At 45.1% G+C, this 72089-nt stretch overlaps 1 protein-coding gene across 1 annotated transcript; it reads right to left on the bottom strand.

Moving 5' to 3' along the window:
- Nucleotides 1–36697: 36697 nt before the first annotated feature.
- LOC115390556 (vasorin-like) lies at nt 36698–66318 on the bottom strand. Its single transcript, XM_030094460.1, has 2 exons — nt 66105–66318; nt 36698–41498 (listed from the first exon to the last, which is right to left on the bottom strand). Exon 2 carries the CDS (start codon nt 41478–41480, stop codon nt 39339–39341), a length of 2142 nt encoding a protein of 713 aa, XP_029950320.1. The 5' UTR covers nt 41481–41498; nt 66105–66318; the 3' UTR covers nt 36698–39338.
- Between the last annotated feature and the right edge of the window lie 5771 nt (nt 66319–72089).

Below are 72089 nucleotides of genomic sequence, written 5' to 3'. Positions count from 1 at the left end.
ATCGTGAATAAACTGCTCTCCATGCTCCACTTCGGTGCATCTTCTCTGCAGAAAATAAACTTGCTCTTCATGCACACTCCTTGTGCAGAGCTGTGCAGAATTTCCGTGACCTCTCGTCACATGGCGTTGACAACAGAGATGCAGCAAGCAAGATAAAGATGGAGGAGCCGTCTAGCTGGAGCTGAGGCGTGGAGATACGGCTGTTCGTTTGGATTTACTAAGAAAAGAGCAGAAATAAGTCACGTGCAAACTGCAGCAGACTGCCGAGCCGTATTGTTACCGTGAGGAATGGTGATCCATTCCAATGGCGATTGCTTTAACCTTTTACTTGATTTGGGAACAAACAGAACTCTGGGACGAGCAGCTGGACAAGGAGTGCATCATATATGCACCTGGTGCCAGCGGCCGTCCGGTCCTGGGGCTCGCCGGCCGTGTGTCCGTCACCATCCGTCTCCCCCCAATGACAGGCAGACAGGTGATCAGCCTCTGACGAGTCTCAGGTGAGTCCCAGCACTCCTCTCCCACAAACATATTTTCAGATTCTGGTAAATGTAGGTTCCTAAAAACCTTGAGTCGACTGACGGTGGCCGTGCTGGGACCATGAAAATGTTATCAAATATAAAAAGCTGAGAAAAAAGAAAAGAAAGGCGATTGGAAATTAAGGGGAAAAGAGAGAAAAATAAAAGAAAAGAGAAAAAAGAAATAAGAAAGGCAATAAAAAAATAAAGCAGTTCTCTCCAACGCGCAACAGCTACAAAACTAAAGAAGTTGAAATGCATGAAATAGTTATGGCAGTAAAATCAATGAAAATTAAAAAAAACAAAAAAAAACTAAAACAGGCTAAAAAAATAGATATCCTGCCCAGTCATTCGTCAGTTATTGCATGTATATTTTTAATGGATGTTTTTCAGATCATTGGCTTGTGTTGTGACTCCAGAGCAGCGTGATTTGATGGAAAATTGTGAAAACGGCTGTTTTGGTCATGAAGGCTGCCATAAAGACCCCTGATGCTGGGTAGAGGAAGCACACCGACACGGTGGAGCAGCAGCGGAGGCTGCTGGTTCACATCCAGGCTCTGATCCAGTGTCTGAAAGACAACCTGCCTCCGCCGCTCTCACACCAACAGGTCGTTTCAGCAGCTCTGGAAGAAATACAGCAGGATCTTAACAGCCGGTGTTGTTCTCGGACTTGATCCCTCTCTCACACACACTCGCACACACACGCACACGCACAAACACACACATAAAGTGAATATTTTCCCCTCCTGCCTCATGAAAAGCACGTTTAACGTGTTTCTCGTGCGTATACTAAAACAAGTGGTAAAAAGCCAAATATCACCTTTGTTTTTGTTCCTCTTGTTTAAAGCTTTCCTTGATGAGGATTTAGATTTTGAATACTTACTGAAAAAGTTTTGTTTGTTAAGAAATTTAGGAAAACATCACAACACAGACCAGAGTCCTCCTGCCGCTCCAACATGTGGAATTAACCTGGAGACACCCGTTCAATTCAAACCCCGTATGTATCACAAACTCTGAAGACTTTAATCAAAACAGCTGGCGAGTCTGATGAATTATTTCATGTATTAAGTTGGAACTATTTGCACTGATTACATGAAATCTCAACATAACTGTTAAATTGAGCTTAAAATGCCTTTAACCTGTAAACTGGCGGGGCTGAAAACTCTGGTGGTAGGAAGGTACTACTCATCTCATTTACTCTTAAATTAAAAAAAAAAAACAGAAGTTAAAACAAACCCCACACATGTTCTTTTTTAATACTACATACTGCCATATTAGCCATATCCAGTGTTGCTGCTGGTCTCTGCTCGGCCCCTCCAACAGCCATGCACTCCTTGGTCATTTGTTTGGTTTTACGCTGACAACACATTTTCCAGGACAACCATGAGCCCTCTTCCACTGCTGATCCTGATTACCACATCTCATTAGTATGACTTTCTTTAATAAATAATCTTTTCGGCATTAGATTGCACCGGCTGTTTGGATTACCGACAGTATATTTGTATATTTGCACTAGTGTGATATAGTAGTACGATACTAGGCTACTTGTCACTTTAATTTTAAATTTATTTCTATATATACTTTATTATGCCATTGTTGCACTGACTGCTCGGCGTGCCTTTGAATTGCCCCTTGGGGGACAAATAAAGTTTTTGGAATTTGAATTGAATTGAATTAGAATTCCTCGCTGCATTTCCTCCTCTGTTGCGGCCTGAAGAGCCGGCCGTAACAGGCCATAAAAGGCCCCAAAATTGCAAACTTTTTCATGTCTTATCAGATAAATGACACGTCCATCCTGTAATATTACAGATGCAAATTTTTGAAACAACTCTTCATTACAGCATAAGTAAATAACCATCATCCTGATATAACAGGTGAAAATAATTATCAGTCTTTGGAAATTGGCTTTCAGGCTGTGAAGTCTGGGGTTGAGGGCTCCATGGAGCCATGAAGGGAACAATCTCCAGCGCCACACTGCCAGATCAAAGAGTCGACATTTACATCTTAATGGTGGACGTGGAGCTCAGAACATTCACCACTGGAACAGAGAAGAACAAACAAGCAGACCCAGAGCAAGTCTCACTGATGTCAGTTTAGAAGGAAACGGCAGAAACGAATACTGAAAATACTGTAGTGAGCATGACGGGTCACAAGTTGGCGCTATTGTCTCATGCTAGCTGTTGCCAAAGCTGTCCGTCCCTGGGAGAGGGATCCCTCCATACTGTGGTTCTCCCCAAGATTTCTTCTTTTCCCACTGGGTTTCTGGAGTTTGTTCTTGCCGGATGTGAGGGTCGAAGGCGGTGGTTGCTTCGTTTTGTCTCGTTACTGTGAATTTGGCATATTAACATTATGCTTATTCACTGTTTTTATTTTTACCGACCAATGTAACATCTTGAAGCCCTCTGAGGCAGCTGTTGTTGTGATACTGGGCTATACAAAAATAAATTGATTGATTGATTGATATTGTTTGTTTATATCATGAAACTACACACACATGCGGGCAGAGAACCACACTCTTTTTATAGCGAACACTGACTGGATCCTTTGAGTTTGTCCAGTTTTAGTCCCTGGAAGTTTATTTTACAAAGAAAAAAACCCAGAGCAAACAGTGAGACGAGCCTGCAGATGTTGGTTTGCATCGCTCCACTCACTCACAGTCTGAAACACGTTTTCGTTCCCGCTCTCTGCGTCTCGGCTGCTCCAGACCTTGACTCACTCCTTCCTGCCGGCTCCTCTCCTCGCCGGCACCTTTCGGGACTTTCCCTCGTCTTCATTCTTTCATCTGTCGCCGTCCTGGTTTGTGATAAATCTGGATTCTCTGGATTCGGACTCTCCCTCCATACCTCCGTCACTTCCAGCTTTTCCCAGCTCCTGGAGGAGCCGTGGGGAAACATAGCCGGTTTCCAGCGGTTCAGTCCTGCTGCAGCTACTGGACGGAGCGAAGCACTTAACCCGCCTGCCTCGGTAAACATCGCAGTGTTTCCTCTGTGGGCCGAAGCTCAACAGTCGGAAGCTCGCCGTCACCCTGAGGCTCGCTACAATAAACGCCTCTCAGGCCGCCGGGGCAGAATCGCCTGGCATCCAACAACCAGCTCATATATTTCTTTAACTGCAGCTTCAGTAAACTGTCCAGGCCCCCGATTCACAGTGCGACTATCAACAGATGTTCGGACTAAAAATACATCCTGCTGGAGTCTCGTCCTGGTTCTCAACGCCGCCGTTCTCAGCAATAGGAATCAATTTGCTCCTCAAAATTAGAAACTGATGATAAAGCGTTTTCTTCAACCCACCGTCTAAATCAATCTGAAGCCAAATCCCAGAGGACTGTCGCCGAGGGCTGGAGGCGGCCGGAGCCAGAGAGACACTCACACACACCCACACACACACTCACAGTGACACACACACACAGAAACGGCTTCTCTGCGTTTGCAGCGAACTCTGACCTCTGCAGGGAGTCTGCTGCCTTTTTTCAGAATCTGCTCCAGCTGCCAAGAACCCTGAGGTCCCGTTTACACCACAACGTTTCCAGAGAAAACTCAGTTTTTCTGTTTTTGTTTCCGAAAAGTTTCGCATTGACATGGCAACGTTTTGAAAATGACCAAGGACGGTTTTCTGTTTTCACGTCAAGTCGGGTAAACAGAGCCTCACAGCAGCTTCACTTCATTTCCTCTTTTAATGAATGACCTCCTACTGGGGTTTAAATCTCACCGAAGAAAATCAACATTTCATCATTTTGAGGCCGTTTTGCTCATTTAACGTTGGCGGTGATCAATTATAACATATGTGAATATATATATATTATATATATATTATATATATATATATATATATATATATATATATATATATATATATATATATATATATATATATATATATATATATATATATGTATATATAATATATAATATGCGACCTGGTCCTGGATAAGTGGTGGAAGATGGATGGATGGATGGATATTTGAAACAGGAGCTAAGTTAATGATTTGGCCTGTCTTTCAGGTGTGAAAAGTGAATTTCTTCAGAGAATATTTAAGTCATTTTTTGGGATTATTGTATTCTTGAAGTTAAAGTTTTTATTTGAGGTGGACACGCCCACTTTCACCGTTATACTGAGGCCCACAGCTTAAAACAAAAAGACTGCATAAAGTATACTTTTGGGCAGTTTTCTCCAACATGCATAAATCTTATTGTCCCCGAGCCTCTTGTTATAAAATGATGGGTTTTTTTTTTTACAATTTACCTTTCCATAGCACAATAAAGGCAGCTCAAAATGGCGAATAAGAAACTTGTAAAATCATTGAAGCGTACAGATCAACCTTTAGCTTCAGCTTGATGCCTCGCAGTGACTTGATGGAGAACTTTTAAATGTGAAGTGAAATTTGGGGAAACTCAGGTAAAACCTGAACTCAGCCAGATAGCTGACAAATTTAATATTCTTCAGGTTTCTATTGATGAGTTTTGGCGACACCTGGTATTTGAAATCTAAATTAAAGCGTCTAATGAAACAAGATTGTGCTGTTATTTGCATACGGACCCATTTGTTGTGATTATTTTTTTTGTGGAAAAATGTAGAATTTGCATAATTTTCTTTGAACAGTCTCTACATTGATGCGAGTGATTACCGTTGACGGGTTTAAAGGAAGTAATTCAGCCTGTTTTTGTTTTCTCAGTGAGTTTTATCTCCCGTTTTATGATTGGCGGTGTTAATTGGGCGACGTGTCTCAGAGACTAATGTGTGAATCGACTGCCTCGCTGTCAGTGTCGCGTGCTCTCATCGCTGCGTACTTGTTTTCCTCGTCTTGTCGGGACGTGAGTGTGTTTACCCAGACGCTCTGTGGGCCCATGAGGAAGTCACCGCAACGAAAGCAGATGACCGTGAAGCTCGGAGTGAGACGAGTAAAGGTTCAGCTTTCATTTGTTTCTGTATGTATGTGTGTGTGTGTGTGTGTGTGTGTGTGTGTGTGTGTGTGTGTGTGTGTGTGTGTGTGTGTGTGTGTGTGTGTGGCCTGCCGTGGGGTGAAGGGAGGTAACTACCAGCGACACTTGTCCTCCTCCTCCTCGCCGCCCTGCAGCCGGGAGCCTCCATCCGTCTGGCTCCATCCCAGCCGGATCGTGGGAAGATCCCCCCCGTCTGAAAACAAAAACAAACAGATAAATAAAAGAAGACAGAGTAAATAAACCCATTCAGACAAATGGAGAGATCCAGATCCAGATAAGGAAGCGTCACATGAGGGAGTCTCTCCATGGATGAAACTTCCTCTATACGTATTAGGGCTGCTCGATTTTGCCTAAAAATAAAATCCTGATTATTTTCTCTCAAACCCGATTTTTCGATTACGACTACGACTTTTTGTAAAAAAAAAAAATAATAATAATAATAAATAAGATGAATAAAGTACTTTGAATGTCTTTTATTGAACCTTATTTTCTCTGTTTGGATTCAACAAATCCCCAGCCAAAAAGTTACAGTCACGTTACTGATTGAATCGTGCAAAACTGTCAATTATGAAATCCAAAGTGAACAATCAATCTCAAATATGCGTCCTTACTGCCAGTGAACTTAATTCTGTTGCAAATAAACACAAGAATCCCTTGCGATGAAGAGCACCTTATCTTAACACACTCCAGGTCCCTGTTCTTACTTAAAAAATAAAATGAATAAAGTTACTTTTTGTAATAAAAAAATACCCTACAACGTAAAATAAATCTCAGCCAGCCAGTCATTCAGTCAGGTGAGGCAGGAAGGCAGCTCAGGTCATACGCTACAGTCACAGTTTCCCTCTGGTCTTACTTGAGAATCAATGAATGGTGCGAACTCTGCGTTCACACCGAAGGTGTTTGGCTCGACCTCACTGACGTAGCAGCCGGCGGTCGAGCCGGGAGCGACAGTGTGACATGTTCTTCACGTAGGGTCGACCTACTTTTGGGTCGAGCCGGGGCCGCTTCGGGGAGGAGGTCCGAGGTCGACCCCGGCTCGATCTAGATGCTCAAATCGGTATGAACACAGCCTAAAACTTTACTTCCCTGAGCAAATTTAACTTCTCCGGCAGTAGCCATGCTTGCTGTCGTTAGTTACCAGACGCCGAGCGAAGAAAGGCGCGGACTTCCATCATGACGTCATGACACGGGCCGGAGAAACTACGGTGGCTTTGAGGCACCAAAAAGGACGCATTCGCGTGAAAAGCCGAAATCGTTCATGTACGATTCCAGCGTTAACATCTTCTTAACCCAAAAAGTCGATTACGATTCAAAATCGATTAATCGTGCAGCCTTAATACGTATGAATATTTAAAACACTCAGAGTTAAACCCGGCAGATTTATTTCATGCATTTTACATGACGTGAGTTGGAGATGGGATGTAGCATTTTGTAGATTTCTCTCAATATTTCTTTCAGGTCTAACAGAATTTGATAAATAATTGTTTCTTCTTTTCCATGTTGGACCATAGCGGGTGTTGACGCTCCATAGTCTTAGTTATTTGTCTCAGGCCCTGAGGACAAAGGTAACATTGCAGTGACCTTAAAAGAGCATCCTTCTGACGAACTGGCAGCGTTTCTTTGAACTCTGGAAAGAACTTGGTCTGAACCAGGCCTCAATCACAAATACTCTAAAGAGACATTTAAGTTCAAAACTCAACGTTAAATTGAGAAAACAGCTGATTGAAGAACTGACTTTCAGCGGCGGTTCGTGCTGGTCTGACCTTGTTGCCTCCCTTGTTTCAGAAAGTCGCCGATTCAGCGCTGAGTTGAGACAAACTTCTTAGAAGCTGGAGCTTGAGGCTTTTCAGCAGGAGGCTCAGAGGTGAGAGAAGAAAACAAGAAGGAAGAAGGGGAGAGGAGGGAAAGTGAGTCCAGCGCGCTGTTTCCAATTAAAGGCCGGTTGGAAAAAGGAAATGAGTGAGTGACGTGCACGCTCTCCATATAGATCCCTATCTACTTACAGTCTCCAGCAGGCTGGACGGAGCGAGCGCCGCTGCCTGCAGGCGGAACTCTGCGGCCGGCTCAGTTTCCAATAAGGTTGTATTAAACGTTAAATCATCTCTGAGCTCCGCTGTGGATTAACATCTGGACCGCCGCTCCGAGAAGCTCTCATGACTTCAGCTCTTTGACTTCTCTCTTTCTATTTGCAGCTTTTCTCTCACTTCCATGATGAGTCCCAAACTGTCACATTAGACCAACTTTGTCTCGTGCTAAAGGAATATGTTTGGTTCAAGTGATGAACTTCCAGATGTTTCTCACAGAAAGGCTGTGAGGATCCATGACCAAGAAAAATCTCACTCCTATTGTGCAAATTAGATCCTTTTTTTAATTGTTCCTGATAAAAGACGGACAAACCAACTGCAGTCTGCTGTACTGTGTAGCTGGTTATTTATCGGCAGCTTTTCAGTATTCCCATTATCATTACTCTCACATATTATCCTCTCTCTCTTTCACAGACTCACTCATACACACACCGATACAGCCATTGCTATTTCAACATAGTGTGTATGGAAGCGATGGCAGTTGGCAGTGAGTGGCAAGTTAGTTCTGTCTTGTTTTGGTTTGTTCATTAAAAAAAAAAAAAAAAAAAAAAAAAAAACCCTTACAACACACTGAGCCACTGACTGGATCTTGATTTAAACCTGTAAAGATTAGTTTAGTCGCTGTATTGAGCACGGTGGTGCCACGTCTGTAAAGATGACAGGAAGTTTAATGGCGCCTATAAACTGTGAGGCGCGTTTCTTGTTTGGGTTTCAGTGTATTTGGCTTCGCTGTGCCAGTTCTGTTGAAAGTTTTGGAGTTTTTACGACTCGCTGAAAAGAGAAAGTTGGATTCTTCAGAGTAATACGTCACGTTTTTAGGCAGGAGACCCATGAATCTTGATCCTGTTAAGTGCCATTCGGCATGATGTGCTTCTTTAATAAAATAAAGTTAAATTAATGTATCCAGGCAGAAAATCCATCCATCCATCTGGTTTCTTTACTGCTTAGTCCAGATGAGGTCCTGAGTCTCCAGAAATACGCTTTTCAATGGCTCAAGGTACACAGTCCAGGACTTTTCAAAACGATAATTTGATTAAAAACTAAAATAGTGCTATAGCAGTCACTCCTAAAAGCAGCTGTACTCACTCTGTGGCTTCATGTAGCTTGTTGGAAACTGTTAAACACATGAAAATAATTAACAAAAACAATGAATTTGTCAGAAATGAAAATCATGATAAAACATCCAACCCCCACAAAACAATGCATTTTTTACACAACATCTTATCGTAAAACCTTTACGAATAATGCGATCTGATCCTCGTTATTCCTTTGAGTCCGACGCCACGTTATCAAACACATCAGGCTTTTGGGTTGAGTTTACGGGTTCATGCAAACAAAGAAAATATGGTTAAACTCAAATTTCACTTCACTTTTCCACACAGCTCCAAGCAACCCTGCTGCATTTTGGATGAAAACACATTTATTACACGCATCCCTTCACTTGAATTTGTTCCAGATTCCAGACTTGCTCAGTCTTTACTATTTTCCTGTTCCGTCACCTGCCTCCACTTTGCCTCCTTCATGACGCTCAGGCCTGCAGACATCGCCATAAGCCCCCCCTCATCAATGGCCATTGGTCTTTTCTCATTCAATACGTTTTGCCGGTGTGTTCATTATGGAGCTAGCGTGTGCAGCTGAACATCCCAACACGTCTTTTCAGGGAACATTCTTCTCACGGCGCGACCCGTTACCACCCACGCTGCCCGATTGACGAGTGGCCGGCTAATGGGACGTTTCAGCGTACATACGAAGCGTTTGGCATGCAACAAAAAAAATTGCCGGTTGTGTGGTTGTATGGCAAAAGCGAGGTTTGAATTTGAATTTGAAAAGACGACATCGTGCAGGAAAACCTGAGATTCGTCTCACTGTTCTTCACCGTTCAGCTGCCGTTTTGCATAAGAAGACACTAACAGGAGACGAATGGCTTGTCGTGTGTGTGTGTGTGTGTGTGTGTGTGGAGTTCATGCGTGTGAAGGAGCGGTGGGGAACGTGTGGGCGTTGGACGGCGTTCCAGGGGAGTGTACCGGAGTTTGGAGGGAGAACAGAAAACAAGGAGAAGAGTGAAGGAATAAGAGGAGAGGAAGGGGGGGCGGGGGAAGGGGGGGGGGGGGGGGGGGGGGGCTGGCTCTGTAGATCGGAGTGTAAATACTGGACCGGTGTGTGAGCGTGTGCGGGGGCGCTGGGTGAAACCGAGAGTGATAAGAATGATGGAGAGAAGGCAGGAAGCAGAGAAGAAAACCAGCAAAGTTTATTGTCCAAACAGGCCTTGTCCTCGTTTTCTCTCCGTCCACTCCCCTCTGTGTGTGTGTGTGTGTGTGTGGGTGTGTGTGTGCCATGCACACACACGCACTCGCACAAGGAGGTGGAAAAAGATAACACAGTTATGAAAGTTACCACAAACACCCCCCCTTCTTCATTTAACGCACACATTTCATGCCACACGCCTCCTCTCAGCAGGCCACACACAACCTCACGCTGGGCCCACATGTGCTGCAAGAACCCAGAACTCAAACCATCCACCTACACACACACACACACACACACACAGACATACGCACACACACACACATACGCACACACACAAATATAAAACAGTCATCAGCGAAAGCATGCACCTAAATACACACAGCAGCAGCCAAGCTCAGCAGGGACAAGCAGCCACACACACACACACACACACACACACACACACACACACACACACACACACACACACACACACCTCCCTACATGCTGATGTCCGTGTGTGTGTGTGCGCGCACTGAGGCCCCAGGTTTCAGGATGAGGGGATTTCCAGCCTGATGCTGCACAGCTGCAGGACGGCGCCCGGCGCACCGCCAGCCTGACGCACTCTGATGACCTCATCAGATGGGAGTCGCCGGGACAACAAACCACGCGCCATTCCAGTCCGAGCCGCGTTCTGCCAAGAGCACAAACGAAGCCGCAGATGCAGCGTTTCCATGTGAGAGTGCAGAAATAATCACGGGTTTGATATCTGCTGTCGTCACCGGGCAGGAGGTCAGTGGGCCACGAGAGCCGGACAGAGGGAGGGTCTTTTAAGAACCAGCTGATTTGCTATGCTGTCAAACTCTTTGGTGAAATTAACCCCACACTGATGGTGAAAGTATATAATCCTGTTTAAGAAGGTATTTATGACAAGCTGTCAATCCATCCATTCATCTTCTGTGCCTCTTCATCCTGTTCGGGGTCTTGGGGATCTGGAACCAGGTCTATCACCGGACGGACACTATGATCCGATCACAAATGGCCAAGTGTGAGCAGGCACCAAAGCAGCCTCAGTCAAACCGCTTCCGAGGCGGTCTGAGGCGTATCTGACGCCTGCGTCTCTCTTTGCTTGTTGCTTCTACAGGATCGTCACAGCCTGCGCTGTAGAATATGTGACCTGGATTCAAACCCGTCCAGGTCGAAGTGACCTAATGCTCCATCACTGAGGTTCTGAAGAGATGGTTTTCTAGTAACCGTTAATATGAACACTCAGTCCCTCTTTATGCATTGTTTCAAGTGAAAAAAAAGCTTCAGTTTTGCGCTTTTGTTCCATAAAAGTTTCACGTTTACATGGCAGCATTTTAAAAACAGTGTCCATTTACACGAAAATGGCTGAAATGGTTATCTTTTCAGTGAAAGATTGTGTAGCGTTTTCACTCATAAGTGTGTAAAAGGGGCTCAGTGGACTGAGACAGTCCTGGAGCGTCTGCTAATCTGCCAGCAAACTCACTAAACAAATGATTCGTACAGTTGATAACCCTAACCCACTCACTCAGGTTCACCTGTTGAGTTGCTGATGATTGAATTTAATTAAGACGTATCTTACAAAAAAATTTAAATATCGCTGGTTTATCACCCAGTGAACATGAAGATCCTTATCCTTTGCTTATCAGTGAGTGAAAGAGTAAGACTCAGAATAAACGCTCCCGCCTGACATTTTAATGTGACTTGGTTCTGGCCTGAACGTGTTCCCCTCCTCTTTGGATCAGGCTGAATCTCTGCATACCTTCCCTGTAAACTTTCCCAGGTCAATAAAGACGAAATACTGTCTTGTGAAACGTGAAGGAAGGGGCTGGGATTATTAGTGAAACGGGAGAGTGGGAATAACGGGCCTCCTCCCTGGTCGGCTCTAACTCTTCACTGCTGAGTTGACTCTGGGACGGATGATTCTGACTCCATTTGTCAGCAGGAGAGCCGCTCGCCGGCCAGATAAACACCTAGCAGGGCAGTATTTCATCCCGGAGCTGGAATCAATACAACGTCCAAACAAACCTTCCTCCGCAGCGCGGCGGAGCGCTGGCACCGCGATGAGCCGCCGTCCAGAGTTTATGGACACAGATGTTGAAGTTTTGAAGTGTTGGAGTAACGGTGGGTGAGGGGAACGTGACGGACACACTGGGAGTCGCCGTTCTGCTGCAGGACCTGCGAGGGTTGAACAAGAAAATTAAAAAGTTTGAACCAAGATAAACCAGTAATACAAAGTAAATATATATATATTTTTTTAAAAAGTGTGCACTTTGACCTTTCAGCCTCCGTTCATTTCTCTTCTTCTTTTAGTGCATCTCGGATTCTCTCACTGTATTTTTATGAAGTCTTTCATTCGCTGCTCCGCTGTTTAGTTTTGAGATGCTTCACTGAGGCGGCTGCCAAAGACAATGCGAGAGCTCGCATGTGTCCGGGGCTGGCTGCAGAGGGCCGCCCCTCGCCGTGGGCCGCCTCAGCGTTTCACTTCAACATTATGTGCAATCCAAGCCGGATTTCTGTTCATCCGTGCTGCTTTTTATCGAGCTGAGCCGAACTGCAAGAAGTCCGTCTCTTGTCTTTGAGATCCTCAGACAGCGTCCTGCTGCCTGCTGGGTTGACTTCAGCTCTCATTTCTTTCACTTCATAGAAATTCCTCACTTCAGACTGTATGTTCAGTGTTCAGGTAGAAGAAATCCATCTTCTGACAGCAGACCAACACATCGGGCTGGGAAGTGGCTTCACCAGCAAAATCCAACCTCATTTGCCCTCAACATCCCTGAAGATCATTTATTTTTCTTGATATGTAGTTTTTCCAGCAGGACCTGTCAGCTGCCCAGTACTGGGATTAGACCGGGAGTCCTCCAAGTGGGAATTCATCGCTAAATTAAGAATGGACTGGGGCCAACAGATTGGGTTAGCCGACCACAAGCATGTCTGAGTCCAAACTGATTGGCTCTCGTGTCGCCGCACGGATCAGACTGTCGACTTGATGCCAAACGTTTTCCCTCGCCGCAGCATTTAGTGGCCATCAGGGGCGGCCGTCGCCGCCATCAAAGCGCTGAGAGGGGGAGCTCGCTCGCAGAGGCTGCTGTTGCCTTTGGCCAGCCGTTTCACAGCACATTGAGAATAATGCCCGGCTCTGGAGAAGCCATTAGCAGGCAGCAGCAGCAACCTCCGGACACAGAGCGAGACGGGAGCGAGCAGAGGCCGGAGCTGAGTCAGGAAAACGTAGCGACTCTGGTGGCAGAGACGTCTGAAGATGGGACAGATTAAGAGAGAGCGAATGGAAATTCTAATGAGCAGAAAGTTTTCAAGGAGAAAAAACACGGAAGTTCTAGAACTGCAGCGGCTCAGAATGAATGTAAGAGTCATGAACTCTCAGCCTTCTTTTTCTTTTTCGATTACATTTATGTGTTTAATACACAGACTTTCAGTTTTGGCATTTTATTGGAAACAAGGTAAAGTAAGTTAAAGCTGCAAGAACTTCTGCATTTCAGGAAAATGTTACATTTACACGCAACAAAAAACATCAGGCAGGATTGGGTTCCTGTCCAAGGCTTTTACTCTGAAAAGTAAAACCACTTTTACACAACAATGTTAGAAGTGAAAACACATCATTGGTGCATTTTTGTTTCAGAGAAGTTTCTAGTTTACGATATTCTGAATGCTCTTCCTCATTTCTAATCTCTTCCTCTCATGAATCCTTTTGCTTTCCCTGTATTCTTGAATCAAACCATTGGAAGCCGGTGTTGTTGGATCTTTTTGAGGGAGTAGAAGCAGCCACAGACATGTCGGCCTGCGTGCCTCACTTTGCCAACGTCTTGACTGGAATCCAAGCCAAACAGCACTGGTGGTCTTCCCCTCTGATGCTGAATGTGGGAATGAAAACGAGCTCGTCTGCAGATGAAAGGAATCTGACCTGCCGTCGCGGCCCGAGGCTCCATTTATTTACACGTCTGTGTGGAGAAGAACAGACGCAGCGGGAGATGAAGGCAGACAGCATCCATCCTCTGTCAGACTGAAACACGTGAAACAATGGAAAGTGTTGTTCTGCAGATCATGATGCTCCTTTTTAGCTTTCAGCTGAGGGAAGGAATCATTTCTTCAAAAGTGACTTGATATGAAGAACTGCACTGAGAGGCTGAGGATCTTTTTGGTTTTTTTTTGTTGAATTGCGTTGCTGCACATGCGGCTTTCAGTGTCTTCCTCAGTCATGTGTTTTTGAGATTGTTCAACGCCGACATTGTGAAATTTGTTTCAGTCCTGGAACCGTTTGACTGTTTTCTTGTGAAATCTTGTGGCTCCGCTTGAAGAAACTCTGTCATTACTTATGAACTGATTCAGCAGAGGTGATTAATGGCCGTCGTATTTCCTCTCTGGATGGTGTTTGGGGGTGAATCTGGTCCAGGAGCCTCACATTAACACTCCTGGCTGGGTGTGCTGGCCACGCCGTTTTCATGGTTTTTTTCTGTTTCTGTGTAAACAGACATAATTTTCAAAAAGGCTACTTCATTAGTACCTGTGGGAAGATGTGTTTAGCATAAAACGATGGCATTTGGCGTTCGGTTACAAGAGCGAAAACACACATTAAACCTGAGGAAGATCAGTGTTCTACCACTCACCAATCGAACAACAGAGATAAGGAAAAAAGATGAAATAAATAAGTTTGAAATGAATAAAAACAAAACACAAATAAAACCGAGAGTCACAATATTAAATAGAGCTTAGAATTAGGATAAATAAATAGAAATAATAAAGCGAAACGTCACTGCTTGTGATTGATTTCAGTGAGGGCGACGTTGCTGTCTAAACATGAAACTTTATTAAACAGAAAATGCCAAAACGATCCATTTTCATTTCAAGTGTTGTCACGAACATGTGGCCTGGGATCAATTTCATAAAGATCCGAGCACAACAATAACAGTAACTCCCTGAAAAACATGCAGATTCATCAGGACAGGCTGTTTCTTTGTCATGATTTTTTATTTCATAGAAAATACTTGGCTCGGTTTGTGAAAAGGTCCTGGATTAAATAACAGTTGACCCCTAACTTTGCCCTTTTTGAATCTTTGTGTAATCCATCTATCCAACTTCCAGGACTCACTTTCTGAGCAAACCAGAGACATTTTGTTGTTTCATGTGACGGAGGTTCTGTTTGGTCGATCCAGTGCAGCAATCCAACGCTGGATTCAGCTCAAGAGCACTTCAACAGGGACATGGCACTTCTCCTGCAGCACTGCTAGAACCAAAACACAAAGGTTCGTTCTGTTTTTTAAAAGCTCTTTGAGTTGTTTATTATGTTTCCAGAAATCTTTTTGTGATCAAACGAAGTAAATATTCACTCCGTCTCACTTTGCCTGTATTTTAACTTCACAGTTCAGTTCTGTTTTACCAAGACTGACTGACAGCCAGGATATTTTAGACTGATTCTAAACAACGGAAAAGGGAAACATCCTTAAAGGTTCATCCAAAAACAACAAAACCCAAGTGAAGAGCTGAGAATTCTCATTTTGACTCGGGCATTAGTTTGTCAGTGATTAAACTCTGCCTTCGCCCATAGATTGAGTCCGGCTCCTTAAGCGAAAAAGAAAATGAATTGATTGCTGGATCGGTTTCCTTTCCTGCTTCTTTCATCGTCTTTGCAGAAAATAGGAACATTTTCCGATCACTGGTCTTCTTCCGTCCGTTCCCGTGTGGCGTGAAGCCCATAACTCAAAATAAACCTCCTCTGACACCAGCAACAAATCCATGGCTGCCATTAAGTCATCTAACCCGGGCTATTTCGCCACAATTGTCCTAATTTTGGGGGCCACAGCTGTAATGCTGCTCGGGTTAATTTGGTGGGAGCTGCTCTGTTTGGCAGCAGAGGAGATCAGGCTGTGGGAGTCTGACGCCTGACAGCTCTGAGCGTGTTTTTCCAAGAAGGCCGCTCTGCCATGTGGCCAGTGCCGCCGCTTCACTTTGTTTTTCAGGATAAAAATAGAGAAGCAGGATTTTTTTTTTTTCTTTAATGATTGTTTTTAAAGAACAACTCAAACATGCGAGAGTTGATGCAGCAGGTGGCCTTGACCTTTCCACTGTTAGTGGAACAGTCAAACTGAGTTCCGGCCTTGCCCGTAGCAGGCTGCACCAATTTAAACATCTGGAATCGTCTTAATTCATTCTTGTTGGCAGTGATTTGAAAACTGACTGTCCCAGTACATCAGTGAACTGATCGTACCCTTGGGGAAATTTATTTTTTCTGCATCGATCCATCCTATTTCTAGGATGCAGCCACATCACAGCGCTCCGGGGAGCTGATGGAGGTCAAGGGTCGCGCTCAGGAACCCACAGTGGTGACCTGCCAGGCAGCCGTGGGATTCAGACCCGCACACTCCCGATCTTCTGGCTCCAGCATGTCTGCTTTGAACTTCCGCAGCTCGTCGTCACCGCGAGCCGCTCGTTTACCGAGAGGAGCCGCTGCAGTGCGATCAGCTGATCACAGTTTGAACTGGTGTGTATCTTCAAGCAGCAGGGAGTGTGTAGTGTGTGTGAGATTAATTAGAATCCCACTGAACTTGTCTTTCTGATATACTTACAGTTTGACTCTTATTGAAAATCCAAATCATTTCAGCTGAGAAACGTGATGAAGACAGATCAGATGAGTGAAATAACCTTCAGGTGTTGAGGTTAAAGGTTCTTCATGGATTTCAGACCTGTGCTGTGATGTTGAATGTGTGTGTGGACTGCTAATGTTTAACTATCATTTTAGTGAGTGGGAGATTCTTTTTATCTTTCTGCAAAAAAAAAAAAAACAAACAAAAAAAACACTGCATTTGCATTTCAGAAAAGTTTTGTGTTTCCACGGCAACATTTTGAAAACCACGTCATTTACATGAGAAATGACCAGTCAGGTAGTTATCATGTTGGGCCACTAGTGGGAGCCGCTGTTTAAAATAATAATAACAATATAAACATTATGAAGTTAGGATCAGTCAGCTTGATCAAATTTATTTTCTGTGCACTTTGGTTTTTCACTGGATCAAAATGAGATTCATATTTTAAAGTTGAACATCTGGAAAGTCGACAGCTGGTTTGTGGATTGAGAATAAAGGTTTTATTGATGTTTGTGATTTGTAATTTTAAACTTGGAGCTTTTCAAACATGCTGTAAATCTCCGTCCTCACACACACCCCATGACCGACGCAGAGTGATTCTGCCTTTGCATTCAGTCAAGATTCTCCGTTTACACATGTTTTCCCACATCGGCGGCGCTGAGCGTGGAGCCTGTGAGACTGAAGATGCACATTTTGAACACTGGGTTGATCACGGTGGCATGTCCAACTGGCGGGAGATGAGTCTGAGATGACGAACCCCAGCAGAAATGAACTCTTTTGTTTCATTTTTTTAAGACGTGTCACTTCAGGTTGGGGGAATGGAGCCATGACATTTCTTCAAACTGGAAGCAGAAAACAAAAGGAAACAGTTAAGTGTTTTGTTTTTCCATTGCGGCACCGCACAGTTTTTCAGGCGACAACAGAAATTGAGTGTTTCTAGTTGACGTGAAGAAGGAAATGAAAAGCAAATGAGGATGATGAGACACATCCTGCAGTGACGTATAACGAGAATCTATTGCTTTCAGTGGCAGGGGACAGAAAACCGCTGTTGATAACCTGCTTTAACGAGAAAATCCTGAAGACTGATCAGTGATTAGATCCAGCTATGTTAGCATTAGCACCGAAGACGTTCTTTAAAGCTGAATTTTTATGCTGAATGCTCAAAATATACACACATAAGATAGGCTGGGGGGTTGGGGGTGGGTGTTAGAGAGGAACCTGGAGGCGTCTGTGTGGGAAGTTTCAGTCTCGCTGCAGTGAAACAACATTCTGAGCTGCAGATGAGGCGTGACAGGCCCGACGGCGGCGGGAGAGTCGCAGTGATTCACAGCAACTAATAAACATTTAAACTTCACTTCTATCCCCACTGCTGCAGGCACCTGGCTCGCTCGCCTCCGTTTGTTATATCCAGTGACTGAGATCGTTATTCATCCGAACAGAAGCATGTCGGCTGCGTTAGGATGAAACGATCACGTGGACATTATTCCATTAGTGATGGACTGAGAAGTGAAGGAAAATAAAGCTGATTTAGCTGTATAGAGTGTTTTTTTGTTTAGTTTTTTGTGTGTAAGGGGGCTGTTTGCACCGTGGGTGGTCCGGTGTGGGGGTCCCTGGTCCCGTCGGGACCTGGACAGGGATTTGGACTGTCAGTCGCAGCTCCAGTCTGATTAAGAGTGTCAAGGTCACGGCACGTCTCCACCCGCCTGGTCACCTCGGCGGCGGCCTACTGGGACTCCTCTCCGTCGCGCTGATTGAGTTTGACCTACGCTTTGTAATGGAAGCCGGGAGAACCAGCAGTTTGTGTCTCTGCTTTACATACAGAGCGAAGGACTCGGGAGATTTAGCGCGTTTGGCGTCAGTCCTCAGCACTCAGGCTCCTGCTTCACCGTCTCCATCCACTCATTCAGCGGCTTTGTTTTCTCAGTCAGGGCTGTAAATCTGACTCTTTTCCGTCTTTTTAGCGCCACTCTTTGATCTGCAGGCGAATGATTGTTGCTGGCTGAACCCAGTGAGCGTAAATGGGCATGAGACACTATTAGGCGAATAATTACAGCTCTGAACACTGAAATGGAAACTTCATGATTCTCTCTGCTTCTTAAAAATGTCCTGTCAGCAAGTTGGCGAGAAATAACGACTCCATGCTGCACTTTATAGCTGCGACAGGATCTGCAATTTTACAAGAAATACAGCGTGACTGTTTTCATAAAGTGCTTTTTCTTCCATTGTAAGAATGAATGAAGTCGGACCCATTTATTGCTCTGCTTAATAAATCTTTACGAGTTACTGGAAATAAAAATTAAATTCTTTCTTGGGAAACCAAATCATAAGTTGTTTAAAAAGAGCTGCTTCATTTAGGCTCGTCTGGATTTTGTGCACCGAACAGAAGAGCTGGAGGAAGATGATCTAGAGTCTGGATGTTCCCAGTTTCTGATGGATTTATGAACTATTTACTGTGATATTCTAGCAGCAGCAGGTATCAAAACTTATATAGGTAGATAATGTTCTTAAGACCCTGTTTCGTCTTTGTTTGTTTTCGATTCATAAAATTCTGTTTAGACTGCGACGTTGTGAAAACGATGTCGGTTTCCACAGAAAAGGCCGAAACACTGAAAATTGTGTTTGCAAACTGAGCCGGAGAGAAAATGAAACTGGACTTTTGTTCCGAGTAACTCTCAACTCTAAAGCTGCCATATCTCTGGAGAATATGGACCAGGAGTCATGACTCTGGAGGCAAACGTTGTTGTTGAGCAGAAGAACTATTTATGGCAGCAGTGATGTACATGTAGAAGTAAAAAAAAAAGTAGCTTTTTCTTCTGTCTACACAGAGACGGAGCATTTCTGAAATGTTCTGGACACCAAAAACGCAATGAAGGTTTTCCATTTTCATTTGAAAACGTCTTTCAGACGAGGCCTTACGGGAAACAAGATACAGCGTCTGATGAAGCTCATGCTACAGATAAGAACAGAACGGAGAGAGACAGCAGCTTTGTGAGGTTCCATCATCGAAATGCCATGTGTGCATTACATTACATGTGCCGTGTAATGCATTGATTTCCCAAAGTGCAGCCTGCAGCCCCGGGTCGTTCATTCCATGTGTCATTCCAAAGTCATTTACTTTAAATACACAAAGCATTTTTTTAATTTAATTTCATGATTAAGTTTGATGCTACTAAAAAAAATATACACCGATCCAAAACTAATACAGACTGATTTATTTGTGTAATTCTCTATTTACACACTTCTGTCTTGAAGTTGATTTTCTATTGACAGCTGCCAGTAAAACACATTGAAACTTGGATCATAAAACTAAACGAGGATCTCTGATCACATCGAGGGGAGAAACATGAACATGAAGCATCCACACCGTGTTTTCTTGATGTCCAGAGTGGATATTGTGGGATTTCAGACACATGATAAGAGTTTTCTGAGTTTGATTTGATAACAAACACATCCCAGTCCTCGTTCTTACATGGCGGAGGAGCCATTTCCTGTGGATTCTACAGGGTCGGGTTCACACTCCACTCCCCTTTGATGTTGGCGCACGGTGTCACTCACGCCGTTATCCTTTCTAAATCACAAAACGCGTGCAGAACGAAATCTTTTTTTTTTTGTGAGAGTGACATTTAGCATGCAGCCTGGAGGATCTGATCTGAAATTATTCATAATAATTGCAGTGACTAATCCATTTCTTTTGGTGTAACTCACCCTGCAGCCCGGAAATTCACTGTGCTCCGTGTGTTGTTGTCCACGTCGCATCTGCAAGTTTTCTTTCTTTTTTTGGTCATAACGCTGTTCTTGTGACTTCTCCTTCACATTACATGCAGATGACGTTTCTCCCCTCGGGGCTCCAACAGTGGCAAGCCCTTAACGAGAGCTGTTTATGTTTGTTTGTACAGTAAAACTGCACGCACACACACACACACACACACACACACCCATGAGCTGACATTCACAGCCCATTTAACGCTCTTCGTTAAAAGCTTGTTGAATGCGCTTAACTTGATTTAGCTGGAGCCCTCCGGTCCTGAACGGCTGTTGTCAAGATTTGAAGAGAAAATTGCTGAGAAAAAAAAAAACCAACAAAAACAACAAGAAATTCAACAAGGAGAAATGCCAGCCTGAAGAAGGAGTAAAAGACTTATGGGTCGGCACGTAAAGGAAACAGAAATATGACTTTTAGATCACGGGGTGTAAATTTCACAGGTACCACGGAGTCGATGAATAAAACCTTCATTCATGTGAAGAAATTATGACAGGAGCCTTGAATCACTGCACCGAACCATAAATCCATCCATTTTTACACCTTAAATCTACAGCAGGAACATTCGGGAGAGGAAAACTCCTCCGCCTCGCCGTGCAGCGCGCTCGCTGTGTGGATTCCTGCCATCGCTTTAAATCAACTTTGAACAATCGCTGACTGGTTTAGCCACAAACTGCCTTCAACCAGACGGTGATCTTCATCTGCCTTGTTTGCAAAGACGCTTTCCACAGGGACGGACGCTCCGTCTGTCCCGAAGCGGCCTCAGATGGCAGTGGGCGGAGCTTAAAAGCGATTTGCTTCTGTGTCTATTTCTCATCTTCACCCGTTCATCCATGCATCTGACGACCTCTCCAGGGGGTCAGAGCTTCTTGTTCAAAGAATGAAGACAGAAATCCAATGTTCATTAAACTGTTTAGCTGAAACTCAGACCGGTGATCTTTTTACAGCGTCTGTACATCTCAGACTCTACTTTTCTCACCAAAAACATGGACTGAAGAAGTTTCAGTATTTTAAAGTTAATGTCTGGAAACCCATCTGGAAATTTGTGCTTATTTTTCTTCCATTGCCAATGAGGAGTGTTCTACCTAATACTTCAGCGATCAGTGGAGTAACTGGATAAAACACACATTGCACAACATTCTCTTTTTTTTTTTTTTTTTTTTTTTTTTTAAGTTGGAGGTAATCCCAAACTTTGTGCCTTCTGTGGACGCTTCCTCCCGTGCGCCTCAGTCCTCGGCCATAGTGACAAGCTTCTTTAACTCTGAGCCGAGTGTGTCACTGTTTACAGAACACGATCCCTCGGGATTGATTACTTAAAATCAGTGTAGTTCAGCAGTTTTACCAAATTGGGAATCAGATGGCCAGAAGGCTTTGTCTTTTTGGTCACTGAGCTCATCAGTTCTTCCTCCACAGGTAATGATGGAAAAAGCAGCGAATACATTTCTGTTTTTGATGGAAAAGTTCTGATCTTATCTTACTTTTCTGGCACTTTTCACATTAAATGCTATGATTATAAAAGTGACCGTTTCCACAGAAATGCACGGGGGACAAGCACACAAAGGAATTATCACACAAACACAAGCGTCTTTTAATCTGTGTTTTCCCACATTGCGATCTTACAGTGTTCCTTCCACATCACAGGGAAAACAGGAGAGCAGATGATCCGGTCAAAGTTCACCCAGGAATTCTTAAAGAGTAGCACCTCGCTGCCTGATCTGTGTCTTACCTGAACCAGCTTCTGGTGTTGTCTCTGGCTAACACCTGCATTGTTCCAGCTCCCCCCCCCCCCCACCACACACACATTGATTAATACCTGCAAAGACGTCTGACGCCCACAGAATAACGGTTGATCCCCTGTTGGAGAGTGGAAACGCTGAACAGATTTGACAAGCTCACAAGCGAGCGAGCGAAGGAGAGAGAGAGAGAGAGACTGACTCATAACGCAGTTTTCCAAAAAGAGTTTGATTTCATCCCGCAGGTATGTGGAAAGCAGTGAGAGTGAGAGAGGCAGTATCCCGGGATCAGGCCTTTGTGTAAACTTTCCACTGTATGAAAAAAAGATCAGCGAGAGGGAAAAGCGCCGTTTTAATTTCTGCGTTTTAATGCTGGAGGAGCTGCGGCGCGGGACTCGGGGGCAAGCGGCGGGCACGGTCTCCATTAAACGCTATGAGGCGCTGCCGGGAGGCCCGCCAGACTGTTTGCACATTTGCAAAGCCGTCCGTCAGTCAGCACTCGATCTGCTCGGACCTCAGAAGGGAGGGGCCAAGACGGCGAATGAGAAAAGCAGATTCGGCTCAGAAACCTCAGCCGGACAGATTTAATCGTTCTGGTGAAGTGAAAACACGGAGCTGCTGAGACACACGATCTGCACAACTAACGAACTTGAATCAGAAGGTTTGGTCACAAAAGGAAATTAAAGAACTGCTTTGTGACGTTATTAGTTTGGCGAACGCAAAGTCAGTCTGTTGTGCAGCTGTTTGGCGTTTGTTTCTTGAGAATCATTGCATCTTCAACAGGATGATCCTGATCACATCAATGAAAGTACATCAGGGTGTAGTTGTTGTTGTTGGACTTTAAGACGAGCCGGGGCATCTTTTTGGCCCCATAGTCACTAAGACTCCTGAAGAAGCAGATTTCTAGCTCTGTGTTTGCTGGTTGATTTCTTCAGAGGAAACCTGATTTGTGGTCTTGCAACTGTTCGCTCAGCATTTATAAAAATAACCCACCCAGCATTAAAACGCTTTAAAACACCCCCAGTTTGAAGTTGCGACACTCCAGCTCGCCATTCCAGACCCAGAACACACAGTGGTTGTGTGTGTGTGTGTGTGTGTGTGTGTGTGTGTGTGTGTGTGTGTGTGGTGCAGCAGGGCCATATTTTCCATGAAACCAATGAAAACATATTGCAATCGTTGCAACAATCTGTTAGCATTCAAGTCTATTGAAATCACATGGAGTTATTTGCTGGACTCTACATGTACAGTTTGGTAACCTGAAGCGATGCTTTGGGTTTTTCTGTGGATATTTTGCTGTAGTGGTCGTCCAGAGCCGATGTTCAAAGCCGAACTGCTTGTTGTGCATCGGTTCATCTTTCCTTCTTCTCATGAAAGCGCAGGTCGAGATGGAGGAGAGACTGGAGGGAAATGGGCTCATGAAAAGAAAAGTGTGACCAGGCTGTGAGTCAGCAGGTTTCCCGTTTCTTTCTGCTCCCTCTCTCTTCTCTCAGCTCTCAGAAACATGTGGACGTTAGCAGCAGCAGTTCGATTAGCTCACCGTGTGCAACTCTGGCCAGGTTCCCTCCTCGAGACTGAAAACCATCCATTCAGGAATTAATTTCCAAATCCAATTAGCGTGTTACATAATGCATCGTTTAGTTGTTGTGCAACCGTTGTTGATTCGTCCGTAATGACCGCCGAGAACAATGAGGCGAAGATCACGTTTTTCCTGCCCAGATTTTCTTTGTGTAAGAAGATTTTTGTTGAGATCAGACTGTTTGAGGCGAATAAATCCCAGAGCGTGCTGCCTGACGTGAAATGCCCCTGAAGTAACGAGACAGAGCTCTGCAACCCTAAACCCGAAACCAGCCTTGAAACTGACGAGTTGACTTAAAGAACATCCTCTGGGTGTGCAAGAAATTGGGTAAAATAGAGAATCTCAACAAATGGGCATTTATAGAAAAGAAGCTGGCCTTTTACTTTTAGGAGGCATTAGATACAAGCATCTCTTCAGTCTTTGTTGTTTGCATTTTCATATACTTAAAAAAAAATCTGCCCTCCACTAAAATCAATGTGCCAGAACTGGTGTCACATTGAAAAGGTTCTCACGATGCCAGCCTAGTTCAGGTTTCCAAACAGAACTACATGTGGCAGAAATCCTCACGTTTATCAAGTGCAGATTTCCAGATCTGGAACAGCAGAACCGTGCAAAACAAATTTGTTGCACTTGTGAAGTACAACGCCGCCTGGAACCCGTTTGGCTGCAGCAGGAGCCGTTTGGATGGAAGGCATGGCAGATGTTTGCGTGTGTGTGTGTGTGTTTGCGTGTGTTTTCTTGCTTGTGCTGAGCCGTTTGCCAAACAGGTTGCCTCCCCAGAAGAAGCGGGAGATTTCCAGCGCGCCCCGCCACAGGCCTTGAGATTAGCTTGTCATCGCGGTGTTAGTTTAAGCCTCGGCTCGCTGGAGCGCGCCGCTGTTTTTCCTGTTTGACGGCTTCGGTCTCTCCCAGCGTCTGCAGCCGCTGAATCGCTCTCCGTCTCATTGAGATGACAGACTTATGAAGAGTGGAAGTCGCCTCTTCAGACATTTAACGGTGTTTATAGGAGCCGTCCAGGAAGCCGTGGCTTCGGCAGACGCATGAAAGGAAATTTGTTAATGAAGAACCACACATGTGAGCTTAGATGAAGAGCCTTCACAGAAATTCAGGGTTTATTAAAATGTGGAGAGCTGCAGAGCCTTTCAGGATGTTTTTTTACCCACAAGTTCAATTATGCAACATCTTTTATACCGCTTTGTCCAGCGTGGAATCATGGGACGCTGGAGCTGATCAGGGCTGGCAGTGAGGGTTCTGGACAGGCCTCCGTAAACAACCAGGAACACACTCACGTGCACTTTTTTTTGACAGCAAAACACATGAATGCTGAGAGAGATTATGCAAAAAATGATAGTGAAGGTGAGAGCGCCGCTGCAGCGCGGCACCGCTCGGTGAATTCTTCCTCCTCAGTGTGTTTTGTTTCTCTTTGTGTTGTTGAAACGGCTCCGATGCCTCCCGTTTGCCTCTCATATCTCCTCTCTGCTGGCTCTCACAGACCCGCCGCTGAGTTTTAATATTGCACGTCCCACCTGCGAGCTCGTCCGGGTTCACACAGCTCGCCGCTGAGCCCTCACGCTCATAATCCCCCCCGCCAAAATAAGAGAGCGGCGGGAAACTGATTAGCTTGTCTGGCACAATGCATTTGGAGGTTTCAAAATGTACTTTGAAGGAATTTCTAATTAGTTTTTGTGTGTATTTATTTAAAACTCTGAAACATTTTGTTCTGTGTGTGTTTTTGGCGCGACTTGTCGGACTCCTGTTCCTGGTTTTCTTATCCGTTACTCATCTCGGTAACTTGTCACTCAGCTAATTGCAGTGACTCATCAAACGGTCTGGTATTTCTACACACTTGTTGTTTGAGTTTGTCACCCTCATCTCTCAGCACGCTGAGTTTCCAGGCTTTTTACTATATTTCCGTGCAGAAGTGTATGTGTGTGCATGATTAAAAAAGAAAAAGAAATGTTGAGAAAGACTTCACAGCTGCAGTGGAACAGTGTCCTGCATGTTTTATTTACTTGTGTCCATTTTGAATGATCCGACAGTAAACTTGTGGGTGTTTTTAGGACAAGGAATTCCAGTTATTCCACTTATAGCTTCACTTCAAGTTCAACAAATCCAGTTTGAAATGGGCTCTGTTGGTTTTTATTCCCACAAATCATCACTGGAGAAGACAATACTAAAGCGTTGCTGTCATGCTGAAGCTGAAATTACATGTCGCTCTTCTGTTATAGAAAGTGGCCGTTTGAAATAATTAAAGACAATAACAGAAAGCAGAGAAATAGAGCTTCTCACCCTTTGACCCTGACGACTTCTGCATTACAGACCCCACAGACGAGATTCACCAACGTGACACGTGTGTAGCATGAGCGTCTCAGCAGTGTCAGGAACACTTCATCAATCCGAAGAACTGCCAGATATTGAAAGCTGAAGCGATCTTAGGAAAACTTGGCAGAGGTTTTCAGTCATTGCGTAATTGTTTGGCAGTTCTCCGCGAGCAAAAACAAAATGAATGAGGTCAAGTTGACAGAAGTCAGTTAAGAAAACAAATGCTAAAGCCGAGTGTTCAAGATTTCATAATCAGCTGGCCTCCAGCTGTAGCGTCGCTACGGCAGAACTGCTGGACTCCAGGAGTTTGACAAAAAAGACTTTTTTATGATATGCCTTGACAGGTATGACATTTTGAAAATGATGTTCGTCTACACGGAGACGGCAGGCCACAAGTTGACTGTTTTCTATTTCCAAAAACTTCCACCGGGGAGCCTTCTTCAGAAAGTTGTCTTGTGAATGTGGCCTCAGTTATTTTAGCTTTCTAACTTACTAATGCATCAGATCACGAAATGAGTGTTACTCATCGACACAGGAACTTAAAGCGGAGAAATAACACACTGCGCAGACATGTGCTCTGTGTTCGAGTGTTTGACGGAGTGTGTGCTGCTCACACACTCAGAGCATAGCTGACCTTGCCTGTCTGGTCTCCGGGGTGAAGCCATTGTGCCGCCGTCGCTCCACACCTGCCGACCCAGAGCGTTCGGACCAGATTAAACATTTCATCGCACTCGTCTGGCCAAAGATGGACACAATGTCTTTTGTCCGAGGAGGAAAACCTCATAACGGCGAGCGGAGGTCGCCTCTTTGTTCGGAGGCTCGTGGGGATCCGTTCATGTGAAAGGAAATGAGCTGCTGTTTGTCAGTCGACAAGCGTAAAGGAGCCAGACGTAAGAAAATGCGTATAAATGTGACCTGCGCCTCCGGTTTTCCACACTGTTCTCAGGATACTTTAAAGTTTATTTTAATACGTGAAAGATTTCATGAAGAAAAACTATTTCTCCTTTAATATGGAAAAAATAACCAAATGATAAAATGACTAAACATGCAGGGAACAAAATGGCTTTTATAAAATAAGATCTGACATTTCCTCCTCTCACTGAAGGTAAAGTTTAGTTTGTGGACCGAGCTATGAATCATATACTATACTTAAATCCCATGAAATTTAGCAAAATGTCATTTCTTTCCTTCACTGAACATCTACAGCCGTAACCGACCTCAGTAGGAAACTTTGCAGAAGGATCGCTCAGGGCTGGGTTGTAGAAACCTCACCGAGAAAACCAAATCCTCCTGGAGGGAAAACAGCAGCAGGTCTGACTGACGGAGACGGCGCCGTCTCAGAAACCACTGGAAAGTTTAAGGAACGTAAAACAACCTGGAGAACGTTCCCGAGCTTCTCTTCTCTTGTCAGATTCATCTCTTTTATAGAATTAGATCCAATAAGTCGCCCCACTATAGCCTCATCTCTCCAGTGTTAAGCCACTGAACTCAAAACGCTGTTCTTTCTCTGTGTTGACTCGTCTGTAACGATGAAGCTGGAATTCAGTTTTTGTTACATTAGTGTGTTTCTGAAGGAGTCGAAAACCAGTCAATATGCTGGGAGGCGTTTCTTCTTCTGGCTCTCCGCGACTTTTATTTGCAGACTTCCTCTGCAGCATTCGTGGGACATAATCATATCAGAATGACCTTTTCAGTTTGGTCCCAGGTGAAAGTGCTTGGCTCCTGGGCAGGACTCGGTTCTCTCTGCACTCCGTGACCTCTGAGCTCGATGCCGCTCAGTCCGACACACCGGTAAAGAAAGTGACGGGCCGCGGTTTGACGGGGAGTTGTGGTGTGGAGCGTTTCTTGGCCGAGCGCAGAGACTGGCTGGAGTCTGTGTTGATTACCTGGAAACTTCACAGTGGCTCCAGGAAACTGGCCAAGACGTGGCCCCCCCTCCCGAAACCACCTGTAAGACATGTTTACACCGCAGGTATGGCACAAATGTAACAAGTGAGCAACAGTAAGGGTCAGTGTGACGCTTCTGAGGTGCTGGTCGACTATTTCCTCCTTCCTTTTAAGAAACTTACTTCTTGAAGTGCTCCGCTAATTGTTTCAGTCGTGTATAGACTGAATGTCGTGTAGAGGATTTAACCGATAATGTAAAGGATGACGTGAAAGCTGACGTTGGAGACATTCAAGAGAATAACTTTAAGAGGCTAATCCAGCATAATCAGGCTGAAACTCCCCGGTCTTCATCTGCTTATGTCCGTTAACAGAATGTGCTTTTCTTTGGTTTTCGGTGAAGCACAGGAGATAAAAGAGTCGAGTGTAACTTTGACTGGCAGAAGATTTGCAGGATCGCTGGTGCCGAGAGGGAAAAATGAGAATGAGAATACTTTCTTTCAGCTGCAGATTTGAAATGCATTAGTCTAACAAGCCACCAAAACACTCAAAGAAAGAGCACCGTGTCGTAATTCTATTCCTAAACCAGAATGAAGCCAGCGGCCCATGAGGACTCCACATTGAGCCCCTGCTGTCTCGCCTCCTTCACCCCCCTGGTTCCTCCCCCCTCGTGTTTCCCTTCCTGCCCGGTCGTGTTAAAACCTGCTTCTCATCCGGCACTCGATAACACAGGGCTCTTTGTTATGGGGGTGGCGGTTCAATATCTCAATTGGTATCAATTTGATGGAGGGGGAGGGGAAGAGGCGAGACGTTTACCTGATGAGAGCGAGGAAGTGGGAGGAGAAGGACGAGGAGGGTAAATTATACCATGCAGGATGAGAAACACAGGAGTCAAAGTATGAATGAAGGAAGTTAAAAATAGTGAGAGAGAAAATCAGCAGCAGTGAAGAGAGAATCCAGGGTGAAACGGAGCAATTAAAGCTGACAGGAAGATGAGACCTGTGGCTGGAAATAGCTGAATGTTTTAAACATGCCCGTTTCTGGTATAAGTGGACATAAAGAGCCTATTCCTGCCCGGGGTCAGAGGTCACCTGATGACAGGGTGAAAGGTCAAGGGGGAAAAGCCCTGCAGCAGTGAAGTGTTTAGAGAGGAGCGTTGTGCAGGAAAGCTGTGCTGAAGAGGAGATAGAAGAAGATCCTGGTGAGTTTGATTTATGGGCTGTCGTGTGTTTTTAGGTAGGGCTCGATTAGAAAATGTACGAGTCAGCGTTTTGATTTATACAAAAACTCCGCTTGTTTTAGTGTCCAAATTATTTCATTTGCTCTATTTCTTATTGTAGTGTTGTTACTCACAGCTGTGTGTGTGTTCTTCGCTGTCGTGCTGTTGTGTCCACTTTTCTACCAGGGATGTGTTTGTTCATTATTTCTCAGTGTCTCAAATGGTCTGAGTTGATGTCCTTATGGATGCATGACAGAACGGTTGAAATCTTACGGCAGCTCAGCAGGTTGCAGGTGATCAGAGAGCTGCCCGTTTATATCGTCTGACAATCAAATACCGTACAATCATGCACACACTGACAGAGTCGGCAGTTTCTGCCAGAATTCCCTCCTGGCTTCCGCGGTGGATAAAAAATGAGACGTAAAACTGATGGCTCTCCACAGCATGTTGGAGTTTTATCAGCAGTATGATTCCTCCCTGCATCTGGGTCTCATGTTAACGTTTGCATGCATGAATGAACATTTCCACTGCTCATGCGTGATTGATGCTCCTTGCACATGTACTCATGCTGCTGAGCCGCTGGTCCACATGCACCCAGCTCTGCAGTAACAGTCTCTCCTGCCGCGCTTTTGCGGCGAAGGCCCAAAACGTGCGAGCCCCCGCTAATCCCTGCTCTGCTCGCTCATGTCGTCTCCTATCACAACATGACCCTGCCGGACCCTGAGGGACTATTGTTGTACCGCAAAAATGCCGGAGCCTCATAAACCCTCAGCTTCTGCTCCGAGGCCCCGGCGAGGACGAGTTCTCCGCTCGGATCGCTGCCAGTGGCCTCTGACGATTACATTTTCTCAGTAAGTTTGAAGTCAGACCATTTCGCTAAATTCTTTTCGTGTCTTTAATATTAAGCCTGTTCTACTCAAATGCAGCTCACTTGAAAATATTATCACCTCATCCTCATCCTCATCCTCATCACTCCACTTCATGAATCTCTTCTCTCTGCAGCCGGTCTGTGAGGTCTCGGGAGGTCTTGTGCGATGCCGTCCTGACGACTTGAATTTTGACTTTTGCCTCGGAGAAGATGGAAGCCATTAAAAGCCCTGGGTAAGAGGAGACCTTTGGATTCTACGGGCAAATGAATGGCAATTAAAGCTAACTCAATTAAAGCTCTCACTGCATCAGAGAGACGAGAAGAGCTCGATCCACGGAGCGTTTCTCATGAGCCGGAGGAACATGAGCCCTCCGTCCCGATAGTGTGGGAAGTGCGCCTGTGCTTGATGTTTAAGTGATTAATGTTGACTAAAAGCAGTGGTGTAAACACCGAACTGACCGTCAGGCAGCGTGAAGGTAAGAGGTACTGCACTGGAAACAGGGATGCAGTCACAGTTTATTTTTTTCAGACAGAACTCGCCTTTGTGTTGTTTCTATCGTGAGTGTCTGATCAGTCGCCAGAGTTTATTTGTTGCGTTTATTTACATTTTAAGACAAAAATGTCAATTTAAACTTGAACATTTTATTTACCGTGAACGGGTAAATCACATATCATCTCAAACTCTCGTTAGTTATTAACTCACAATCTGGTATTGTTTCCTCAATAAAATAGATCACTGATCAATAAGTAACAGATGCAGTTGTTTGACTGGTGATAGTTTTATTTCGCAACAGTGATTCTCTTCAGCTGGTACATCTGGAACATTTTTTCTTCTCTGTGTTAATCTTTGGCAGTTTCCTTTACAACATGAAGTATTGAAGCTTTGTTTTTTTTTTCTGGAAACCCTTCCTTAGAAAAATGATCTATTGGAGATCAGGCCAGCCGCCTGTTCGACCCACTGGATCCCAAACGGCGACATTTTAAAGGTGCATTAAGGAGTTTTACAACCTTAAAAATACTTATTTTCCACCATAAATATGTTTCACATTTTTAATGATGTGTACAATGTGCCCTGACATATTCATTACCAGAACCTCTAACAGGCTAAATTGTCACTTGAAAGTCACAGTGCCGGTCCGGCACCAGAGTTTTTTTGGGGAGAATTTGAAAGGAATGACGTAATGCGCGCTCCGGCTGGTTAGGTTTCGCTTTGTCCGCCATTACTCCGCCAGATGCTTAGTGAGCAACAACTGAGCAGGATCTTCCAGGAAGTCAGAACAGACTGGCTTCTAGCACTGCAGCTCCACACAGACTCCACCAGGTAAAAGAAACTTAAATCTTACTTGAGCGCTTCTAAACGAGCGAAGACGGAGTCCCCCTCTTCCGTGCACGCGAGCCACAGGGACGACTTTTTCACTAAGCTGCGTTACGCCCAAGGCCTGCAGGGGGCGCTGTTTCGCATAAAACATGCAAACTCCTCAATGCACCTTTAAACAAACAGGACATTCGTCATGCCAACAGGAACGACTTCTCTGTACAGTTTATAGAGCCAAAACTTTAAAGCAGAACTTTGCAACTTTTTTACCTCAATAAATGTGTTTCAGAATCCCTGTGGGGGTAAACAAACACTTGTCACGGTGATTCGCCTGTCCCTCCACTCCCCCCGGGGTCTGAGTCCTGAAAACAGCGCTTGCAATTTCAGAGGAGCGGACCCGACAACATCTCGCGAGAACAAACCTGCTTTACGGCACTCATACGGGATTACAAGGATAAAAGCTGTTGGAGTGCAATATCTGTCATTGTGTTGCAATAGACGATCTTTGCATGATGTGTTGATTGGTTCTAATTTCCGTTTGGTAACTGAAAAATAAAGAGGAGTGGCACCTCCTCTCGTCGAAGTGAGCGCGAGTGAGTTCGCTGCATTGAGCTGAAAGCATCTCGACGCAGGCATGTCTGCGACAGAGGGAGAAACCAGAAGAGGCAGCGCGAGGAACTGCTGCTGCAGAAGATTTAACAAAAGTGCGTAAAACAAACGTGAAACCCTCGCTAGCGTTAGCAACGCCACCCTTAGGTGCTCACGGATGGCAGAACCAAAAAGACAGGAAAAAAAACTTGGTCTAACAAGCAGAACAAAAGGACACGGGAGTGAGACGCTCTCTGCATGGGGGGGGGGGGGGGGGTGCGGAGGACGTTTACGACAGTGAGCTTTCACAGGAGACCAGTAGGGGGAGCGCTAAAGCAAATCTTGCACAGTTCTGCTTTAAATGGTGGCCACAGTAAAAAGCTAATTTTAAGCCACATAACATTACTTTGTGCCACCAAAAACAGTGTAAGACCACATCCTGGAAAACATATTTTTGTACTGTAACCGTTAATCACACAACCAGTGCTTTCATATATTCAGCGTTAGACACACGAACAAAATAAGTCTCCCTGTCGTTTTTCACATCTCCACACTGCCTCTGTCATTATCACTGTGACCACTGGAGGGCCTCCTCAACGGCATATTCTGACCAAATGGGACCAACAACATGCATCTGTAAAACAGACCAAAACACCAGTGCATTGACCTGAAAACATGCTGAACATTCACTAAAGCTCATGTTAGAAATGCACCTTTAAAGACAGGCGAGCGCTCCAGAAAACTTCCAGCAGTCTGTGTTCTGAATTAGTGGGGAAATATTTAGTGCGTCAGTGAATAAGTTTAAGTACTTGAAAGGATGTAAATTCCTTTCAAGTGAGACATTCAAGGTCATGCGAGCCAAAATATTCTCTTCACAATGCGTCCGTGTGCAGAAGACATAAACCATGCTTTTAGTGAGCCGGCGGCCGCGGTAAACATTCTTCCCTCCGCCGGGCATATATATTCCACAGGTATGTCGGCAGTGAGACGAAGATATGCTGCAACGCAAACGAGCTACATATGGAATCCGCGCTTGTAACGGGATAAGTTAGGTGCAGAATGCGTGCACACGCTTCCTGAGCCAAGGAATTAAAAGACTTCCAGGGTCCGTTTAAACCATTATCGGGTCCAGCGATCTGTCTGCAGTTGGATTTCACCCAATTCCGCCTTTCCTCCCGCTTCTCCTCTCCCTTCACTCCATCTATCCACCCCCAGTGAGTCTTGACTATTTTCATTACAACCAGATTGTTGGAATAAATCAAGCCCTCCCCCCCGCCTGCTTTTCTTCTCCCTCCTTCTCTTTTCTCCCAGCCCCCTGCAGCAGTACATGTGGAGGAAGGTCTCCTAACTGGAAGCACATTTCGGGGCTAATGAGGGTGATGGACTGTGAAGTTAGGGTTTGTTTCATTTTCAGGCCTCGCCCCGGCTCTGGTGTTTAGAATGCTCTGCAGTTTTACTTGGAAAGGTGCTGCAGCCTTGAAACGTGGGGACGGACTTGTTCAGTAGCGTTCAGTCAACGACTCAAGAACTCTGTCGTTTGATGCAATCAAATGTGTTTTACTAATATAACTGACAAAAGAAGCTGTTCCTATTTATCACTGAAATTGACCGAAAAGGCCTCCGTCATTTAAACACTTTTTAATACGAACACATCATATCTGCTGCCTTGTTGAAAGCTTATCTCAGCGACAAAGACGTCACAATGTGGAATCACCAGGACCGTGCAGTGCAATCAATAAATATCCAGAGCTCAGACTTCTTTGGCCCCGTTTACACGACAACGTTTCAAGTGAAACAGAAATGCTTTGTGTTCACACGGCAATGTTGTGAAAACGGCGCCCAATTGTAACAGAAATAGCCAAAAAACTGAAAACGGCGTAGTTTTCTTGTTGTTCCACTAGTGGGTGCTGTTGTTTGTTTTTGTGACGAAGCCACACACACATGCAAACTCTATTAACATGAACATTTTAGAGGACAATAATATGGACAAACGAGGCGATTCTCTCCTGATGTTCACTTGTTGTGTTTTTACCGACTCCAAACACCGTTGATGTGTGAACAGACACTCAAAACACAGCAGAAGTTTCCCGTTTTCACCTGAAAACGTTACGAAGACGTTGCCTTAGATCTGCTAAAAATAAATTTCACTGTTCTTCCCAGAAGATTTCTCGTCTTGCTGCCTATCAGTCAAAAAGCTGAACGTCGTCATCGCATTACAGGATTGTTTTGTTTTCAGATTAACTGAGATTTCAGTCTGGACCAATATTTCCAATCACCTGTTTATTATCGTTTGGTAAATTAGGCTCCTTCTTTCATTCCTCTTCAGAACGTTGTTGGTGTTGTGAAAGTCTAACGACTGGCTTCACGCTGGACCGGCCCCCCCTTTTCAGCTTCAACACTCCTTTCTCACAGTATACAGTTGTTTTTTTTAAACGCTTCTAAAAGTGCGGCTCGGTCTGTCGTGCCACTATTATGGGATGCCATAAGAAGCCACTCCTATGCTTGTTTTAGCAAACATTCGACAAAAATGTTTACCCTCAGTAATTTTGTGCCGAGTCGAGAATGCTAAGTGAAGCGCGCCCCACAGTCCCGACGCTTTTCAAGAATCCTTATGTTTTGATCTCTTTATTTAGACCCTGAGAAGCTATAATCTATTCTGCGCATGTATAATTATCTTTTTTTTAGATTTGCTCTTTCTTTTGAATGTGTTAAGCTGGACAAATCTGAGATAATGCTGACCCCAGCATTAAAACATAAGTGTCTTGAAATGCCATGCAGAACGACATCAACGTGAACCTCCATCAACAACGTTTTTACAGTTTCCACGGCTGTAAAACCACATTCACTTCCAGGAGCATCACGTCTTTCTTGCTGGCTTCAAATGGCTCATTATTTACATGAAACATGGATATTCGAGTATAAACCGTAAATGACTGAGCAGCCCCACCTTTGGTTTTCCTCTGGAGGGCGATCCGTCTCCCGTCAGGCCGACAGTCAGGGAAAAAAAAAAAAAACACTGTTTCTGGAAACGCTGGACGTGTTGAAAGTTCACATTTGGAGGCTGTTATTAGCCGGTTAGTCAGAGTATTAATCAGTTCCCCATTAATCCTGCTGACGATCTCTGCTCACCGCAGCCAAAATCAGGTAATGTGAGTCCTGAGGAGCGACGACTGGAAGGTAAAGGCTTTCCATTTCAGTAACCATTAGCACCATCACACGCTGTCTCTATGTAATAAAGTCTGACAAATTTAAATCCATGTAATAAAATTCGGGGGGAAAATGACCTCAAACTAAAGACTGTCTACATTGGGGTGGGAATTTAAATTTTCCAACAGGCCACATGAGTAACCAGGGCGTCTGTCGAGGGCCAAGCCGTGAGTTTTCCTCTTAAAAAGCTGCATTTTGCATATTTTTAATAAGCTATTCGTGTGTATTTATGCATTTTTTTCCCAATACTGGCAAGTGATATTCTCCGTATTGACCACTGTTTTAGTAAATAACATTAATCTCCCCATCCCCATTCTTTATTTACCACAGATTCACAGTTTAGCCAAGCGGTAAAGACTTCTGGACAGGATGGGATGGGGATGAAATCACCACCGCTTCCACGGAAAGACAGTCAACGTTACCAGAGGAGCAACAGCCACCTGGAGTCTTTTTAGAAATCTTCAACAAAAGTGCTTAAACTGCACCAAACAGCTAATGTTCTTATTTTTAACCAAATTATTTAGTTTGCATTTAAATATCCAAAAGGGCTGAATACACAAACTAATTTCTTCAAGAACGAATTTCTCCACTTGCAGGAGTCCACAGAGAGATCAGTCTTTCAAGAGATTTAAGTGATTAGCAAAGATAAACTATTTATTTATTTATTTATTTTTTACGTCACAGTAGACATTTGTGCTGTTTTAACGGAATCTTCCATCGCAGATTTAACAGAGAGACAAACAATCACACACTCACTCACAGGCAAATCAGAGTCATTTAATAAACGTCCTCAGGCTTGTGGGAGGAAGCCACAAGAACTGCAGCAAATCAGGGTCTGGCGCGGCTTTTATCTCATGTTTTTATTCGCTAATATTCACGATCTGATTGGTTTTAAACAGCATCATTGTGTAAGAAGGCTGATGTGTTTGTAGGATCTCAAAAAAATCTTCAGGATCTGAACAGGGCTGCTTAATGACCGAGTATTTTACAGCTTATAGGAGGGTTCTGAATGTGTTTGTTCAGCTTCAAATGTGGGACAAATAATTCACCCCAAACAGGAACAGCAAATCCCTCTGTTTACAGGAAATATTGGAGCACAGACACGCAGCTTTCACTGGGGGAGGAAAGTCACAACAGGAGAAGAGGATGGTAAAAAGTGCCATGTTCGCCTCAGGGATGTACAGAAAGTTAAAAAAAATTAGATATTTTGGAACCTTTTTGGTATTTTAGACAAACACTAACAACCTGGAAGTCCAACTGACTGTAAATGAGCTGCAGAAATACTGTGATATGAATAAGAAACACAATCTTGGTCATTTATTCTGAGGTTGATCAGAATGTTCTCTTTTTGCACAACTTAACAAAAAGCAGCCCATCGGTGAAAAAAAGAGCAAAGCAGCATAATCTTCAGGATTTGGATCCGTTCTGCTCTTGTGTAATTGTTTCCACTGGCGTCAGTTTTTGGCTATTAGCGGAAAATAACGAAAACGGCCTCCGTCCACAAACCGACACAACGTCATAAAGTCATCATGTTGCGGTTTGAGGTTGGTCATAAATGTGTGTGTGTGCGCGCGCGCGTGTGTGTGCATACGTGTAATGAGGTAATGAGTAGATACGGTAATCGGCCTCTGCTGGGATGGAAATCCTCTCTGGATTGTTTAACGTTGCTCTGTGACAACAGCCCTGAAGAGATTTACAGGCTTAAATGAGATTTAATTCCTAAAATCCACAACGAAGGGAAAGAGCCGCTGAAGCCGACGCCGGTATGTACGTTACTGAATCGCTGAGAAAGAAAACATTCAAATGTCAAACCTGACAAATCACAGAGCCACAGGTTTATTTTCATAAAGGCATTTTAATACTGTTCTTTTTCTCAGCATCGTTTTTCTGGCAAAAAAAAAACAAAACAAACCAACAATAACATAAAAACATGTACACAGAAATGCTACTGCCAAGCCAGCAAACTGACAAACATACAAAATCAGAAGAAGAGGAAAGTTCCCTAAAGCAGCAGGGAAGGTACTCCTACAAGCACGATGAAAATATCTCAGACATTTCCTGAACTCTCTCGCCGTCTAAAGCAGGAATCCTGCAGTTCATATGTTGGGGAGAAAGCAGATATATGAGCATCTGTGTCTGTGTTTATACTGGAATACTGACAGAAAGGACTGAAGCCAGAAAATAGGAAGTGTATGGCAGGTAGTGCAGGATTATACTGCACACACACACACACACACACACACACACACACACACACACACACACACACACACACACACACACACACAGATACCACAGTTATCTGAGCTTCAGGCTGTTGGCAAACCAAGAATTGAATGAGGCCTTTTCATTAAAATAAAAAAAAAATGAAACTATCATTTCATTGCATTACATTTCATGTTTCTTCTTCTGTTTTTTTTTTTTACTTTCTAAAGTGATGGATTGCAAAGTTTTCTGAGCCAAAATAATAGCCCTTTTGTTCTTGAAGTGCACATCAGCATGTAATGTGACACTGCAAGATGTCAGTTAGGCTCTCTATCATTGTTTCTAAGGCACGTCTCTGTAAACCTACTACACCGAGGAATTTCTTTCCACGCTTGTACTTTTAGGGAGGAGATATAAAACGTTAAACGTCAAAACTCGACCAAGCCTGTCACATTCCCAGCACCAGACAGAAAAATAAGAGCGCTGCATTTAGCCTGTACATTTCACAGTCTGGTCGGCAGAAAACAAGCAAAATAATCCTCAAACTCAGGAGCCAATTATTTATATTTGTTTACAAAAAACAAGTTGTTGAGTTAAAGAGGAGGTGGAAATGAACAGGGGGGGAAAAAAGAAGGGAAAGGCTAAAAGCTGCACTGTCTAGACAACACCTCAGACTCGATACGGTCAGCAGCTCCCAGAGGAAATATGTTGCTTAGAACTCCCTGACACTTAGAGCAAATTGTCCTGGATCTCTTTGAACTCACTTTCTTTTCTTGGCACGTGCGTGCTGCTTTATAGGAGTGGGCTTTGTGGCAAAAGGCCTTTGAACACAGTTTTCTGGGTGCTTTGGTGTTCAAAAACAGTCTGAGGCTTGTCTGAAGCGTGTCGTTATGCAGCGCCGGCGGATCAGGCGGACAGAGGAAAGTGTCTAACACTCAGCAGATACATTCACTTGGTGAGTTAGAGTGATTTACGCTGGCAAGAATAAACAAAATCTGTACTTTTCTGTACAGATGACCGAGTCCTACTTTACTATATGCACTTAAAGGTATTAAAAAGATATTTGCTGGTCGCTTTTAGATTTGGTCTTCCTAGAGCTTATGCAAGAATTTACTTCTACACTCACTGCATGTTCAGGAAAGTTCATAGCTTTATGTAACCTAAAAGAAAGAAAAAAAAGGTCTTGTGATGAATTATGTAGGCTTTTTTTTAAGTGGAAACAATTACACAATCATTGTTTCAGCTGGGAACGATATCAATACTGAATGAGCTTCAAAGACAAAAAACATTTTTACAAAAACACAAGACGAAAACAGAATACAATTATATCAACAAGACAAACCAGCCTGTCCGTCGCAGCTCAGGACAATGCAGGCAAAGTCCACTCCCATTTATCTTTCACAGCAAATTATCGCCCACCAATCCCGAGGACATGGGCTTTGAGAGTGTTATCGTGCAGATTGAAGTGTTCAGTTCAGATCCTAAGAACTGGTAGGTTTTGAGTCAGATTGGGTAATGTCATTAACAAAACATGACGCTGCAGCATTATTGGTCATCGACTCACCACAACACTTTCTCACCGCATTTCCTCATGATTATCAGTCTTATGGGAGTGTGTGAATTAAAAAAATGGAAAGAAAAAAAATCATTCTTTTCAGTGCAAGTTCTTCGTATAATCCCCATGAAGGTGTGTTGATGTCGCTTCAAACTCTCATTTTTACTGACGAGTGGTCCAGGCGTGCCAACATCTCCAATGCTGCTTTCATATTAATCATTGTTTAATCCTCCAGTTCTGTGGCCCAGAGGCTGGAGGCACTTTCTCCAGAACACGTCTCCTCAATCCAGCACGAGGATTAGAGCTCAGTCACATTGTTTATTTCGCCAAATTTTTTCAATGAGCTGTTAGTTACAGTTATCTCAATGCAAAAAGGCACTTCCGTTGTCAGTCTGTTACGAGGACCTTTCTCCTTGATTGCACTTAACGTTTTGACTCGGTTTGGATTCCCGTCCAAAATCACATCCGGTTTATTGTCCCATAGTGGTTTAGCACATTTCCAACATGCTGTGATCATGAATTCATCATTCGATGTCTCAGAAATAGATCATCCAAACTGTTGTCTCATCATACAGACAACAAAGGAAGGATAGAGAGCGCCACTTCTCAAATGGTGGTTATCTGAAAATGGAATGAAAAATATATTCAACCACTAAGTGAGCCATAGATGGATCTCACGAGTCCTGATGGGCATTCTTTCCAAAGTCGTCCCAAGGAATTAGAAATATGATGGCTTTAGAGATGCTAGATTGTTATTTGATGGGCAGTGTCCTTGCATTAAGGGTACTTCATAGTCCAAACTCCCGTTTTGTTGCAAGAATGGAGGCGGCTGTGGGGTGTGGCAACGATCGATCTCGGGTTGCTTGTGGGGTAGTGTACCGTTTCCCCCATTCTCGAGGCAAGCCTTTATGCCCTCCAGTTCCATGGGATCAGGGTCAGCTGGACCCAGCTCAAGCTCCAATCCTGCATTGGTCTGTCGCCTCTTCCGGAGGCAAATAATCGTGCCGGCCACCAGAGCCAGCCCGAGCACCAGTGCCAGGGCAGCTAGAGCAGAGATGACAGTGTTCGTCATTGAGCTTTTAGTCTCCACCCAGGGCTCCAAGGATGTCAGCGGAACTCCTTCAGTGCGAGCCTCCGTACATGACCCTGTTTCTGAAGAGCTGTTGGCTCTCGGATTGACTCTCTCACCTAGAGGACTGGCACAAACTGAGTAGGTACAATTTGGTCTCAAACCACGCAGCGTGTACTCGGGGTAGGATGCTGGCACACTGAGTATCATGGGCCGGCGGTCAGGCCCGGACAGGTTGCGATAGGTCAGTCTAATTCCACGAATGTGTGGCCGTGTCTCGATGAACCGGTGCAAGTCCAAAAGTATTGAGGTGGAGGTCACTTGCCGTGAGCTAATGGCATCGGGTTTATCAGGTATCACTGGAGCAGCTACGGAAATTTCAGTTGCTGACGGTTTCGGTGGCTCTGGAACTTCATCCACATTTTCACAGTAGAGGCCAGATGTTCCTGTCGGACACAGACAGCTGAGTTGGCCCAATGGATCAAAATTACAAGTACCCCCATTCAAGCAGATATTTGGTGGGCAGAAGTGCTGCTCATACTCCCCACTGGTGGAGCTTGGGGAAACTGGGGTATCTGGCGAATGAGGGTAGCTGTCTGTTTTTGAGGAGATGGTTTCTTGGCTTGGTGGTGGTGGTGGAGGGGGTGGTATAGCATTGGTAAGAGTATTTTCTGAAGGAGTAGTCTGGATCTGGGGAACTGCAGTACTTCCAATCGGGGACCCAGTAAGCACGGTTGTTGCTGGTGGACATCCAAAGTCTTTGTGCTCCAATGCTGACAGCTTCTTTCCAGCAGTGACAATGGGAAAGTGACATCTGGTTTCCTCAGGCCTTCCAAGATTGACAGCCTTTTCTTTTAACCACACAGGAAACCAGGCAAGGTCACACAAGCAGTTGAATGGGTTCTCAGCAGCTGTCAGGTGCACCAACTTTGGGAAAATCTGGAAAAATCGCGGGGGAAATCCCTGGAGATTAAGCCCACTGAGATCTAGTTCCTGAATTCCAGAAAGTTTCTGGAAATCTTCCACTTTAAGCTCACCGAGTGGGTTAGCAGCCAGACTTAGCCTGGTCAGACCCTTTAGAGAATCCTGCTTCAGGGCTTGGGGCACCTCAGTTAGCTGGTTTGTTGAGATGTCAAGCTCATGGAGATTCTTGAGGGAGGCCACAAGATCCTCATCAAGAGATGTAAGACCTAAGCTGGCCACCTTCAAGGCCTCCAGATGAGGAGTCTGCAGGTCTGAGGGTCCTAGTGTTGGGATGTTGTTGTGACTAAGGTCTAAAAGGAGAAGCTTTGGGAAACGAAGGGTTGGTAGAGAGGTGAGCTGGTTCCCTTGCAGTTTTAGTTCCAGTAGCATCTCCAAACCTTCGAAAGCTTCCGCATGAATGATCTGAATGCGGTTTGAATGGAGATACAGTCTCTCCAGGTGGACCAGTCCAGAAAAACTGTCTTTTGAGATATGGGTAATCTGATTTGAAGACAGGTCCAAGTTCTTCAGCTTTGACAGCATCTCAAATACACCATTCGGAATCTCCATCAGCTGATTCTGGCTCAGGTCTAGTAATTCCAACTCCACAAGGCCTTTGAAGTCATCTTGTGCCAAGTTGAGAATACCATTCTGGAAGATGTACAGATTCTGAGTGTTCGTTGGCACACGAGGCACAGTTGGTGCATTTCGATGGAAGCAAAATATTGACTCGGAGGCCTGGCAGGAACACTCTGTTGGGCAATCAGAGGATTCCACCAGCCCAGTGGAGAAGAGTACGAGCAGGAACAGCCACGGGTCCTTTAACATGGTGACGGCTTTGAAACTCTGCAAGACATAAGCGAGAGACAAAATTTGGAGGGTTTAGTGTCAGTTGTTATAAACTGGGCATGTTCAAAACTATGGGCAAAAACGCAATGATAAACAATGAATCATGGCTTATACATAAGAAAGGGTGCAAACACTAAATTGAATCTATTGCTATAAATAGCTTACTATAACACTGAAGTAGTCATCACACTGGCTTTCCTTTTCATATCTTGAACAAACAAAAACTCCAGTGACCTGGCCCATAACGTTTCTGGAGCCCACCCAGGTGCACCCTTCATGGGTAAATCAACAGGAATTCATCCTCTTCCTAGTGTTTATGGCACAGTCAGTGGCTCATGAACAGCTTTCATTTTTTTTTTACTTCTTAGGCTAAAACCTGTTTTTGTGAACTCAATAAACAGGACAGTAAACCTATTGCTGTGTAGTCAGCTCCGAAGCCTGCGTCCAGTCCGGAAACGGTGACCTACAGCTTCAGACCAGCTGGAGCCCAGTGAAACTGATTTCATCAGAATCATTTTGGAAGGCCTTTTTGGAGCGTCAGCTAGCATCAGTGTTACCAAGAAACATGAGGCTGAAGCTGATAACAGTAACCCAAGTAACTTAAAATAATACAAATGAAAGAGAAGAGACTTTTATTTCCATAAATACATATACATCATGAAGAAATGAACACCTCAAACTATTATTACATCATGCATATTTGTTTCCATCCAGTCTCTGTACTCTGTAAGTGAACTCTTGAACTCCTGCTGGAGGGATTATTTGAGGTGAAATCTAAGATATTATATTAAGACAGGAGTGGACCACCAACCCAAAACCTCTCTTCCTTTTCCATTCCCAGGCACATCCGTTTTATTGCCTTCTCCATGTAACATGCAAAATCTGAATCATTTATTATATTTATAAAAAAGTAGGATAAGAGAAAGGAAACAGGTGAGAAAACAAAAGTTTAAATGTCTTATATTTCAAAGAGTGATGGAAAATCAATGTCTCTGAAAACAGACAACACACTGAAAAATACAGTCTGCAAAACCTGACAGATTTGTGGATGTGGAAATTTGCTACTCCCAAGCCAAACATAAGACAGACTTTAATTAAATTTCATATGGCTGCCAGCTCCCTGTTTCCGATGCTAAGAAGTGAAAATACTGATGGGATCAGGTCGGGCGTATTAAACCTCTCAGGCTGTCCTGTCTTGTTCTGAAGCTGTTATTGTCCTTTGGATTGAATCCATTTGAAATCATGCTTTTGTTTCCGTTTGAGTCATGAAGAGTATAATCTTTTTACCTCAGGCCAAGTGTGGAAAGCTGTCAAAATGTTCAAGATTGAGAATAAATTTAGTTTTGTCTCTCTTTTTTTTTTACTGGCAGTGAAAACAAAAGAAATGTATGTGGACCTGCAGCATTTCCATCAGCAGGTAATGTAAAAAAAAAAATTAGAGTTAAAAATGGGATTTTTTTTGAGGCACCAGACCACTTTTACCTTGCAGCACATTATTTATCTGACTCCAGTATCATGAAACATGAAACAACTTGGAGCACCATGTTGTGTTTACGGTTTGTACCATGGCTCTGGCCTTTGCATAATGGTAATATGTAGTTTACCATAACACTATCTTGTACAGTATAGCACGTATAGTGATAATATTCAATGGAACATTGTGTAGTTTCCCTGTAAGAGTCACCATGACTGGAGCATCAAGCGTCCCACAGGAAATACTGCTGTAATTTACGGTGTACCGGAGTGTGTGTCCTGGCATTAGAGGAGATACTTTGGCACTGTGGTAGGAACTAATTTCTCTTTCAACTAAGCCAACTCCTCTACAAAAAAACGTGAACAATCCGGAAATAATCGATACTTCGGTGTTTTCAACACTGTCCCTGAAACACATTGTGGTCAGTCGGAGCCCATTGAAGGCCAACCTTCAGAAACCACCAGACTTTAAACGCTGACTTTAAATTTGAGGCACTCTGCGGTCCAGAGGTTATCAACGGACTGGATTCAGGCTCAACGTATCCCATTAACTTCTTGAAACTTTTATCTTCAGCTAAGTGGAATTAAATCTTGTGGGGCTTATTACCATGACAAGCTGCATTATCTTCTGAGACCCGGCGGGATAAGAGCTTAAACGTTTCAGACGAGCCCGTCCGTGTCTACCGAGCACCACATAGTGGTGCAGGCCACTACAAAAAGGCTTCGGCTAAACATGGCCGGACTTTGCTCCTGTTGCCCCAACTGACAGTTCAGTCAACAAAATGCTCACACATTAAATTGGTAATATTATTAAAACTGACAAGGAAAACTAGTCACAAACATTACGAGTACAGGGTAGATGTTCTCATACCGGATTCACCTCTTCCTCAAACATGTTCTAATCCAGGTACTGTTTCCATGACAGCTGTTTTGAGGGAAAAAGCAAAACTTTCGTTGTGTTTTGGCTTTTCAGAGGCACTAAAAAAACAAGTTCATAAGAATTGCTCCTGATATGGAAGTTATTGAAACACTTCGACTCTGTGGGACTGGAGGAAAAAAAAACAACGTTTTCAAAATGTTTCTCCTCCTTCTCCGTGTCGAGAGTGGAAACGCTGCTGCTGCTCATGAGCTCCACGGCCGTAGTAAATAGTTCTTCTGCAAACAGATCAACAGTAACAGCAGTGGTGACCTCCAGAGTGTCATGGCTCCCAGTCCACATCCTCCTGGGACTTCATCGTTTTGGAGAACAGAGTTTTATCATTTTCAGCATTTCTGTCGAATCCATGTAAACCAACACTGTTTTCAAAACGCTACTGTATAAACGCAAAAATATTCTGGAATAAGGTCAGAACGGTGCGTTTTCACTTGAAACGTTGTGTAAATAGGGCTTTTGTTAAGAAGTTTCCTCAACTAAGATGAACTCCTCTGTGCATCATTTTTTATGTCCAATTTGTCATTTTAACATTGAAACCACTCACCATATCATTTCTCCGCTTTAAGTTTGCACAGTCACACTTTTTGCACACTGACTGATGATTGTTTTCCAGTGTAACTGTAACACTGCAAACGTCTGTTATTCTTTGCACGGAGATGGATTGAGACAACCGAACGGCAAACAAAAGAAAAGAAAAACTGACATTAAATATGTGGAGTCGCCAAACCACTCTGTCACATCACACAGCCCTGAAAGAGCTGTCATTATCTGCTTTGTGCTGGGATAAAGGCGACTAAGTAAAAACCAACAATGCGAACACGGTGATGCACATGTGCACTTTTGCACGCATTCAGAGTGACTGTGAAATGTCAGCACACCCTTGCAGTGGCATTAAGTCTTCCTGCGACGGCAGGGCGCATGACGCGCCGGCTTTCAGGAAGATGTGGTGGTTTTAAGGCTCCTCTGGAATCCGGATCTCTCTTTGTCTGCACTCGCTTACTGTTTATAGAGCAGTAAAGCTGCTCGTCAGGGTGCTACTGCTGGCACGCTGGCAAAGTGGAGAGCCTGATGGCACTGAAGGACGGGAAAGAAAAGAATATTAACGGAAGAATGGTGGTCGTGGGGAGTCGAGGAAGGTGCTGAGTCAGAAGAAGCGGTGCATGTGAAACTGCTTTTCCTACAAGCTGTTCTACTGTCAGCTCTTTTCTCTGTTTAAAGCAGGGAGACACCACATCACGCGTCTCCTCATGCTGCATTTTTCACGTAAACTCAGTGAATGTCACCGGACACAAAGAGACAAATGGACTCCACTGTGCAGCAGTTGGTTTATGTCTACAAGCTGCTCTTCTCAGATGCTGGTGAGAGATTGCCTGTTGTAAATGTCCAGAGGTTTCTGTCCTGTGAAGTGTTAATGCAGATTACTATATACAGAGAACCGACAATGAATCAGATAAAAGGAATCAAACGGAGTGTATTTCTCACAGCGCTAATACGGTGGAAGTCATGAACACACCCTTGGATCACAGCTGAAGCTCCATTCATTTTTATATGACAGATTCAGGGCTCTGAGTACTTCTGAATGAATGAGTATCAAAAACCTGCCGCTGTGTCGGATTTGTCCTGTGCGTTGGAGAGAACTGAATCCGATGTCTGAAAAACGTTTGAAAATCACATTGTGACATCTGTGTTGACCTGTTTTTCTGTGCTTTATATGCATTCAAATGTGTAATTTAAGCCTTTAGTATCACAAAAGAATCAATGTGGTCAAACTTTATCAGTCCCAGGTGGGTGGAAATGAACTGCAGATACAAACTGACAGAATCCATCATTCCTCTCGATGAAAACCATCCGCTCACAGGGTAGCGAGGGAGAAAACAGCTTCCCTCTGTTTAAAGACGTTATTCAAGTTGTTTTATCATGATGACACAAGTGTTCAGAAAGCGTTCTGTTAGGTGAAAGATTTCTATTTTCCTGTTGAAGTCATTCGCTGCCTGTTGACTGAAGCGACTGCGTCGTCCTCGATTTGTATGTTAATGTGACGTGAACGCCCGGGGAGCGCAGGGGGGATTCGGGGGCAACAGTCCAAGCCAGTCTGGTGTTCGGGGGGATGGATTTGGGATGTGAAGTTTGTCTGACTGTAGTTGTGAATGTGTTCTGTGTGTGCTGGACTGTTCAGGGTGTCTCTCTGCGTAGCTGGGATGAGCTTCAGCTTCCTGCAGCCACACTGAAGACAAAGAGCATGAAGAAGATGAACGAGTGGAGGATTCGGTCCAGTTGTAAGTCAAACTCTTGTTGGGAAAGCGGCAAACAATGCTTTCTAAGTGCTTGCAGGAAAGATGTCTATTCTTAACTGGGACCATGGGCTGCTTCAAAAACGCCGTCTGTGTTGATAGGAGCGCAGATTTTGGAAGGAACGGTAGAATGAGTGGGAGGAAAACAAGGAAAAATTTAGAGTCGAGTCTATTTTAAGGACTGTCGGCGTTTTTCCTCGTCCTCACCCTCCTCTCTGGTTAGATACTGACCGGACGCTCACATCATGAAGCCAAGAATCTGCCAAGTATTCATGTTAACCACAGCGGCCAAAACAAAAGAGGCAATCAATCCTGCATTAGTCTGCTGCCATAAAAAATCTGAGCTGCAAAACCAGTTTATCTCTGCTCTGTCGAAGACAAATAAAGCATGAGACACAGCTTTGAGCTGTTTGAGCGGGACTCAGGATATCTACAGCCATTTGTAGCAGATAAAGCCAGGCGACGAGGGAGAAACATCACCGGCGAAATTACACAGAACAGGTCCACACACCCCGACAACCTGCATAGCAGCACACCGCACAGCCAGGAACACACACACACACACATTCCTGCATACGTTCACACACACAAACACTGTGTCTGCCACACAGCTGGATTCTGTTACCCACAATGCACCGCAGCCATCGCTCACTGCGAGACAGAAAAAGAGGCCCACATAAACCTTTGTCCTCCCCTCTGATAAGCAAAGGTAGTGAGAGGAGAAGACGGAAGGAGACCAGCAGACGAGAGGCAAACCGAGACCGGGAGAGACAGACAGAGAGGGAGAGAGAGAGAGAGAGAGAGAGACAGAGAACGGTCTGGAGTTTGGAGAAGTGGTGGCTGACGACGGTTTCCATTCATCCACAGTGTGTTGGAAACACAGCCGGGTGTGACAGCGAGTGTAGCAGAGCCAGATGTGACAGAGTCAGGTGTAACAGAACTGGGTGTGACAGAGCCAGATGTGCCGGGTGTGACAGAGCCGCGAGATCCCCTCAAAAAACTCTGCACAAGACTCTGGTGATGACCGAGTGAAAATTCAGGCGCCGTTCACATGAAAACATTTTGAAAAAAATGATGTCCGTTTGCACGGAAACAACAGAGATGCTGAAAATGATGTTGGCATGCCAGGCCATGAGTGGGTGCTGGTGGTTGTTTCTAGTGAAAACACACACACACACGCGCGCGTGTGCGATGGAGTCAGCACATTTTCAAAAAGTTGCATTTCATGCCGTCTGTATGAAACTGGAGCATTTTCGCAAAGTTTCACCTTGGCACCCACTTTCAAAAAGTTGTGTTGTCAGTGGCTACGAGCGCCGTTGTCATGGAGACAAACATTAGAAACGCCACAAAAGTTTTCCATTTTCAGAAATTGTTACATTTTCCAAAAGTGGCACACAGTGGATTAAAACCTGGATGGGGTGTGATTAATGGAGCGGGTTTTAAACAATCCTATTGGAAAATCTCATATTGAGGCTAAAATCAGGTTTACTGTACATCACGGTACAAACCAAAGTGTTTTCTAATCATGTTGTGAAACAAGAGAGAAGTAATTTGGGGTTCACTCTCAAGGCACTGATCTCCAGGTATTGTGAATTCCTAAAATCCAAAGACATGAGAATTAGATAAATGAATGTGTCTAAACTAACTGCAGCTGTTCCTCAGTGAGTTCTCTGTTTCTCTGTGTTCGCCCTCTGATGCACTGGAGATCTGTCCAGGGCGCGTCCTGCGTTTTGACCACTGTCAGCTGGGATTTGCTCCGACAACCTTCGATGTGGTTTCAGAATTAAAACTGCTCGGCAAGGTTTAGCTTAGAAAAAGAGTAGTTTGTTGCTTTGGGTTGAGATGACATGTTTTCTTGTAGCCTGGAGTGTCAAAAGTCAAAAGACCAAATCACACAGAAATGAGGAGAATTCTCTGTGCTGAATTTAAACGCCAAACAAATACTTTGGAATCACTGCAAATGGGTCTTAAACTGGCCTCTGAATACCTCCCAAATCACCATTTTGAGGAAGAAAGAGCGAGGGAGGATTTAGAGGGAGCGTGGCAGAGGTGAACCCGTGAGAGTCTGGACTGAAGGTACAGACAAACAGAGCGGGGCTCATAAATTCTCCAGTGAGCTGGTCTTCAGGGACATTACTTCATTTTCTTCCCGAAAAAAAACAACAAAAAAAACGTCGAGGTGAGTCAGTGGTACCAACTCCCCGAGGAGGAATATCCTGTTACCTCATGCTTGAAGCTCTTAGCAGTGAAATCAGTTTTAGCGCCTTCAGTCTCTCTAAAACTGTAAGCTGTTGTGTAAGCAGATCAAATATATCCGGGATACGTGCACAGGGTCTGCACGTGCACAAACAAGCATTTATATAAATCTGCAAAGGCAAATTAAGCCTGAACATGAAGGAAATCAGGAGGAATGTTTCTCTTATGTAAGAAACCAGAAAGGGTCTGAGGTCCGGAACCTGATCGGTCTGGAAGAAGCTTCTGATTGGTTCATCTGGTGATGGGAGAAATGAAGGTCTGTCAAGACCCTGAAGTTCAGTAAATCCTGGAAAAGCGGATCGATGACTGAAGTCACAGATATTTAAAAGGCATCGTTTTGGTTGTGGAAACTGAATCTCAGTGTATCTCACCGCAGCTGTTGTCGGTGGAGCCATGAAATGAAGTATGATCACAACTAACTCAAACTTTCAAAGAGTCCCTGTAATTGTTACCAAACACTTTTAATAGTAGAATCATTGAGGCACATGGGAAACACGCCCAAGAGCCTATTGTAATAGAACTTTTTCTAAAATAAACTAAAGTAAAACAAACCCATTTCCATCAGCCATGAAGCAGTTGACACCTGGGTGTAAACAACTGCTGTCTAGACTGGGCAGTGACAACTGTGATATGATCTATATCAGGACCAAGGCAGACCCGGGAGGACCAGGAAAAGTAAAGCAAAGCATACAGAAACGAGCTGAAAGCTCCTTTTACTTGAAGCCAGTGATCAGTAAACACGGAGCTGTGAGAAGGGACTGCTGTGGTCTGACCTAAAGATGGCAGCAGTCTGTAGAGAAGCCGGTCTGGCTCTGGTATAACTGGACACGTCTCGGTCCAGAGTGAGCACGTCTGTCTGCTTCTGGCTTCACTGCAGAGTTTGGCCAATGTGTCGATGGAAGAAGGGGGGGTCGCAATGTTTCTGGAAGACATGATATAAAGTGGCACCAGCGGCTCCAGAGTCTCTGAGGCAGTTTGTATGAAGCATTAAATCACTTCTTCTGTGTTGAAATAGCTTTTGTAGAGTTGGCAGCCTCACACAAACACACACCAACATGCAAAGAGTGTTTTCACCTCTGGAACAGATTAATAGCACCGTGGTGATTCTTCCTGTTTCGGTGAACCAGCCTCCTCCAGCAGCTCACATCTGCTGATCTGATTTTCTCACCTGCTGTTCATCTTCCTGTTTCCCTCTAACCTTCTTTACAAGACAACATCACCGGTTACGACCTCTCAGAGAGAGACACCATGTGAGGAGCCTCACACCTCCATGGAGGTCAGAGGTCAGACAGCCTGAGTATTCCAGCAGTATTACAGTTTGCTGCAGGAAAAGCAGTGTAAATAAAACCTTCTATTAAAAGCACAGTGACGGTTAGTCTGTAAACACAGAAGTAATGATTGTGGTTAATTCTGTGGCGCCGGTGGAGAGGTAGTTATGACGAAAGTCATCATGGCAGCACTGGCCAAACTGGATTGGCGCGGACCGAGCTGGCGCCCTCGGGTCGAGCCCTGTGGCAGCGCCGCCGAGAGTTTCGGCCTCCGGATGGTTTCGGTGCCATCAGCGCTGCGTCTGATTGTTGGCTCCTCAGGTATGGCAGAGACGCCAGCTATGCTGCTGCTGCAATGAATGACACGCACAGCGGTATTCAGGTGTGCCGCCGCTGCTTGTTCCCACCTCTGTTTAAGAATATCCAGCAAAAAGACAAGAATCGACCGATTTATAACAGTATCCTGCTTCAGCTCCAGGCGTTTATGGGGAAAAGCCAATTCCTGAGCAGCTCTTCATTTCCTGCTGAGCAGATTCCAAATGTCTGTGCTCCTGGAGGTCTGTGTCATTACACGATGAGCGTTCAGACACATTATTAGTCTTTTCTTGAACCGTTCAAACTGCTCTTTTAGTCTTCTTCTGTGACTTTTGAACCATTGGTCGTCATATTTTTCTTTTTTTCTAATAGGTAAACGGTGGCCTGGTGAATGAATCTACAGGACTGCACAGCTTTTTTATTTTGGAATTTGCATCGTCTCCTTGTTTCTCTGTGGGTTTTCTACAAGCCGGCAACTTTATTTGGAGTAAAATCCCTGTTATTTTAATTGATGAACCATTTATGTGAAATTTCAAGTGAAAGGTTTTGCATTTACAGCAACTTTTCCCAAAGTGCTGAAGGTACCAAAACTTCTAGAATTTTAAAAGAAACCAGGCACGCTAGGCGAGAAGAGTGAGATTTTCTGACTTATCCGATAAGCATCACCTCCTCCATCCACGATCATGTTTGAACTCTCGGACAAATCTCTCAAGCTCTTCATCCAGCCAAAATACACGTCTAAAAAGATGTAATCCCCAAGGTTTGGCGCTTATATTCAACGTTAAATTAATCATTTATGATTTCAAGGCTCCTCAACAGAAACTTGCATCTTCTTTTTCCAAACATCAGCCTGGTGGACTGTCAGAGGTCTGAAAAATAAGTCGTGCAAACATTTCCATGTTGCAGCTTCCGATGACTGCAACATGAGTTTCGAACCTTGGTCGAGGAAAGTCACTCATCTGCATTTCTGAGATGCCGCTATACTGGAGCATGGCATTATGCAAAGAACGTGAGTCACAGAGAAGCTCTGCAGAAGCCTGAATAACCGCTCTGTTAGCATCGCTAACTACGAATAAAGATTCTCATTAGATCCTGAAAAAGTGTGTTTTTTTTATTCACCGATTGCTGCTGTCGCCGTTCCAACACTCCGGAACGTTGCAGAATCTTTCAACTTGTGAGACTTTGCGGTACAATTTTCCCATCATGCTTCAGGTTGAACTTTAAAAGCAGGAAACCAATTAAATCACAAGGTGTTTGGTGACAGCTGAATAGACTTTAGCCCTTTTGTTGTTTGGGAGTTCGTGTCCTTCTTTATCTGAACTCCACTGAGTTCCTGAATCGCTGAACGCTCCAGTTTGGTTCCGTGGCTCAACGGAGAGACTTGTGGTTGTGGTATCATAGAGTATACAGACTGTTCTCAGATTGTGTTGCTTCAGGCAGCCAGATTGCCTAGTTGTCAATGAAAAGTTACAGATTGAAGCCAGAAGGAGTTTGCAAGGATAGCTGGGATCCAGCCATCCGCCATATTACAATTAAAATATTCCTGAAAGCCATTCGATGAAAATGGCAACAAAACATCAAATGATGAAGCAGATGGGAGCTTGATCACGCCACAACACTCAAACTGCTGTCAAACTGCCTGCAACGGTCACATCTCGACATCTAACAAAAAAAAAAAAAAATCAGGAAATACCTGATGATAGAAGAAAGTGGAGAATAAAGAGCAGAAACAAACAAGCTTGTAAACACTGGCAGGATGATGAACCGTCCAGACCGTTCTGATCCCGTTGGCCACGCCTCTCGATTTTGGTGACACTGGTTTTTCCACTCGGGTGACTGGAGTTCAGGTGACGGCAGCAGCGAGGCGCCACAGTCCGCCGCCCCGCCTGCGACAGCCGAGAGGTCGCGCGAGGGCGAGTGTTTGTGTTTCTACACTGTGATCCCGTCTCGTCTGTCAGCAGCTGGAGAGCAGCGAGTCACCTGCAGTCAGGTGAGCCAGCGCGCCGCCGGCAGCGCGCACGACCCCGTCAAACACGTGCACGCTTTTCTAGACTTCTCTCCTTACAGTTTGCACGAATTAGCTTAAGGAAAAGAGCAAAATCTTCTCCGTGTGTGGATTCTAACATTTTTCGATGTAGAGAAAACAGTAAATGGCGCCAAACTGATCCTCATATCGAAGCAGGTTGTTCAGGCTGTAATATGCTGAACTTTCACCCCACAGCAGGGGAGTTTATCATCCTCTCATCAGCTTCCCTGCAGTCACATGTGGGAGTCGAATCAGAAGCCAAGATTACTGACGGGAGCCTCCGAGGCAGCAGAGCCAGAGGATCACCGCAAAAAACACTCCAGCAGCTACAGCAAATTCATTAATCCCCTGCCTCCATCCATCCATCCATCCATCCATCCATCCATCCATCCACAGGTCTCCTTGACAGATGATGACCTGCGGGACTTTCCCCCAGCAGGGGCCTCCTCGAGTCTGTCAGCTGTCGGTTTCCACACCGCGGCCTGAGGCAGGATGCATGTTGGGTCGGCCTGCGGGGGAGGGAGCAGCGGTGGGGGAGGAGGTGGACGCTTCATCTACAGTTTGTACAAGTCTGGGCAGATACGGTCCTTCTACGACAGCATACTGACTCCTTAAGGACTGTCAGGCCCAGCTCCGGCCCGTCACGTGTTGAGGCGTATTACTGCTGAAAGACAGAATTCAGCAGGCAGGGAGTGTGAAGTGTCTATAAGCCGGGGAGGAAGGCGTCAATTCATATCGTGACAATTTCAAAAACAAAGACGACCTGCAGGACTCAGTAGCGTGACGTAAAAAGACCTCAGGGCAGCGGTGTGGTTTAGTTAATGTCAGGTATGAAACGCTCAACATTAAAGGCATGAACATACGCCAAACAGCTATTTCAGATTCCCAGAATTCTTCATCAGGAGCAGCATCATTGTGTTTCCTTAACATTATAATAAGCCGTCTTTGTCGCGTGCCTCGCCTGGGCTGGGCCTCTCCGGAGGCTCTGAATGAACTCAGTGGATGAAGTGAAATCACTTTGTTTGACTGTAGGAGAGAAGTTCAACATGTGATATGAAAATATGCATATTTAACAGATAATTCTGATTTAATGGTGAAACAATTAACTTAAATGCACTATTTTGGAAGGTCCAACTAATAGTTATTTTATAAAAGTACATTTTTTTAACAGATATAACTGGCTAAAAACACTTTTTTTTAAAAAAACAGAATTTACTGTAAGAACAAGGAATTAAATTCATAAAATGCTTATTTTTTTCTAAATCAAACTGGCTAGTCCAAAACTTCTCCACAATTTCATAACCTACACATGTGCAGAAGCATTTAATGTGAACACGGAGCGCTCGTGCAGCGCCAAAGAATCAGAAACGTCACATAAACAGACACCAAACACAGCAAAGGTTTTCAGTTTTCACATGAAAACGTTGTTGTGTAAACGGGGCCAAAGTCACGACGGCACCAGAAATCATCAGTGCAGTGAATTTGTGCCACAGAGCCTGAAGTTTCCGGTTAAAAAAAGCCCACCGTGCTCATTTCCGAGCCGAGCAGCTGCAGGCTGGATGCTGTTTACGGCCGCCATCATGAGACTCCTGTCTTCACCAAAACCGCCACAGCGATTGGAGCTGCAGCTCTCCAGGCAGGACAGACTTTCACTGGAAAATCGGCAACAATCGGCGCCGTTATGAGCGAACTCCACACCGTGTTTGTCCCGGCACAACGCCGCTTCGCGCCACAAGGGAGGCTGCGAGTGCTGCGCCCGCCTCGTGCACGGCACACGCACGCACACACACACACACACACACACACACACACACCATGCAGAAACAGACTTCCATCCAGCCTTCCCTGCAGCTTGATCACCTCATTAACCCGGTGTTCGGTCAGGGAGTGTGGACGAATTTACTGCCGAGACTCCCGACAGCGAAGGCCAGGAAAGAGGGACACACACACACACACACATACACGCGAGTGGCTTATAATTGTGAAAAAGAGTTTATTTTATGAAAACTGTGAATGAAAGTCATTTTATAATGAAGACATTGTTGATGTTTGAGTGAAGAGAAGCTTTCCTGAAGAAGGACGTTCATCTGGCGTGTGTGTTGAGAGGCTGTTTACTTTGTCACTTATCTATTTACTTTGACTCCTGACAGATCCCTTAAAGTAAACACAGACACACATACACACACACACACACACACACACACAGTCTCTTTCTTCACTCCGCTAGAAGAGGAATCAATTAGTGCAAACTGAACTGCGTGTGTGTGTTTGTTTGGCTCGGTTAAAGCCACTGACCTGAACTGGTTCATGACCCTGAAACAAAGGCTGCATTTCTACGCAGGCACACACCAAAAAAAAAAAAGAAAAAAAAAGAAATGTGAATTTTGCTTCTTTTTAACTCATTGTGGCGCGGTTCAGAGCCACAGCCGGGGCCGTCTGCTCCATCAAGTTTACAAGACCAGACGTGTTCCCTGCCATTATTTTCACAGTGTGAAAGCAGCGACAGACACGTAAAAGCTGTGTCCCGGGAGGCGACTCTGCTGAGGGAGGGGAATATGGAACTCATTCTCAGTTCGGACGACACGTACGCCGCACGAGCGGAGCCAGATGTGAGTGGCGGCGGAGTTACGGCCGGTTCTTGGGTGTTCTGACCCGTCCGAAAAGGTCAAGGTTCAGCTCCGACGTCTCAGAACGGCAGTACTTTAATACTCTTTTAATACTCGGATAAAAGACGAGACATTAAATCTCCACCGGCAGCTTATCTTGACTCCACTTTCCTGGAGGAACAAAAAGTCACATTTACTGCTCTGCTGAAGCTCATTTTCAGCATGTTAGTCGACGGCAGATGCAGAAGTCTGACCAGGAGCCGGGGCTTCAGAGTGGGATTCCACTGCTTTCTCTTCTCTAATGGCACAGTTCACACACAAAGTGTGTAAAATTCATACTGGATTCTAATATAGGAGAGCGGCGTTATTGAAAACTTTTGAAATGTTGCTTTAAGCAAGAAATGATTCCGGCTGATTTTATCGTTCTGTCTGCAGTCGTGTTATGATTCTTGACTTTTTGCGAGGAGTGAGAGCGATGTTGACCGTACTGAAGACACGGCCTGCTTCTTAAAGCACGGCTGCGTTTGAAACGGTTACTACGGTAACCACAGGTATTTCTATAACAAACCCAGGACGGAACTGGTGGGTACAAGCGAAGCCAGCCGGACGGAGTTTTTGGGGTTTCGTAGCATTTAATTAGACTTGTGGTGGAGAAGCAAAGTCTGCCCGAGTGGATGCCGACAGATCCACAGACGAAAAGGTCAATAAACTTGAAAGTTGTCAGTCGGCGCTAAAAATACAAAGAGCGTTGCATGACATTGCATCATTGCGCTTATCGGAAACTGCCGCCAGGTCCGGTCTCTCCCTCGGATTGTCGTAAGCTCGCTGCTCGTGATGCTCCTGGTCGGGGGCGTGAGCCTGGGAGGAGGGCGGCGACACGCTTCGCTGCAGCGCCAGCGCCGACACACGACTCCGGGGAAAGCTGGAGAAACGCCTCCAGGCTGGACGGGATGTTTGGAGACGGAGCGAGGAGGAAAACAATGTTGTGTTTATGTCGACGGACGGATCACACACACCAGACACACGGCCTCAGAAACAGAAACCACAGCCGACCCCTCTTTGACTTGGCACAGCGAGTGTGAATGAAGTTTTTTTTACAGCTCAGAATGTGGGTCAACTTTGCTGCTGTCATTTATAGTTCCTACATTTTGTCCCAAAGTAACTGAGTGGGGAAAAAAAAAACCCACAACTGTCACAAGAAATGATAATTCCGGCTCAGAAGCAAAACCGCACCTCCGACAAATTCCTGTCAAGATAAAATCTCAGCCTGAGAGGCTTCATGGTGAAGATGTGATTGACCTGCCGAGGCTCAGCGAATCCGGCCAATCGCAGAGCAGCTTTCTGCACGAGCAGGGGGTAGAAAATTCACTCGCATTAGCTTCAACCGCAGTGAGTAAACACCCGGGCATGCGTGGAGAGGGAAGCAGAGGTTTGCTCACGCATGACTTGGCGCTCCTTGAACAGCCGGGCAGCGGCGGCCTCCAGGTCAGGGCGCCGGGCCGCCAGCATGGAGGGACGGGCAGAACGCAAACGTCAACTCCTCAGGGGGATCACTGAGGTGATCCTAAAATCCAGCTGACTGCAAAGGCCTCGAGCAAGTTACCAGAAATCAGGACGTGAATTCGGCTATTCATTCCTTATTTCGTGGACTGACTCACTCATTATAATCAATTAAAGATGCATCAGTTGATCGACACCAAAATATTGATGCTTCATTCACCACTTTGTCTATTTTTGCATCGATTCATATGATAAAATATGGATTTTCAATACTCTGAGGACCTGTTTACATGACATTGTTTTCAGCACTTAATGCTCAGAACCACTGAAAACGGCTCCGTGTGAACGGGACAAAATGCAACTTCTCTATAGCGCTGCTCCGGCGCATGCCGACCATTTCTTCTGCACCTGCACGAGTAGCAGCTACTTCGTTCACATGTGATGCTAACTGTCACGCCCTGCTCCCCTGCGGCCATACGGGGGCGCTCAGGGTCCGTTTTGTCCCTGGTGCTCGCCCCGGCCCAACTGTTCCTCCTGCCTCGTTAGAGCCCTAATGGGCCTCACCTGTGTCCACCCTATTTAAGCCTGCTTCCCTCACTTGTCCTTGTGGGTCTGTCTGCTTGTTTGTTTGCTGCGCCTGCACCGGCTTAACCGTGCTCAGTCCTGTGTCTTGGGAAATAAAGAAGTTTCAGGTCAACCTGTGCTGCCTGTGCGTGGGTCCTTCCACCCCTGCACCGGGACACTACTGCAGTTATGTGCTCAGATGATACCAAACACAGTCTAATTAGCTGAGATAAAGGATGAGAGAGACTACTGATGATGGTCCCGGTGTCTTTAGGACATAATTACTTGATTAGAAAGAAAATATCATGATTAAAGTTACACTCGTATCTTCAGCTTTTCTGCAAAGTACTGATGCTATGATGTCGACACCAGCTTTGGTTTTACTTGGTTTCAGCTACATCAGACAGCAAATCTAACAGTGCAGAATGACATGATTAGATTTCAGTGATGAGTTTACTCCAGGCCTGAAGGCACAGCAGTGCTGACATGCTACTTCCTATTGCAGTGAAAAATATCTAAATTACTTGAACAAAAATTGCACTCAGAAAGCTACATTAAATATTTCACATGTTAAATTTGCATTAGGAGGACAAAGAAGGACCAAATCCTCTTCATTCTTAGACGTCATTACTGAGAATAAAGAGATAAAAACTCCGACACGCGGAGCAGATATTGAGTCGTCGTCGTTCTGTCACTTCAGATCAGATCAGGACTACATGTGCTGTAAATTCTGCCTCCAGTCTCTTAAAAAAACTGGATTTCTCTGCGGTTTCCTCTCTCAGCTTCATGTGGTTTCCCCTCCGATGAAGCCGTGCAAGAGGAAGCGTCGCTCTTCTGACGGCTCGACAAACACGGGCGACCGTCTGCAGCGGCCGGGCCGCTCCTCGGAGCGCCGTCGTGTTCGCTCCGTGAGCAGACCTGCCTCCATGTGCAGTGTGTGTTGTTTGCTTTCTCAGCTGCTGCATGTGTCGACCCCGGCGAGCCGTTCTGCTCCGCCGGCGGACTGCAGTCCACATAAAGGCGGGGGGGGGGGGGGCAAACACAAACACCAAATCTCCTGCCAAACGCACAATAGTTTCAGTGAGACGCGGCAGTGGCGTGCTGCTCCGTTTCTGCTTTGAAGTGGGAGAGGTTGAGCTGGAAAAACATGAAGTCACATATTTCATAGAGACCAGGCCCTGTGTGATTAAACGGGACAGACAGCGGAGCCCTGCAGCTCGCACCGCTCACACACACAAACACAAATGTTCCAATAAAGTCCAGTTTGTTACATACAGAGCCCTGATCTACTCAAGCACTTAAGATATCCTGTTTTGGTCATAAACTCACTGCCTGAACAGGTAGTGTGTCTAAAAGCAGCCGCACGCATTAATAAGTCAAGCTGATCTTCTAATGATGCCGTGAAATGCAAAGTGACACACTCAATTATCAAATGAGTGTGTTTAACCGCTAATGTCAGGTGTGTCTTTCAGATCCTGCAAAATACTGGGAGGAGTTTAAGCAAAGAAATAGATGAGATTATGTAACAAAGCCGTTGTCTTTTTGGCAATAAATTGGAATAATACGAAATAACAAACAGTATAATTCGAAAAGATGTCTCTTCATAGCGTCTTCATAATTTGATTATGAGCTGGAATAAAGTACAAAATGATCCTGAAGACACATGTAAAATACAGAAATAGATTGAAAACTTTAGCAGAATGATAGAAAATGGACATGAATGTACAGAAAATGAAGCAAAATAACCAGAAACAAAAAATGACGTAACATTTTCTTCAAAAGGAAACTACTACAAAACCTTCAAACACCTACAAAAAGACAAAAGAAGCACCACAACTCCCCTTCACAAACTCTCATGCATATAAAACGCGTCAAGAAGAATCAAACAAACGGTGTCCGATATAAAATGACCACAAAGTCAATAATCCACATCTACACTCCTTTATATACCATGATCCAATGAAGCTGCATATTTGAAAGAAAATTATGATGATAAGATAAATTTCTCATTATTTTGTTTTAGAATATCATCTAAATATCTAAAAGGAAAATGTTCCTTTCAGATAAGTCAACAGTACGACAGTTTCAAAAAGTCAAAATGTGTAAATGAAAACAATCAAAGGTAGCGGTGCAAAACACCCCCCTTCCTGAGGTACACACACACACACACACACACACACACACACACACACACACACACACACACACACACACACACACACCTTCCCAGGCCTGTGAATAATGGCAGCAGTCAGGTTTTAATGAGCAGGGAGATCAGTGAAAGCCAGAAGTCTGTGAAGTGACCCAGCGCCCAATCAGGCCTGGACACAGATATATTACATTTAATTTGTGCCGTGAAACCCCTCCATCCACCCCGCGCTCCTCTAATGTGGCCCATGTGTTGTGCTCGAGGTGTACGGAGTACCGTTTGACCGGCCGGCTGCTTGTTTTGGACCTGCACCGGCCCGTCTGTGTTTACGGAGCGTCTTGCTTCAGACGTGGCTTAACGGACCGGGGCAGAACACACGACAGACGCAAATAAACACACACACACACACACACACACACACCGTCTCCCATCTGAGGAGATGCGAGAGCACAAACTTCAGTCCATGCATGTTAGAAATGTGGGATTCGTGCACATAAAGTAGATTTATTGTTAGCAGTATTGTTCCAGGTAACAGAATATGTGTGACGTCCGCTAACTGAAGCACTTCCAGATACAAAAGCAAGCAGTCCATTGATGTCGTCATAACCCGATAGCTTTGGCTTCATTTCTTCTTTACACAGTCACGACTGCTCGATAGCTGCAGAAGAAACTACATTAGCTGCAAAGTTCCACTTAAAAAAGGCAAAATCCTCAACTTGATGGACTTGTTAAATTTAAGGGCTTCTCACCCACATTTTAAACTCTGCTTAGGTGCTTCGACTTAAATCCAGAATTTCTATGTTGAGTTTTCAGTGACTCTGAACACTGACAGAGAAAACCAAAAACCAAATGTTTGCGCTTGAGAATGTCAGAGGACAAAAATGTTATCTTTCGTGCACAGTCCCATAATTCCCAGTGTAACTTAGCACTTCCTGTATCCCTGTGTCTCACATCAGCCCTCCGAACACTCGCTCTCCTCCCCACGAAACGCACATTAAAGCTGCTTCAGACAAACCACTGAACCAGTTTCCACTTTACTGAAGAATCGTTTGGTTCTCATCGATGTACAGATGAGGAAATACCACGGACCGGTAAAGTACCAGAGAAAGATGAGGCAGTGAAAACAAACGGGTTGAGCTAGCAAGCTGGAGGGAATGTTGTTTAATGACTCAAAGCAAAAACTCTTCAAGTTCACAAGTTGTTCTTCTCTGTTTTCATGTGTGTGTGTGTGTACAATGTTTTCCTGGTGTAATTACTCTCAGCTTTCGGTTCATATTGTTATTGGAATTCCTGTTTTACGACAGAAACGAGCACGACGCTGTCGCCGTGAAGTGGCGCCCGGCCGCACGAGACAGAGCCGCTTAATCCGCAGAAACACTCTCACTTCCACGGCAGTCTGACTTCAACACGTCGTATTATACGGCTCATTTGTCGTATCGTTTTGTTTTATCGCTCCTTGTTAAAGAAATGAATGAATGAAGCGGAACTACTGACAAATCCCAAACACAGATTTTGCGGTTAGCTTAGCATGGTTAGCTGCTGAGAAGAATCACTTCAATACAAGCTGACTGTGCTTTTTCAATGCAGAGGAGCAGATCTGTCCAATGTTCATGAGTTTTAAAGATCCAGTTTTTCAGTTCAGCTCCACAGTGGGAATGTAATCCATAAACCGTCATTGTTGTGAACGTAGAGCGACAGTGGAAAAGTCTCTCTGGCCTCCATGTTTGAGGCTGGGTGTGTTTTTCTTTCTCCGGCGGTCCGAAGCCTCGTCTGACCAGGAATGGAACCAGACTGTACCGGACGGCGAGGCGCTGGCTCAGTCAGCTCCATTTCTTCTTACGTGGATAATCTGGATTTGTAAATTTGTCCTTGATTCAACACTGGCCCCCGCGCCTCCCTCTCTCCGCCTGTGTTTCTTCTGCTTCGTCAGTTTCTTGTCCCGGTCGGCGAGTTGACTGGTTCACCCTTTGACTCCTGACCTCTTAATCCCCTGCCAGCTGCAGCGAGGCCTCCAAGGAGGGCTGCGTGATAGTGTGTGTAAATATGTGTGTGTGTGTGTGTGTGTGTGTGTGAGGGACGGGAAGAGAAGGACTGACTGGCTGCAGATTATATTTGCATTTGTGACTTTTTTTCAATCAGGAGTCGTAAACGAAATCACAGCCCTTCAGCAAACACTGACGTCGTTACGGTCGGGTTGAATAATGAGCCAAAACGTGTTAACAACATAAATACACATGGATAAAGTGAGCAGATGAACGTCCCTGAAACTCGTTTCCCCTCCACCCGAAGCCGTCATTTATCCTTCTGGTAGAGGAACTCCGTCTTTTGTTGGAAATCAATGCCGAACATGAACATCATCCGTACCGAAGAAGAACATGCAAACTCAATAACAGATGCCTCAGAGTCCAGAATCAAGCTGTTAGTCAGTCAACCACCTTTCTGCCGAAATTCCTCAAAGAAAGCTGAAAAAACTGAATCGAAACTAGAATAAGATGAAATTAGCATGAAGGTCCCACTATTTGAAAACCCGTTGCGCGGAAAAGAGTTTCCAGTCTCACTGAAAACCTGTTTGACCTTCCTTTAAGTGAAATGTGTCGTCAGAACAGAGGAGAGGATGCCTGACATCAAAGTCTCGGACGATTTCAGTGATTCGCGTGATTTTTCAAATCCATTCATTACTCTTTTACTTAATGACACTTTCCTAAAAAGCAAACGCATCCCTGCAGACAATTCTCGTTCAGTAAAGCCTTTAAATAGGAATTAACATCTAAATGTAATTGTGTACCTGTATGTCCACAACAGCATTAATACTGCAGGCAAAGGCAAAGAAAGGCGAAGAGCTTTCAAAAAGTTCCACCCTGTGTTTTCAGTGATGCCCAAAACACGGCAGAGGTTTTCCATTTTCACTTGAAAACGCTGTCATGTAAACAGGTCCTAACTTATTTTTTCCAAGTACAAAAAAAACTCTTTCACTAATGGTGCAAATCGACTCCCGGGACAGCTAAATCGGGGGGGTTAACTTGTCAAAAACAAAAGAAGGAGAGCAAAACGAGACATGATGCTGCACGCACACCTGAGCGCTGAAGTCACAAACACACTTCCTGAAACTTCCCCCGGAGGCGTCCCTGGTAATCGAGCGCACGTCCCGACACATACGTCGAGCCGAGCACAAGCTGGGACCTCGCCGCACGCGTCCCGGGTAACCGGCCCGGCCCGCCGGCCGCGTCTTTCCTCACCTGCTGCGTGTCGGAGCGGTTCAGAGTATCGCCGGTCCAGACCCCGGCCCCCCTTTGAAGTGCTTTGTGAGTCCCTGCAGCCCCCCGGGCCCGGCGTGTCGCTGGTGTGTGTGTGCGTGTGTGTGTGTGTGTGTGTGTGTGTGTGTGTGCAGGGGGGATGAGGGCTGTTGAATAGGGATGAAAGAGTGTGTGTAGGAGCTGACTATTTGCCCTCAGGGGGAAAGAAAAGATAGAATGAGGCTCAGAGGAAAGAGGGGGGGGGGTTTCCTAATCTACTAGACGGCTCCCCTACACAAACACACACACACACACACACAGATACACTCCGAGCCTCAGGTAATGATGTGGCTGCCGCTGAAGGATGAGGGCTACAAAGACTTCAGACAGATTCGGTAGCAGGAAGAGGAAAGCCGGTCTAAACAGAGTCCTGACGGAAAATCAGCTGCTTCGTACCGGGTTCCTTTAAGTTTTCAACATCATTTCCACTGGAAACTACTCGGATCGCTATATTTTCTTTTCAGAAACAGTGTCAACTTCATGTTATCAAGAGATGGATCTGAGTCTGGCAGGTCTGCGGGAGATAAGCCCCCAAGGCGTCTCCTGGTACCACTCGGGTCTCTGTCTCTCTCTCTTTACCTTCCTACCAAACCGCCGTGTTTACTCAACACATTGCGGGGGTGCGGCGAGGGGGGAGGCTCCGAGAGCCACGCTTCATCGCTTAGCAAAGGAGTAGAAACCCCTAAACCAGCCCTCAGGGGTGGAGGGGGGACGGAGCTGGAGGGCAAGTCGAGGTTCCCCTCTGGTGAGCGTGTCAGGACTCGGCCTGTTACGCGCCGCCTCGGTCTAGAATTCCTCTGGTGTCGAGAAAAGCTTGTAAAGAGGTAACGCGAGCCGTTTTATGTCGCTGAAAACAGAAACCAAATTTAGCAAAACTCTTAACTGCAGGCGTGTAAATAACAGCGTGTTTAGCTCCTTCAGGTTTGGATGTGCGCGCGTCAGAATGCAGCAAAGAAACGGCGTTTTAAACGACGGCTTAACAATCCGCGCCGAGAGCAGAGGGCAGCGGTCGGAGAACCCTCGCTGCCCGGCGCCCAGAATCGTTTTGTGGGAGTTAATAGGGAGTTTGCATGCTCTGCCTGGAAGGGTTTCCCTTGGAGAAATGTTTCAGGTGACTGTGTGGCTGCGTTTCTGTGTTGATGGAATGTAAACCCATCCGTCCGTCACACAGCGCTAACCTTCCCCCCTCAGTGTTTGACACATGCAGAGGATGCAGGCGGAATCCTTCAAAAGCTGTCGGTGGATATTAAGAAGACTTGTTGATGAATGTAATCCAGGGTTTTTTTTTGCAGAATCCTTTTGTTATCCGGTTCTGAGAAGCGTAAGTGGGGTTTGAGCGGGAGCGAGGGTGACGTTCAGCTCTACATCAAAGAGATGTCCGGAGGAAAATATTAGCCCAACTGCTCCAAAAACAGGACGGAAAACAGATCCAAGAGAAATCAGAACAGGAGGAGGAGACGAGGACGGAGGGCGAGGCTGGAAGTGGGGCTCTCGGCGGCGGTTAAAGTGTCACATCTGCACACGTCAAACACGAGTCCGAGCAAACGAGCAGAGAGGAGGGCAGAATGGCAGAAACAGCGGAGCCAGTGCCTGAAATCAAAGAACAAAAAGCACTGCGGAGAGGCGTTAATGGAGAAAACAGGGAAGTTTAGACTGAGAAGTGTTGAGGAGGCAACAGGTGTTACTGACATGAGAAAACAAGAGCTTAAAGTTTATCACTGCTCTTATTTTCCATAAAAAGAAACCCACTTTAACGAGCGATACAGTGACCGAGGTCTGACCTGCTGGGGGGGAGGGTGTGTGTGTGTGTGTGTGTGTTCATGTGTGTGTGTGTGGAGCACCAGAGCACCACAGGGCACACTTTAACTGCACTAAGAAGAGGAGCTTCAAGCCGGTGTGGCTGATAACCACTGAAATCTCATCCATACACACACGCACACACACACACACACACACACACACACACACACACTCTAATCCACAGCTCGGTCCGCTTCACCTTGTACCTCTTAACTTCCTTCATGGGGTTATTAACTCCCTGATTGGGGAGCTTTCCTCCGGGTTCCCCTCTATTTAGTTGTCATGGTGGCATGACCCCGACACTTATTAGCTGACCCCCGGGATTAGCCCGAGCTGGAAAACAGGGCTGGGGGGGCTCGGCGGGGTTAAGCCTTCACCTCGAGGTGCTGGCTGCAGCATCTCACAAAAACCTTAATTAAATTGCTGAGACACCGAGCGAGGAATGTTTGCTTTGCTCTCCCCTCTCTCGGCTGCGGACCCCGGCCCATCGCTCCGGCCGCTCAAGTCTTTGCTTTTCCCAGACTCGCTCTCCGCTCGGGGTTTGTTTTACGGCCAGACGGTGGGAGAGGAGAGGAAGACGGCAGGTAGCAGTCTGGATGTGAATCCTCGGTGCAAACTCACAATAAAGAGGCAGCAACAGCAGCGATGTGAGCAGTCCAGGTACACGTACGTGATGAGACAAGTGGATCCATGAGGACCGTTTCTGAACATGTAACCGCTGAGCCTTCACAGGAGATCAGCGCTGCTTTTCTCTGGGGAGTCACTCATCAGGGATTTCAGGGATGTAAATGTCAGGAAAAGACTGTTTTCACAAGTTTGACTTCAAAATAACAGAAAAAGTAAAGACTGTCCTGCAAGTTGTCCAAAACAAGATTTTAAGAAAAAGATTTTTACTGCTCTGAAGTAAAAAAATAAAGAATAGGTTTCTAATGATGCCTGCATTTATCAAAACTGACAGTTTTTAACAATCTTACCAGTACTGGCATGTCCATAAAGCCAAATTCATGCTCATATTTAGCATGGTATAGCTTTATTTTTAAAGCAGTCTTGCAATTTTTTTATCCAATTTTTCCCACAATTTGTCTGAAGTCACAAAGTCAACCTTCAACATGAAGATATCGCTGATGAGCTTCTCTATTTCTGACAATCAAACTGTAATTAGTTGTATTTCTGCAGTGAATGTTGAACTCCAGATGTTTTACTTCAGTTCTGGCTGTTTCGGACTTTTGTTTCTTTTCTTATAAGTCCAAGTATGCAGGTAAGCCTGTTTGCTGACAGTGAAAGATGATTAAAATATGCTGGTAGAGTGAAACTCCACCAAATATGTGTTTAATTAGATTTATTCAGGAGGCGTGCCAAGAAGCTCATTCATCACTTTCATAAAAGGACTCAGACATCTGCATGCACAGAGCTTTTTGTCATCTTAGCAGAGTATCTGCTCCTAAACTCATGAGGATTATGATAGCACAGGAGAGGAACGACTCCAGCAAGTCTTGTAGATCTTTTGGGACACTGCAAAACCTCGAAACAGTATAATTGTTTGGATTAATGCGCATAAAATACACATCTCTATGAATTCATCAGCGCATGCAGCCACTCTTACTGGACTTTAGTAATCTGTCTAAACTGACAGAACCCAGTGGGGAAACTGTGATTTAGTCTCTGTGAGTCACCATCAACCATCCAAATTGAGATCTGTCCGGTCGGAGGTGAAACGGGACCGTGGAGGAGCAGATAACGACTTCTGATCCGATGCGTTCGACCCCGCCGCGGACCGAGATGAGAGCTAATCCGGTTTCCACGGCTCCGCGCAGGGAAACACTCCTCCCTGCTGTCCCGCTGCCCGAGAACCGCGTCCGTCCCACAGATCCTGACCCGAGATAGTGACCCGTGGCCCCGCGAGAGGAATGCGAGGAGCCGCGGGGAGAGCGCGCGCCTGCACGGGGAGCGCTCGGGACGCGGAGCCGGTGACGGATCAATTACCGGAGCGTCAAAGTTTACTGAACCGATTCACTCCGGATAATCTGGTTTACCCAACGCAACGAGTAGGGGAAGAAGTTACACAGCCGAACAAAATGCATGATCAAACTCTGAAATCAGCCACGACAGAAGCGCGTGAGAGGTTTACCTTGACGGAGTAATCCAAAATCCGAGAGGCTGCGCTCGAGCCGCTTCCACGCAAACCTGGTATCCACTTTCCTGACGTGTCTCTCGATGCAAAGCTGCAAAAAGTGTCTGAGGGAAAAGAAAAAGTCTCCAGAGGCAGCGGCGGGGCTGCGGGAGGAGGCGTCTCGGTGCGCTGCGCTCAGGTCCGCTGACCAGCGGCGCACAGACCTTCTCCAACTGCAGCGCGCGCTGGAGTGAGGCGAGCGCTTAAACGAGCCGGGGAAGAAGTGGGAGGCGCACCGGGCCCGGCCCGGCCCGGCCCGGCACGGCACGGCACGGCCCGCGCTCAGTGCGCGGCCCCGACACCGCCTGCACCTGCAAAGCAAGCAAATCAATCCCCGCAGGGACAAAACGCGCTCCAAGTGCGTGCGCGCGAAGGGTGGAGGTCCCGTTTCACTACCGAGGGGACAATAAAGTGATTCAATATCAACAGCAACTTTTGTTTTTGAGAAAGAGAAACTACTACAATAATAATGCAACCCATTTTTTTTTAAATAAAAGCTAAATTCGAGTCAATAAAGCTGATAGAGCCTCCATGATGGCCAACGACACAGTAAATTCCCAAAACAGTTATTGTACAACATTTGAACCTTTTGCAACAGTAACATTTTTGCATCCAGTGGAAGATTTCTTGAAAAAAGAATCAGTTTAGTGAAGTTTTCTTAACAAATTAACTCCATTTGATATCAATGAAGGAATTCACACCCTCGCTTTATTGGCACATTATTACACTCTCCTTATTACATAAATCAGTATGAAGAATAAGAAGTGTGACAGCTGGATAGTGAATGGACAAACTAAATCACGTGAACGGGATGCAGTGCGTTGCAAACGCACACGTGATTTCACTTATTAGTTCCGTTTACTTTAAGATTGTGCAGCTTAAAATATATTTAATTTATTTGTTTGCATAGTGAGACTTGGAAAGATCAGTAATCATTTTATGGTGGGATTCTTATTTTCTTTACAGGAGGGGCAGACTTGCCATTATGATTTAATTTTAAAGTTTTTTAAGTTATTTTTTATTATCTGTTCTCTCGTTTACATGTGCACCATTTGAAATGTGTGTAATGTTTTGTTTCGTTTGTTTTTTTGTTTTGGTATTTGGCACAAAATATTTTAGAACAGTGAAGTGTATTACATTGTCACATTAGTAACTTATTACTCTGATTCAGTTATATATTCAGAAATGATCCTGGTACCTGATTTATAAGCAACTTTAAATGAACAGGACTTCCATTCAAATTTGCTGGGGTTTTAGTGACACTTTAAAGATTGAGTTTCTCTCAAGAAGCACAAACGTCCAGATTAAATACGAGCTTCAAGCTGAAGTTAATGAGTGAATCAGTCAGACAGAGTGTGAGTCACAGCAACACCACGATAACGCAGCTATGTGCAGATCAATACGGAGGCCTGGATTCATGAGACAGGTCGAAGTGAGACAATCGGCGCTTTCATACGTCGATGTTTTGGTCTCAAAGTGGGAGCTGAGTTTTAGACAGCTTCCAGGAATCATTCACGACTAGAACGATGATGCTCTTTAGGTTTTGGTCTGGAGTTAATACGAAATAGGAGCGTCTGATATGGAAGGTTTTCTAAAGTTCTGTCTTGAAAACAGCCTGTCTTGAATACTGGTGTGCATTCAGGCTGGTGAAGTGACAACTTTACTCATGAAGAAACCAATTCAAAGACCTGGAACATAATTGATTGAACTGCTAATTGTATTGATCACCACTTCAACATCACATTGAAGAGCGCATGTTTGATCCCAGCGCAGAACAAATGTTTTGGGTTAAAACTCCCTGAACCTGAACCTGTGGAGCATCTCAATCTGAAACTTCACGATTCACACCTTCACAGTGTCTTGTTTTGATGGAATGTTCTTGGGACAATCAGCTGAAAATGTGTTTAACAATGATTCCTGGTGGAAGGTCTGTGTGTGTGTGTGTGTGTGTGTGTGTGTGTGTGTGTGTGTGCCTGAGGCCCTGTTTACACAACTTTTTCAAGTGATAACGGAAAACTCCTGCTGATTTACGTCTGTTTACATGACGACGGCGCTCAGAGACGCTGAAAGTGCAACTTTTTTGCAAAATGCTTCCAAAGTGAAACTTTTGGAAAAGCACTCCGTTTCTGTGTAAACGGGGGAAAACACAACTTTTCCTCCGCGGGCCGTGCACACCACAGCTGTATAGACGGTTCCTCTGCTGAAGAATCACAACAGCGGCACTTTTAGAGTTGAGAGTCGCTCTTAACTTCACTGTCTGTGGCCAGTGTCTGTGTTCTCCCACCGTCAGTGTTTAATAGCTTATTGTTCTCTGCAGCATGTGTGATTTCATTACAAAAGTAAAACCGTGCTCGCCAGCCTCCTCTTACTGTAACTACATCATCTTCTGAGTTTCTCCTGGTTCTGTATAAACGGACATTGTTTTCCTGACGCTGCCGTGGAAATGTGAAACTTTTTCTGAAACAAAAATGATGAGTTTTCATTTGAAACATTATGCAAACAGTTCCTGTGTGTTTTCTTTTAAATGGTTACTCAAATCATACAACGAATAACTGGTTATGTGAAACATTACTTATTTTCATTTGTAGCATTGGTGTTTGGTTGTTCATTAACATTATTTAAAGCCACCTGACAGTAAATAAAACCAAAGCTGGTTCTGCCGGAGGCGGCGTCTGAATAATGGTAATTTTGATGTCTTATTATTTAACAGTTCAGCTGTAAAACACATCAGTGCTGTACCGGATTTGGCTTCACATGGTGTCAGATTGTAAAAAAAAATAGAAATCAAAGGTATCACTCTTTAACATTTGCATGTTAGCTCTGTCCGGAGCGCTCACCCGCCTCTCACATTTCTCTTTATTTACAGTGCGGGGTCTCGGTTCGCCGTTTCCATTTTCAGCTCATGTATTAATACCCCGCCTTGGGAAAGCGAGTGCAGGTGCACCGCTAACCGAACGCTTCCGCCCGCCGCCTCAGCTGCAAACGAGCGGCGGACGGAGTCGCCGGATTCAAGCGTGGGGCGGCGCCGGAACACCCCGAAACCCGAAACCCCGGCCGCCGCCGCATCAGACGGACGCCGATAAGCCGCAAGAACGGTAGCGGAATAGCTCCACGCTACGGGCGTGCAGCTGCGCGTGTGAACACGGCGAGGAGGGCCGGGCGCTCTAAAACCAGACGGTCAGTCAGACGAGTCCAGACGTGCGTGAGCCGCTGTGTGTGACTGTTGTGTCAGGCCTTCCCTGACATGCGAACAACAACAAACACACCGGGACTGTTGTGGTTCTGTCAGCTCCGAGACGCTCAGACCGCTTTGCTCTTTTCGCGTCAACAAACACCCAAACCGCCTCGCTGCACGTCAGACTGTCCCGTCGACACAAGACAGCTGGCGAAACGCCAGGTTTAGAGCTTTCTGCTCTTCAGAGGCAGGTTTTCCTCGTGTGTTACAAAGCTGACGGCATGTTTTTGTATTTTCATGTCGAGAGTGATTACATCAGTCAGTCCCAGTTACTTAGCCTGAAACCCTCCGTCCAGCAGGTGAGGCGCTCAGTTTCACCTCTGTCATGTTCCAGATCTGCCGTTCCTGTGAATAATCTCTATCTGGGCTGAAAACAGTTGATCTGTGTGTTTTTCCCACTTGTGCTGAAGCAGAAACGAGGAGTGTTACCGGCCGTCCGTCCCTCCTCCGCAGTGTGCGGCGGCATCGTTCCTGCCAAAGGACGGCTCTGTGTTTGCGCCAGCGGACTCGCAAGGTTGAGAAAGAGGAACACACTGTGACAGGAGTGCGAGAAAACAAACAGAGCGGAGCAGGTCCGTCACGGCCGTGTTTGATCTGTTGTTGTACAGTGAAACACCGAGGTGGAATTTTCTCATGGGAAGAAATCAATGCGACCAAACGCGCCTGGTGCTGATTCCTCTCCAGCCTCCGCACACGGACTGTTTTCTGGTGGCTCTCCAGAGCAGCTGGGATCCTGAAAGTCTTCCTGGTCTTTTCTTGGTCTTGATTCGTTCTCGAGTTCGGTGTTCTTGAACACAACACTACGTTTTACAAGCAGCAGCAGACTGACTTCAGGGGTTACTAAAGGTTAAAAGTAAATATTTACTCGTGAAAATGAGATTCCGCTGCTTTTCTCTGTATTACATTATTTACATTATTACTATTATTGAGTCGGTCCAATGACTCGCTGAGTTAGTTGAACTAAAATGTGATGAAACTGATCCCAGGAGAGTTAGATATATTCTTATGAATGATGAAAAGTGAGAAAGCCCTGCAAAAAGCTGTTATTTCCCAGAAATGCAGCTCTAGTCCTGTATTATTGCATTGTTTGCTGCACCTATTACATTCAGAAAGGATTTTTAAGCACTACTTCAATCATGTAATAACTCGTTACAATATCTGCAAAATGTTACTGTAATAATGGATCAAATACACCAAGTTTTTACATTATATGTTTTATTTCATTGAAAAAAGTCAAAATTAGGACATTATTGTGACAGATCAACCTTTATATCAAACCACCTGGCATAAAACTGACTAACAAAACCATGTACTCTAATAATGTCTGGTGGAAACACACAAACCCACATGTAAAACAAGAGAAGAGTTAGATCAGGAGTAATCATGTTCCCTTCTTTCTCGAAACAGGAGTTTGTAGACAAAGTTACTGTTGATTGGTTTGATTTTGTAAAAGAAAAGAAGAAACAAATTCTATCCATTGGTTTTTTTTGTTTTTATTTCAAGGCTTGCTGTGCATTTATTACTAGTTGTTAATTAGGTTGCTGCTGGAATGAACCAAACAATCAAAGTCGCTTTTCCTTATTAATGCAAAAAGTTTTTCCATTACAGGGACGTGTTTTTCCCAGTTCAGCCTTTCATAAAGGAAATTCTATTTATTTTTCACATCGCGATCGTATAAGTGGAAACAGTTTGATTCAGTTCAGGTTTATTTGTATGGTGTCAGATACAACACAGTCATTTCAAAGCACTTTGATGGAGAAAAAACAAGAGTTCCACGAGGAAGCAGGAGACGATGGAGAGGAAAAACTCCCTCTGACCAGGACGGACGCTGCAGAACCAGAGTAGGTAGAGTAGAAAGTGGAGTGTAAGAGGAGAGTGTGTCTCCTGCTGTGGGAGGACTGGAGGAGCGTCTCCCGGTGCATTGTGGGAGGGTTCCACTCGGTGTTTATGTGATTCACACAGCCGGGGCTGTGGAAGGCTTGACCCTTCGCAGACCTCCCCGACACAGCGGAAATGACTCCTGTCTGTGTAAGACCCTCGCTCTTCTCTGCCTCGGTCCCTCCCAAACTCCCCGACTCCTCCAATCGCGGCGTCGGAGGAATGTAAATAAGACGAGAAGCCAGGCCGCTGAGGCGGGGGGGGGTCGATGGCAGCGTGTTCGCATGCCGTAAAGCAGAGAGCCTGCCCGTGTGTGTTTATGTGCACTTGTATAATACTTACAGCGGCCCGTACGGTGTGTTTTACAAGTCGGCGGTGGAGTTCCTGTCGTGGAGGCTTGTGCACAGACTGTGTCCCCGGGAACAGAAGACGGCAGAGAGGAAAACATGAAATAGCAGAAAGGAATCCAGGCCTGGAGTTACTCTCCCCACGGGAGGCAGTCAGACTGTGTTTGGTCCGCAGCCAGGAACACTAAAAGAAGGCTGGAGCTGCGGCTGGGCCTCGAGAACAAAACTGCATTTCTCTGTAACTTTGCTCTTTGTGTCTGCTTCTCGCTCTTTATGTGGGGATTCAGTACAATGGACTTTATTGCCTTTTTTCTGTTTTTTTTTTCCTCTTAGAGCTTGTTTTCCTTATTTCTCCATTCTAATGTGTCCTCCTTCGTGTGTGTGTGTGTGTGTGTGTGTGTGTGTGTGTGTGTGCATGCACTCTTGCTGGTCTAATTATAGCACTTTTCTCCACTGATGATGAAGTTACCACCTGTACAGGAT

Source organism: Salarias fasciatus, chromosome 6 (assembly GCF_902148845.1).
Source record: "Salarias fasciatus chromosome 6, fSalaFa1.1, whole genome shotgun sequence".
Classification (NCBI taxonomy): domain Eukaryota; kingdom Metazoa; phylum Chordata; class Actinopteri; order Blenniiformes; family Blenniidae; genus Salarias; species Salarias fasciatus.
Note: the sequence above shows the minus strand (reverse complement) of the source record. Positions and strands in the feature narration are given on the sequence as shown.

Excerpts from the sequence above, each read along its gene's own strand:
- LOC115390556 (XM_030094460.1), bottom strand. The coding sequence starts at position 41,480 with ATGTTAAAGGACCCGTGGCTGTTCCTGCTCGTACTCTTCTCCACTGGG.